Source organism: Henckelia pumila, chromosome 1 (genome assembly GCF_033568475.1).
Source record: "Henckelia pumila isolate YLH828 chromosome 1, ASM3356847v2, whole genome shotgun sequence".
Lineage (NCBI taxonomy): Eukaryota > Viridiplantae > Streptophyta > Magnoliopsida > Lamiales > Gesneriaceae > Henckelia > Henckelia pumila.
This window is the reverse complement of record NC_133120.1, coordinates 17,173,616-17,245,704: the sequence shown is the minus strand read 5'-3', so window position 1 is coordinate 17,245,704 and position 72,089 is coordinate 17,173,616. Positions and strand designations below refer to the sequence as shown.

The following is a 72,089-nucleotide window of genomic DNA, read 5'->3' as shown; positions in this document are numbered from 1 at the left end:
TCGTCCACCACACTTACCACAAAACACTCCTGATTCACCAGTTCTCTGACCTGTACCAAACTGTCTCTGTCCACTAGAACTGGAAGAACTACTACCTGCCCGCTTAAACAGTTTCCCTTTAGGCTTGAAATGAGAATCCTTTCTGCCACTGCTTCCTCCCTCAAATCTGGGATATGGTTGCTGAAACTGTGGCGGATTCTATGGAACTGATGCTGATACAAGCTGTGTAAATGACTGGGAAATGAACGGTGTTCCTCGTTGTCATAACATACCTGCTTCTGCTCCCTTAGCTTTGTTCAAAGCGTCAGCAAAAGTATTTGGTCGTCCACTATTCACCAAAGTAAACACATCGGGATTAAGGCCATTGATAAACTGATCTGCCATTGCTTCATCAGTTGCTGCTATATGTGGATCAAACTTCAAAAGACTTGAAAATTTGGCCACATATTCCTCAATATTCAAGTTTCCTTGCCTTAGATTGACAAATTCAGCACCCTTATCCTTCCTGTAGGAGACTGGAAAGAAACGTTGATAGAACTCAGTTTTAAAGACAGTCCAGGTGATAATCGTACCTCGTTGTTCCAATGCCCGTTTTGTAGTAATCCACCAACTTTTGGCAACTTCGTGAAGTTGATGTATTACCAGTCGGATACGACGATCATCGGTATAATCAATTGACTCAAACAGATATTCTATATCTTCAAGCCAATTCTCACAATCAACTGAGTTTTCCGTTCCCTTTAATGTTGGCGGGTTGAATGACTGAAATCGCTTCAGTAAATTCTCCATTGGAGTAGCAGTAGGATCCAAAGGATCAGCAGATGTACTACCCTGTGCATTCTGGGGTTCAACCGTTGGCGGTGGTACTGGTGCTGGTTCAGCTGGAGGAACCACTAATGGCTGTCTAATGGCCGGTGCTTTATGGGGAGGCATATCTGATTGTCAAACAGATTAGTGCATAAAAAATATCATATGCATCAATTTATTCCATCCTTCTCTGATAAGCATTCTCATGCATTCTCATGAGAATTCAGGTTCTTACTGAGGATACTCTGGAATACAATTGCATATATAGCATGCAGTAGCAATGAAAGCACATAATCATGCAATCATATAAATCTTGAAATATAAAGCATGCTAGCATATAGTGCACATAATCAGATACAACATGTAATCTCATGTGATATCAAACAATCAGACAGACTCAATCTACCCCGCTCATCAACTTCTATCTAAATCCAGAAACTTATGCACTGATACCACCTATTGTGGGGACCCGGGTTTCTAATCTTATCTTAGGGCAATTTATTATAATTAACAATTAATCAAGTACACAAAGGATATAAAGAACCAAGAGCTAAAAAAAAAAATTTTTTTAAAAAGTTACAGTGTCTCGCTCGATCGGCGAAAGTTGCCCGATCGAGTGAGCTCAAACTAGAAGCTCTCAGGTCCAGGGAATTCTTGGCCTCGCTCGATCGGTGAACTTCAGCCGATCGAGCGGCCAAGAAAATCAACTCCTCTATTTTGAAAAATACATGGCTCGCTCGATCGGTGAATTTCACCCATTCGAGCGGGCTTCAATTCTTGAAAAATCTGCTGCTAACAAAGTGTTGTCAAAGGTAGAAGCAATAACCATAATCTCTTTTACAATCTACCAAATAAGATACATGCTATCTCATAACATCTTATAAGCTTCCATACACAAGCTAAGACATATTCAACTACTTATACAACATTCTTGTATCTGTTCTAACATGGTTCATCAACTCAAAGTACATGTCGTGCTGCTAAAACCCGTGTCCTCACATGCTAAGACTCTATCTCGAGCTATCCCTGTCTCTTCTGACCAGCTCCTGCCCCACCTATTGCCATGCACACATACAAAACAAAGCAATAGCCGGATACCTCCGGTGAGAATAAAATCTCAGTATAAACAACATAAAGCGCGAGATAATAAACGTGAATGCAATGCATATGACCAAAAGAGGCTATCAAGCTGATATCAATCGAATATAAGTTCTTGGGATCCCGAGGAAATAAAATCTTTAACGAACACCAACTCACCCAATCGAGGTAAAGTTAAATACTTTATTTCCTCTGACTTTGGTGCAACTATAGTGAGTCTTCTGGCTCTGGAAGTAAGTCTGCATTCCGTGCCACTCAACTACAATCCGCCAAACGTCATATGCACTCTAGGCTTTTAACCCTCTATGCTTATTAGGCTGGAGTTCAAGATGAATGCAACATGTTCTGTATGCATTAAATGCTATAAAACATCTTGAACAACTAATCACATAAGCAAGTAAAGCAACACAATCATGTAATCACATAAGGTACATAAGCAAATAAGTATGTGATTGACAAGGGAATACTCGAAACAATAACTATTTCGAGTGTTCTATCTCATCTGGATTAGCTGTCATTTATAGCTTTCGATGTCGAGTCTGAAAATACTTCAAATCTGTAAATACAATCAACAACAACATGTCAAAATCTGCTCAGCTTCTCAACTTCATTTCAAATACAATGCTAGCAAACCTTGCTTCAACTCCTTCTCGGTTCGAATCGGGATTCTCGAGTCGTCAATATTCGAATGAAAGCTGAGAAATAACATATCAAATAACTAACAAGATCAGATGCAACTCAAACCATGCTCCTTTTAATCACTAATATCAAAGTCTTGACATTTTGCGAATCGACGGCGTAACGGCTACAAACCGGCAATCCAAACAATAGCCAAAACAATCCAACAATCAAGATCACTTATAATCTCATATCAATATCATCAAAAGCATCATAATCAGATAGGGTAGGGTTCGAATTTTTCTTCATAAACACATAAGAAATTCAAACGATAGTCTTTTTCCAAACCGTCTGCGAATTCACAATCGGTACAGCTGATATACGCATATATCTTAAAATCATAAATTTCCATCATCAACATACAAATAAAGTCTGAGAAATATGAATGAAACTTGTACCAAAACAAAGGTCTCGGAGCGGTGATCGCAGATATATATTTATTTGGAATTTCTAATGACAGGAGCGCAAGTTATCGGAGCTCGAACGGGACAACAATGGCGTCCAAAGGTTTCAGCCGTGTACTGCCTCTCTACCCTTTTCTTCTGATGTTTTCCACGTGAAAAAGAGATAATTCAAGTAGAGAATTAGATATATATTGCATATTTGCACTTTAGTCCCTAAACTTTTGGCTATTTGCAATTCAGTCCCCGGAAAAACGATTTAATTCAATTTCAATCCTTATTCATTTAAGAATATTAGAATTTAATTCTAAACTCTAAATATTTCCAAATTAAATATTCTCGAATTAAAATTAAATAATCCCGGGCCTTACACAATTCTAGGTCTTTCTTACTTAGTACAACTTCAAGTCTTGACACAACAACCTTCAAGTCAGTATTTTCCTTTGAAAGAATAGTGTTCATTTTGTTTCTTTCAGTCCAGTCAGCATATAGCTCTTCATATTGCATTCGCACATCTTCCGAAGATATTATTTCATCACCTGCATCAGAATTATTCGCATTATCAGCAGTAAAAGAATTTAAACATAATGACATTTGGGAGATGTTGCGGCCAGGTGTGGAAACACCTGTGGCAACACCTAAAGGATTGACTTGCATCAGCTTTTTTCTTTCCATGAAAGCTGTCAGGGATGTGTGGCTTTCTTCTTCATTCTGTTCTTTACCTTCTTCAGAATATTCACCACTCAGAGATGTGTTCATCCCTTTTCGAAACCTGTTTGCACATTCATTGGCAAAATGACCATAGCCTTGACATTCATGACATTACACCATGTCAATCTTCTTTGCAGTAGGCTTTTTATTTCCTTCCAGCATAAGTAGAGGCTTTTGAGGATAAGGAAACTTTCTTGATGTTTGATCAGGCCTTCCTATTTTCAGAGTTTTGTTAGCAGCCGAAAAAAGTGGAGCTTTGAGTTTCTAATCGATCTTCTTTGTCTCCCTCATCTTCTTCAGATAATCATCAAACTTCTTTTTGATGAGTGACATCGAGTCATCTCCCAAATCCGATTCAAATACTTCTTGAGGTTTGAAGAATGAGTTTGCTATTGTTGACTCCATAATATTCCTGAAAAAATAATCCAGAATCAGCTCTTAGTGTATCAAGGGTATGCTTTCATACCACTTGTAAGGAATATCATGGTTCATAAAAATTATCAGAATCAGATGTTGTCACTAGGTGTTGACAACATCCTACACAACATGCAGCGGAAATATTAAAACGTAAATAGTAACAGCAAACCAATAATAAAAATACTCAAGAGTAAATATGCACAATTACTAAAATAATAAAAAGTTGCACATACAAACAGATTCAGATGTTGTCACAAGGTGTTGACAACATCTTCAATAACACCTTGATTAACATGCTTCAGAATTTTTTAAAGCATGAATAAAATAAATAAACAACCAAATAAATCAGACTCAAATATTTAAGCAAGAGTATAAAATACTCTTGCAGCGTCTCAGGGCAAAACTTTCACTAGAAAATAATCAAAGAGTTTTACAAACCCTAAAACTAGTGAATTATTTCAAAACTCAATTTTCTCAAGAACGAGTGAGAAAATAAACAAATAAAAGCATCTCCTAAAATTCTATACGAAATAGAATAAATAAACAGAAACACGGAGATGAATCCTTGATTCCGAACACACGAGAGCAACACTCTTGAATCTTCAATGCTCTAAAATCTTCAACGGCAATCAAGTAGACCACGACCAATGGTTGTAGAAACGAGCTTCAAATATGTTTTCTGAATTCTCGTGATGTACGCTCAAAAGCTCTCTAGAAAATCTCACTTGGTCGTGTCTTTTATTTTGTACGCTCAAATCCTCATCTATGGCTTGATCTCTCTTTTTTGCGCTCTCTATCGTTTCTCACCAAGCCGTCTGAATCTCTACGCTCTTCTTCTATTTAAGCGTGAACAATCCTTATCTCCAAAAAGAGTCTTGATCTTGTTTCCTTAATTCAAACTTGAATCTGCAATGATAAGGAAACAAAGATAAGTTAGGAGATAGAGATATATTATGATAAGTGCGTAATATCTCCTACAAAATAATCAAGTAAATATAGAAATATTTAAGCTCTTTAAAATATAGGAATATATCATTCTAAAATCCAATATAAAACAATTCCTATTTAAAATATCTCATCAATAAGATATTTAAAAAGATCTAAACTTCAAGTCCAAGAAACCATATTTTAAATCTAGGAATATTATATTATCTCAATTCAAATCAAAACTATTCCTAGTTTAAAATATATCAATCATATAGATAAGAAACACAATATTAACTATCAATCCTAGAAAGGCAAAACACATTAATACAATCTTTCAAAACATGGAAAGATATCAAGGAATAATTATCCTTTCAAAAATGTTTGCCTAAACTAAAGACATCGCACAAACTTGAATACCTACAAGGTGAGTGCAGTGAATAAATACATACGGAAACGCACATTCATGGACCGATGATTAAATCAAAGATATATAAATCCACACAAGCTCTAACCAATACTGTGAAAACTATAGAGACATTCATTATGAAACATGATTTGAGGAAATAGAAACCGCAACAAAAGTAGACTGTTTATCTGGATCCCAAATTCAATGCATGCTTTGATACCAATAAATGTAGTGATCTGTCCTGGAATCACTAATTAATCAAGGCTTTAGGGCATGCACTTAAACATAAAAGCAATAATCAGAAAATCCAGCGAAAACTTAAATAATTCAACTTACAAACTATCGGCAGAAATACAACCGGTTCAGAATCAAATACTGCAATTACTACAACATAATACAACCCCATCGAAATTAATACTAAAATCCCATAACAACAAGAACCTAGTACAGTAAAATCTACCCTGCTGAAGCTCAATGACCGATATCACCAGATCCGTCCAATCTAAGTCCTATCCCGTGGAATGGGGTGTCCAGAAAAAAACCAAGGACGTGAGCATAACAAGCTCAGTACTAAAGTATGAGTATACAAGTGCTATGAGTGCAAATGCAAGTTAAAGGTACCGAGAACTTATATAGAACACTGCTCAGTCAAAGGTGCCATGGTATGTAGTACACTGAAACGTCACATCAGGAAGCACTGCCATAGCATAAACCGTGGACATAACCATAACCAAAAGTCCATAGAATCCATCCACAAAATATAATTGGGTTAAGCGACCCCTCTACTGGTTATAGCAATAATAAAGGCTCAACATGTAATGCATGCAGCAATAATATCCGTGACATAATATATGCACATATCAGTAATGTCACATAAAACATGCAAAAATAGAACATGCATACTCAACTAGGGTATCTCGAATAGTACGTTTGTACCTCAAAGTAAGAAACCTAGTGATACAAGTCCTCTAGTCCAAGCCTATAAGCAGACAATCATTGTATCACTATTTATCCTCTAAAAACCTTAACTAGACTAATAGATACTCACTTAAACTAATCTGAGTCTAGTAGTATACATGTGTCCGTCGTTACCCACTGATAGCGATAGCCCCAAAACTTGGGCACCACTCTGCTAGGACTCCAGCAGTGCTCCGTCGCTTCCGGATCTTTGAAACGATGCCTAGACATGCCCAAAAACTCAATAAAAGCACCTAGAAACGAGAGAGAGAGAGAGGGAGAGAGAGAGAGAAAGGAATGGAATTGGTGCATCTGAAAATTAGCTCTTGGCCCTCTATTTATAGACCACGTTCGCAACTACCAATCTCAAGATCGGAACTTTTGATCCCACTTGGGGCTTTCGATCGTGCTTTCGATCATGCTTCCGATCGTTTTACACCAACCACGTGACTCTGATTTGACAACTCGACTACTGACAGCAGTTCGAAACTTCCGAACTCCTATACGGCTAATCATCCAATCAAAACCTATACCCTGTCCAACTGTCACTTGATCGGAACTACCGATCTCAAGTTCGGAACTTCCGAACTGCTCGTAGCTTCCGATCAGAAATGCTAACTTCCGAACACGTTCGGAATTTCTAAACTGTCCAAATACTCGAAGCCTTAGTAATCATTTTTTATTGTTTTGAATCCAATTTTCAACTCCTCAAATTAGCATCTCTTAATCATGTTTAAGCAATAGATTAGCTCAATTAGGAGTCGGGCTACTATAGTCGAGACATCCATTTCAATTGTCAATTCCTCACTTCCCTCTTCTGTTCCAATCTGCTTACAAGGGATTCTAGGCGTCATCTCGAAAGTCGGGTGATAACGGAGCGCTACCAGGACTGTAGCAGAACTGTGCCTAGAGTTTGGGGACATGGCCAACAGTGGACTGACGATGGATGCAGGTATAAGTCTAGAATCTAATTAGATTTTGGTAGTAGCTATTAGTCTAGTTAAAGATTTTTGTACGCAATGAGTGATATATTATTTACTTGCTTATAGGCTTGGACTTGAGTATCCGAGTTGCTAGGTTTCTTGGGTAGAGGTACGGACATACTATCCGAGATATCCTGGTTGAGTATGCATATATTATGTCACGATTATTATGCTGCATACATTATAATGTTGAGTCTGTACATTGATATAACCCGTAGTGGGGTCTCTCAACCCCGAGTTCTTGAGTGGATTATTGGACCCGTTGGTGCAGGATCAGGTCACCGATATCCATGGATTTTCTTCTGGTGTGTGAGTAAACTCCTGATGCGACGGTCCTGTGTTCTGCATACCATGGTGCCACTTGATTGAGCAAGAGTTTTATCGTGATAGGTTTTCGATACCCATACATTTGAATCAGCCTTAATAACACGTGTATACTCATACTTTCATGATGGGCATTGTTATCACTCACATCCTCGGTTTTGTCTTGGACATCCCATTCCACGGGACATGACTTAGGTTGGACGAACCAGAAGGTAGCGGTCACTGAGGTTGCAGCAATTCAGTGGTTGGTGTTGTTTCTAGTATCTGGTTTTTGTTGAGATTATCTTTCCATATTGTTTCGATGAGGTTGTATAAACTATGTTTCACCGTTTGTTTTAAGGTCGGTTGTTTTCCGCCGTTGGTTGGTCGTAAGACTTTATTTTCGTTGTTTATTGATTATTGTGTTTTATGACTTATATTGCATGCTTAAAAATGATTGATAGGTGATTTCGGAGCGGGTCACTACAGTAGGCGGCCGGTCACCCACCACCTAGCGCCTAGACGCTTAGCGGACGCTTAGCGGTCGCCTAGGTGAGGACTAGACGATTTTTTCTTTAATTTTTAGCCTAAATATCCTAATTATTCTTGTTAATCTTGATATTTCTCTAATAATTCTCTTTTTCGAATTTAAACTCAAAATACATTGAATATTTCTCGTCTCTATCTGATACAAATTGATAGAGAATTATGTCAAATAATTTTTTTTAAAAAAATATATATATTAATTTAGGTGGCTGCCTAGGTGGATTCTGAGGAGCCTAGGCGACGATTAAGAGGCCTAAAAGGCCAATGAATGTAATAACATCTAGAAATTTTAATTGTCTAAAAATTTGGGCGGTGGACAACCACCTAACACCTAAGCGCCGTCTTTTAGAACATTATTTTTACGTTCACCATGATAACAAATTGAATTAGATACTTCAACGTACTTTTCTTGAAATTAGTCCTACTTGATTTCTTGCCGACTTCTAGACTTCTTAGTTTTCTTCCTCGAAGTTTCATTATAAAGAACATGAAAGCAAAAATATTAATTATCGCCCACAATTTAAATTTTTTTTAATATTTAATATTTATGACCCATTTAGGCTTTTTAGCCGAAAGATGCCAATCAAATAAATTTTATTTGAAAATGACATAAATCAAATATTTACCTCAATATTAAATTGAAGAATTTTAAACCATGTTATAATTTTTTAATAAAACTTAAATAATTATTTAGGTAAATTTTAGCTTACTTTAAATTTATTTTGTTTTAGAATATTCTTTAAAATTTTAGATTAAGTATATAGAATATGATATATTTTATGATTGCACTATGAGACCGAGATAGAAGGGCAAACAAATTTAATCAAGCCGAATATAAAAAAAATTGAAGGCTAGAATTTGAACTTGATTTGAACTCGAATAGTTAAATAAATTTTGGCTCATATACAACTCATGTTCTAGCTCATTTTGAATATTCTAGTATATTTGAGCTATTGTGACGACCCGAGTTTTAATCTCTCATTAATCAAATCATCGTAAATAATAGTCAAAGAATCAAAGACTAAATAAAAAAAAAAATTTAAAAGGGAGCACCTCGCTCGATCGGTAAAAAGCTACCGATTGAGCGAGCCCTGAAGCCCAACTCTCGGGTGAAAGCAATGTTGGCCTCGCTCGATCGGTCAAACTTCACCGATCGAGCGAGCCCAATGTGCTCACCTCACTGCCTTAGAATTAAAGGCCTCGCTCGATCGGTAGGAATCACCCGATCGAGCAGGCATCTGTCCAGCAGAAAAAAAACACAGATCATTTTGCTAACAACTCAAGTTCTTTCATTCATTTCTCATCTAACATCAACTCATACATAGCCTATACAAAATCATAAGCTAACATTCATTCTAACATGATATAAGTTGATAGAAATAGATCATCTCAAAGCCTTAAAATCAACATAATAGGCTCATATATCAAACATGGAACATTGTATACAATATCAAGTCAAGTCCTAAGAAGTAATATACATCATCTCATATCTTGTGTACATTATTAAGACAACAACCTCATAGCCAATAAGTCTTGGCATATGTAACTACTTTATATTCATGTCTTTGAACTCAACACAACATTGACAGCTCACAACCATCTAAACTCGGATCATCACGCTATTCTCTCATCCCTTGTTCTTCATGATCGCTTTTGCCCTGTTCCACTCCCGCCTATTACCATGACACATACAACACAACAATAGCCGGATAACTCCGGTGAGAAATATATTTCCCAGTAAAAGCAACTAAACATGCATGGAAAAACATATATCAAATTCATGATATAAAAGTAACTACAATGCATGTTTTAAAACAAGGTTCTCTAATTCATCGTTTGGGATCCCGAGAAGAAGATATCATAACTAACCACCGACTCTCCCGATCGAGGTGGGGCTACTTATCTTGCTTTTCTAGACTTTGAAGCCACTATATATGTAAATCAGACGCTAGGCTAAGTCAACCACCCAGGCCATACATATATACTTTCTCAAATCGTCTAATCGAACATTTCCGTTCATTTCGAAATCAAAGAACAAGTCTTACAAGATGAATGCATTATATATCAACAAAATAACATTCATTAACATCAAGACTCATTCAACCATTCATAAAAAAGCATATAAAAGCAATTAAGAAAATAAGTATGTGATTTAGGAAACTCGATACAAACCATCTCGAGTTATAATCCCATTCAAAATATTAGTCCACTTTTACCTTTCAAATGTGAGGTTTATGGTGTCTTCTAGGTGTCCAAATCTGTACAATTATCAACCATAAGCCTAATCTCAAAATCTGTACTTAAAACCATTCAAACGCCATTGTAGAATAGCTTCAAACCTTGATCTTTCTTCTATCGATTCGAAGTTGACGTTTTCGAGCTTGATGGTATTCAAAACCAATCTGAAATAAAGTGTTGAAAGCTTACCAACATCAGCTAGAACTCATCAAAATCACAGCTCAATACAAGATAGCAAAACAGTCTTAAATCATAAGTTCGTCGGCGTTACGGTTAAAGTCGGCAATCCCAAAACTCAAATATAACACCTCTACAATTATACCAGCTGTATTTCAATCAAACCAGCAAAACATAAGGTAGAGATATCGAAATAATTGCTGGAAATTCATAAAAATACAAGCCATAGCCGTTCGTCGATTCGATTTTGACAATAGCCGATACTATGCTTCATAAACATCAAACAACAACTGATGTACTGATCTCTACCATTTTTGGGTTTCCAAAACAGGATGAAAGACATAAAAACATACATCAATTTGAAGGTCTTCTTGCAAGGATTCCAGAACATCTTTCGGAATCGAAATCGGATAACCGGATCAAAAGATATGGCGATTTGAAACTAAAACACCAAGAAGGAAAGGAAGATGTCGTTAAAATGTTCTAAGTGTTCTTCAAATTTCTGAATTCCTTAACAACTCACACGTATACATGCTGAGTAATAACTCACAATTCTGATAACCCATTCCTATTTGCAATTTAGCCCCTCAAATCTTCAAAAATTGCAATTTGGTCCTCAACTTCTCATTTCATTCAATTTCAATCCTAAATAATTTAAGAATATTAGAATTTAAATCAAAACTCCAATTATTCCCAAATTAAATATTCTTGGATTAAAATTAAATAATTTCGGGCGTTACAACTATTGAAATCAAAACTTCTAAAAAAAAAAAGTCATTAAGACTCAATATGTATATATATATAATTATTTGTATTGATAAAATATTAAAACTATATTGAATAAAACAATTTGAGTTCGAATTCAACTCGAAAAAAATTGAATATAGTCAAGTATTGAATTCACAGATGGAATACTTATTAAAATCCTCGAAGTTCTCGGAAACCAATTTGTTTCGACTCATTTACAACTTTGTACCGTACATGGTTCGATTCATTATCTATAACTAGCGACGGAGCACACGCGTTGCGTGTGTAAAATAATAAAGTTAGTAAAGATATAATTTTTTTAAATAATATATGAATCTTTGATTTGTCAAATGTAAGAGTGGGTGCCCAGTGAGCCAACTGTGTGGCTATGGGCTTTGTTGACTCTTTGTATAAACAATCTTTTGTTTAATATTATTTACACTTTTATGGCAATGACTTTATATTACTTCATATTGTTATATTGTGATATACTATTGTTGTTTTGATAAAGACCTTGAATATACTATAGTGTATGTAAGATGTGGTAGAACATGGAGATGTCTATCATGAAATACATCTTATAGTCACTGTATATTCTAAAACCGTTCCTAGTCGATTGAGCCGTCCGATAATAAGGATAAGGATCGCTCGAGTTTGAGACTAGCATTTGCGATGCGGAGTACCACGTTTCATTTGTAGGGAACATGGAGATGTTCGAAACATGCAAATGGATATTCATAGGATGAATAGTCGAACTACCCTATCCGGACTTTCCAAGTGGTTATCACTTATCGAGTGGATAAAGTCCGCGGTTTTGGTTGTACACCATTAGTCCTTACGACTTGAAACATCATGGAGACTCTATATGCTAGTACTGTGCTTTGACTCGTTTACCGACTCTGAGGGGGTCATCAGGTGTCGAGATTGGGTACAGTTACGACACATATAGGAGTCAATGCATTGTTGTCAAGGATTCACCACATACTTGCGAGTGTGGATATCCTATGCGATCTGAGGAGATATTAGTGTGACAAATCTCTGGCCAGAGTACTTGATGTGATTTAAGAAATGGTTTCTTAGTAGCACATGCGATGTCACTAATTTGATCTTCAAGATGTATTGCATAGTTATCGAATCTTGAGCGACTCTCGATATACCAATGGTTGTTGATTCGATCGGGATATATGGATGAAGGGACCGTACTGTACGTTAACCAAAATCTACTGGTTCTTGTAGGCACTATCAGTGATACCTAGGGAATCATGGGGCGATGTTGCTAGGCGCTTTACCATGATTCGTTGGGCAAGTCGGAAAGTGTTGTTCCGAGTCACAAGGAGTTGTGAGCCCACGGCTAGCTGTATCCCTGAACCATTGAGGGTCACACAGTGTAATGGAGTTTTAATCCCCGTTGAGATAGTTAAATTTAAAGAGTTAAATTTAATGAACTAAGGAGTTGGACTTCTTAAATAAGAGTAAGGGAGTAGGATTTCCTAAAATGACATAGGGATGGACATTTTTGGAAACCACTGAATTCGGATTCAGGAAAATTTATTTTGACTTTAAAACGTGCAGAAATGGTTTCTGTGAACATTGGTGAAATCGTTTCATCAATCGGAGTCACGATGAATTTTATATTAATTTCTGAACGAGCGGGCTTTGCTTGTCGGGCCCCAGCTTATGACTAATGGGCCCTAAGGTGTTAGTGGCCTGCATTATAAATAAGTTATTTCAGTACAGAAATTACACACAACAGGTCATAATTTTTGAGACAGAGCAAAAATCGAACCCTAGCCTCTCTCTCAACAAATCGGCCGAACCCTCCCCCTCTGCCCGAGAAAATTCCGGTCTGTGATTTTGAATCGCAGTAAGGAATAACGAATCAAATTCGTGTATTCTCTTCGCAGAAAACTTCTGATAGATTTTCTAGTGCAATCTATCAGAGGGATTAAACCTCTGTTCGTGGACCTGATTGAAGGCGTTCATCGGTTCCAGGGAGAGACAACAAGAGCAGAATTGTTCTGTTGGTGTCCATTAATCTCGTTGCGAGATTTGAGGTAAAATTTATTTAATTGTTATTTAAATTTTACACACACACGTAATTCAATCGATGAACGGTTGATACCCATACCATGGAAACGTTCCATGAAAAATTTTTAAACTTCCGCTGCACCGGGTATCAATCGTAATTGGTCTGGGAACTCGCCAGTTTTCCAACAGTGGTATCAGAGCCAGGTTGCTCAGATCAATCGATTGAATTAATCAATTGTACAAAATTTTTGAGTCTCGGTTTTTTGAAACAAAATAAATATTTTTAATAAAAAATTTTTTTTTTTTTCCGGGGGCGAAACCCGGGCAGCGATTGGATCGCTGCCCGGAAGGGGCAGCGATGGTCGCTGCCCCCAGGGGCGGCGCACGGCGCCGCCCAAAGGGGGCGCACGGCGCCGCCCAGGGCGGCGACCGTCGCCGCCCAGGGCAGCGCACGGCGCTGCCCAGGGCAGCGCTGTGCGCTGCCCAGCGCAGCGCTGGGCGCTGCGCAGGGCAGCGCTCGGCGCCGCCCAGCGGGGGCGCCAGGCGCCGCCAGGGCAGCAAGCGTTGCTGCCCTAAGGGGGCAGCCGGGCTGCCCCGGCCCGCGCCCCGGGTGCGGGCCAACCCGGGAGTGTCCCGGGTGGCCCGTGGGAAAAATTAATATTTTATTAAAAATTAATTTTAATATGTTAAAATTTTATTTTTTGGTCCGGTCAAAAATTGTTTTTGATTGGTTCACGAGATTTCGGATCGAATTGTTCGAGTCCGTAAATTTTAAAATTGATTTTGGATAAATTTGAATTTTTGGAAAATTTTAATATTTTATCCGTAAATTGAATTTTGAAATCAATTATTTTGGTACAATTGATGATAAGATATGATCTTATGATATATTGAGTAAAATATGATTTTATTTGTAAAATTGGATTTTATAGATAAAATATGATTTTATTTGATATGGAGATAAAATATGATTTTATATGTGAAATGTGATTTTATATATAAAATATGATTTTATCTTGTTTAAATTTGAATTGCCACAGCATGTTATCCAATAAATTAATTTTGAATTAAATGTTATTGGATAAGGATGATCGATTGCCATGACCAATTTTGTAGGTGTATGTTAGGAATTTACATTTTGTCTTTATTGTTGTTGGTTTTATTAATGGGCCTGGTTTATGGCCCGATATGAATGTCATATGTAATAAAAGTGGGCTTGGTTTATAGCCCGTTCCCACCCCCTAAAAATGTATCCCCTACTTGTCATTGTTATTTATTGTAAATACATTAGATTTAGTGGGAGATCAAGATTTGAAGATGGTGGGCCCAGCAGACAATGAAGACTGAAGAAATGTAAATTGGAAGCATATGTAATAGGATTGCATTTGCATACTGCATATTACCTAGGATTGGACTAAGACCCGTGATTGGCAACCACGGGTCAATTAGAAATGGAATCGATCATCCTATATAATATGTGATATTATGATTGTATGCATGTTTAGACATAAATTGCGTGAATCCGGCAATGCATGCAATAAATTAAATATGATGAGACAAATATTTTTATAAATAAAATCCCTCATTTTAAATATGATTTAAAATTTATATCAAGATAAATAAAGGAAATTTAAATATTGTTTAAATGTTCCTACCTTCCATCAACGGTCAATGTATGTGATGCTACCCGCGGATACGGTCCGGCTCATATTATTGGGGGGGCCCGTCCGTCGGAAAGCTGTACATTGGATCGACAAATGTTGTAAGTTGGGTGGAACTCCCATGGGATCGGCTCATATTATTGGGGGATCCACATGGCGACCGTCCATCACAACTTAATATTGATGGGTCATCTTGACATGTCACTTTAAACGGCGTCATATTATTGGGCCCTTATTGGACATGAGGTAAACACATGGGGGTTGCTTTGGAAGCAATTGGGCTCTACCTTTTGAGAATTATGGTTGGCTGATATTATTCGGGACCATAAGTTTGTCAATTGGACTCCATGTTCTCACTAAGGAAAAAGTTTCCCGTTTTCACTAGAGGGTGGTGAAATCGTTAAAATAGTGGGAGTGAGATTCATAAAATTAAATTCGCCTATTTTATGTCTTAGTAAATTGTTAAACAATCATTGATATATGTCTGTTTTCCTTTTCAGTATTTCATACAATGAATTCGCGAAATCCTTTATTCTCGATCCTCGAACAAAACAAGCTGACTGGCGCCAACTATACGGAATGGTTCCGGAAGTTGAAGATTGTCTTAACTTCGGAGAAAATGCTCTACGTGTTAGAGAAAGCACCTCCGAAGGAAGCACCAGCTGACATAAGTCCGGAGGAATTGGCCAAACTTGATGCATGGTGTGACCATGACATCAAGACCAAATGCTATATGCAAGCCTCGATGTCTGATGAACTCCAGAGGCGATTTGAGGACACGGTGAATGCTGCTGACATTCACGCGCAACTCAAGGAACTTTTTGGGGCTCAGTCGAGGGCTGAAAGGTTCTCTACTGTTAAGGAGTTGATGACGTGCCGCATGCGTGAAGGGACTTCGGTCCGTGATCATGGGGTACGAGTGATTTGGCTCATACAGAAGTTAGCGACCCTTGATTTGGTGTTGGAGCATGAACTCAATGTGGACTTGCTGCTTCTATCTCTTCCTTCTTCATTTGATGGATTTGTAATAAATTTTAATATGAACAAGATAGAGGCCACCCTTGAAGAGATGGTCAATATGCTCGTTACATATGAATCCACACTTAAGAAGGATAAGCCAGCTTTCTTGGTGGGCTCCTCATCTTCTGCTAAGAAGGGGCCAAGTATGAAGGGCAAGAAACGTTCTGCCCCACCCAAGAAAGTGGAACCCGAGAAGAAGCAAAAGACAAAGGCTTCAAACAATGGAAAATCCAAGGATGTTTGCCATTACTGCAAGAAGCCGGGTCATTGGAAGCGCAACTGCAAGGAGTATCTTGAGCAGTTGGGAACTGCAAAGGGTATGTTCTATATCGAAATAAACATGTCACTTAATACAACTTCTTGGGTATTGGATACCGGATGTGGATCTCACATTTGCAATGATTTGCAGGTGATGACAAGAAGTCGCAGGCTTAGAATGGGTGAGACCCAGCTGAGGCTCGGGAATGGTTCCAGAGTTGAAGCTACGGCCATTGGAGATGTTTGTTTGATTTTGCAGAATGGTTTTAAATTATTGTTGAGAGATGTTTTATTTGTGCCAGATTTAATTAAAAACATTATTTCTATTTCTATGCTTGATAGAGATGGTTATTCTTGTAATTTTGTGAATGGGATTTGCAATATTTACAAGAATGAATGTTTAATTGGAAATGGACAACTTGAAAACGATCTATACAATTTAAAACTAAAAGACGTTCCAGTAAATTGTATTGACAAACCGGCGACAACAAACAAAAGGAAAATCGATAGTCAAAACCCGGCAAACCTTTGGCACGCTAGACTAGGTCATATTTCCTCAAGGAGGATGAACAAGCTAGTGGGAGAGGGCATGTTTGATATGTCTGATATTAACTCTCTACCTACTTGTGAATCCTGCCTAAAAGGGAAAATGACTAAATCTCCTTTTAAGGGGAAGCCTGAGCGTAGTCAAAATCTGTTGGATTTGATCCATACAGATGTTTGTGGTCCATTTAGAGTAGGGACTCAACATGGCCACACCTACTTCATTACCTTTACTGATGATTATTCTAGGTATGGGTATTTATATTTAATGAAATATAAGTCTGAAGCATTTGAAAAGTTCAAAGAATTCAAGGCTGAAGTAGAAAACAAGCTAGGTAAAAGTATTAAAGCACTTCGATCGGATCGAGGTGGAGAATACTTGAGTACCGAGTTTTTGGACTATCTAAAAGAGAATGGGATTCTCTCTCAGTGGACTCCTCCTATGACACCACAGCTTAATGGTGTATCGGAGCGTCGTAATCGAACTTTGTTGGACATGGTTCGATCCATGATGAGCTTCACTGAGCTTCCACCTTCGTTTTGGGGCTATGCGCTTGAAACGGCGGTATTGTTGTTGAACAACGTCCACACTAAAGCAGTGGACAAAACACCATACGAGTTATGGAATGGCAAAGCTCCTAAGTATTCGTACTTGAGGATTTGGGGATGTCCTGCTTACGTGAAGCGGACAGTGGGAGATAAGTTGGATAGTCGATCCAGCTTGTGTTATTTTGTGGGGTATCCGAAGAATTCAATCGGATATTATTTCTATTATCCTGCTGAAACAAAGGTGTTTGTTTCACGGAATGCCACCTTCTTGGAGAAGGAGTTCTTATTGGATAAGAAAGGCGAGATGATGGAACTCGAAGAAGTTCGAGAAGAACCCGAAATACAAAATAACGATCCCACACCTCAGGAACCATTGCTGAACACGCCTGCACCTAGAAGATCCGAGAGGACTTCTAGACCTCCAGTTCGATATGGTCTTCTTCTTGAAGAGGGTCAAGATGAACCCGACATTGGATGTGATCCAAGAAGCTTCAAGGAAGCAATTTCTGATGCGGATTCGAATTTATGGCTTGAAGCTATGCAGTCTGAATTGGATTCGATGCATACTAACCAAGTCTGGTCTTTAGTGGATCCTCCCGATGGAATTGTTCCAATAGGGTGTAAATGGATCTACAAAAGAAAGCTTGGGCCTGATGGTAAGATATTGACTTACAAGGCGCGATTGGTGGCGAAAGGTTATACTCAAAGGCAAGGAGTTGACTATGACGAAACCTTTTCACCAGTTGCAATGTTCAAGTCCATAAGAATCCTAATTGCCATAGCTGCATGGTATGACTATGAGATATGGCAAATGGATGTGAAGACTGCTTTTCTTAATGGAGACATTAAGGAGGAAATCTATATGAAGCAGCCTGAGGGGTACACATCCATGGGAAGCGAGCATAAGGTATGCAAGCTTCAGAGATCAATTTATGGTCTAAAACAAGCATCAAGAAGTTGGAACCAGAAATTTGATGAAACAATAAAAGATTTTGGTTTCATCAAGAACCCGGAGGAACCTTGCGTGTACAAGAAAGTAGTTAAGGATGCGGTGACATTCTTAGTACTTTATGTTGATGACATCCTACTCATTGGGAATGATGTAGGGATGTTGCAGTCAACAAAGATATGGTTATCAGGTAGATTTTCGATGAAGGATTTGGGTGAGGCATCCTACATTCTTGGGATACAGATCTATAGGGATAGATCTAAGAGAATGATAGGACTCACTCAATCAACCTACATCGATACCATATTGAAACGGTTTTCAATGGATGGGTCCAAGAGAGGACATCTACCCATGTGTCATGGAGTTTCTCTATCCAAGTCTATGTGTCCCAAGACTGAAGCAGAGATAGAGAATATGACACATGTACCATATGCGTCAGCTATAGGTAGTATCATGTATGGGATGATATCTACCAGACCGGATGTAGCATTTGCTCTGAGTGTCACGAGCAGATATCAGTCTAATCCTGGTCAGATGCATTGGAAAGCCGTGAAGGACATTCTTAAGTACTTGCGAAGGACTAAGAATATGTTCATGGTTTATGGAGGACGAGAACTCAAACTGGAAGGCTATACCGACTCTAGCTTCCAAAGTGATGTGGATGACTCGAAGTCAACCTCTGGATTTGTGTTCATGCTCAATGGCGGTGCTGTCTCTTGGAAGAGTTCCAAGCAGGACACCACAGCGGATTCCACCACTGAGGCTGAATACATTGCAGCATCAGCTGCTGCTAAAGAGGCCGTTTGGATGAGGAATTTCGTCCAAGAGTTGGGCGTCATTCCTGAATTTGTTGGTCCAGTCCCGGTGTACTGCGACAACACGGGTGCCGTTGCTCAAGCAAAGGAACCAAGGTCTCATCAAAGATCCAAACACGTACTGAGGAAATACCACATAATCCGGGAGATTGTGGAAAGAGGAGACATCAGTGTCGAACGAGTGGCCTCTGCAGACAATATCGCTGATCCACTTACTAAGCCTTTGCCAGGACCATTGTTTGACAAACATCGCGAAGCAATGGGTCTACGTAATATGACTAGTTGGCTATAGGGCAAGTGGGAGATTGTAAGAGTGGGTGCCCAGTGAGCCAACTGTGTGGCTATGGGCTTTGTTGACTCTTTGTATAAACAATCTTTTGTTTAATATTATTTACACTTTTATGGCAATGACTTTATATTACTTCATATTGTTATATTGTGATATACTATTGTTGTTTTGATAAAGACCTTGAATATACTATAGTGTATGTAAGATGTGGTAGAACATGGAGATGTCTATCATGAAATACATCTTATAGTCACTGTATATTCTAAAACCGTTCCTAGTCGATTGAGCCGTCCGATAATAAGGATAAGGATCGCTCGAGTTTGAGACTAGCATTTGCGATGCGGAGTACCACGTTTCATTGGTAGGGAACATGGAGATGTTCGAAGCATGCAAATGGATATTCATAGGATGAATAGTCGAACTACCCTATCCGGACTTTCCAAGTGGTTATCACTTATCGAGTGGATAAAGTCCGCGGTTTTGGTTGTACACCATTAGTCCTTACGACTTGAAACATCATGGAGACTCTATATGCTAGTACTGTGCTTTGACTCGTTTACCGACTCTGAGGGGGTCATCAGGTGTCGAGATTGGGTACAGTTACGACACATATAGGAGTCAATGCATTGTTGTCAAGGATTCACCACATACTTGCGAGTGTGGATATCCTATGCGATCTGAGGAGATATTAGTGTGACAAATCTCTGGCCAGAGTACTTGATGTGATTTAAGAAATGGTTTCTTAGTAGCACATGCGATGTCACTAATTTGATCTTCAAGATGTATTGCATAGTTATCGAATCTTGAGCGACTCTCGATATACCAATGGTTGTTGATTCGATCGGGATATATGGATGAAGGGACCGTACTGTACGTTAACCAAAATCTACTGGTTCTTGTAGGCACTATCAGTGATACCTAGGGAATCATGGGGCGATGTTGCTAGGCGCTTTACCATGATTCGTTGGGCAAGTCGGAAAGTGTTGTTCCGAGTCACAAGGAGTTGTGAGCCCACGGCTAGCTGTATCCCTGAACCATTGAGGGTCACACAGTGTAATGGAGTTTTAATCCCCGTTGAGATAGTTAAATTTAAAGAGTTAAATTTAATGAACTAAGGAGTTGGACTTCTTAAATAAGAGTAAGGGAGTAGGATTTCCTAAAATGACATAGGGATGGACATTTTTGGAAACCACTGAATTCGGATTCAGGAAAATTTATTTTGACTTTAAAACGTGCAGAAATGGTTTCTGTGAACATTGGTGAAATCGTTTCATCAATCGGAGTCACGATGAATTTTATATTAATTTCTGAACGAGCGGGCTTTGCTTGTCGGGCCCCAGCTTATGACTAATGGGCCCTAAGGTGTTAGTGGCCTGCATTATAAATAAGTTATTTCAGTACAGAAATTACACACAACAGGTCATAATTTTTGAGACAGAGCAAAAATCGAACCCTAGCCTCTCTCTCAACAAATCGGCCGAACCCTCCCCCTCTGCCCGAGAAAATTCCGGTCTGTGATTTTGAATCGCAGTAAGGAATAACGAATCAAATTCGTGTATTCTCTTCGCAGAAAACTTCTGATAGATTTTCTAGTGCAATCTATCAGAGGGATTAAACCTCTGTTCGTGGACCTGATTGAAGGCGTTCATCGGTTCCAGGGAGAGACAACAAGAGCAGAATTGTTCTGTTGGTGTCCATTAATCTCGTTGCGAGATTTGAGGTAAAATTTATTTAATTGTTATTTAAATTTTACACACACACGTAATTCAATCGATGAACGGTTGATACCCATACCATGGAAACGTTCCATGAAAAATTTTTAAACTTCCGCTGCACCGGGTATCAATCGTAATTGGTCTGGGAACTCGCCAGTTTTCCAACAGCAAAGATAATATTTGAACTTTTGAACTTTTGAAAGTGAATAAGATGTGGTAGTTATGAGTAAATTTAGATTTTTTTAAGTGGACATGGATATTTTTGTAAAACTATTTGGCGCCATCAAGTCGGACAACTAAGGACCTCAACTTTTATAATATAGAAAGATATACACATATATATATAGAGAGAGAGAGTTTCGATCCCACGCACCCTAGGGTGCGTGAGGTTCCACGTGCATCCGTGCCTAAAACAATTTCGATTGTTTTGAAATTTTCACGGTAGGATTGTCTTGAAAATACGAATCCAATGATATATCATATGATATAAATTTCAACCTCAGTGTTCGAAAATAGGAAGATGATCGAAAATTGCATTCCGATTACCGAAACTGAAATTTGTATCATATGATATATCGTTGGATTTGTATTTTTGAGACGATCCTATCGTGAAAATTTCAAGATAATCGAAGTTGTTTTTTGCACGGGTGCACGTGGAACCCCACGCACCCTATGGTGCGTGGGATCAAAACTCTATATATATATATATATATATATATATATATATATATCAAACATGGAGTTTTGATATGATCAGGTAAACATCGGCTAATGTGAAGTTCACCTATTGGATGCATATGACGTCATGTTAGTAATTCTCACATAGTTGCACATAATGAGTGTCATGGTTTGTCGTTTTATTAAACTTGACACATTCTGATATCATGGTTCGGTATTTTATTCAATGTGAAACTTCCCTTATTTGATTTAACATTCATTATTCAAGGAAAAATATATTATCATATAAATTTATCAGCACAATGTTATTAAAAAAAATCTAAATCAGATTTCTTATTGGCAGTGTAAGCAGTCACTACCAATCAGGAACAACTTGATTATGTTGGTGGTTGCGCAGAGGAAATATCATCAATGCTTAAGACGCCTTTCGTTTCAAGGGTTGGGCATATTCGTAGACAAGCTAATAGTGTAGCCCATAAATTAGCTATTTTCGCTCTTTCTTCCCAGTTATCTTTTGTTTGGATAAATGATGAATTTTTGTCTTGGTTGGTTATGCTTGTATTGAACAATATCTCTTGATACAATTACAAACTTTCCATCTAAAAAAAACTATTAAAAATTTTGATTCAAAAAAAAATAATAATAATAATAATTAAAATTTTCAATTTGACCAAGTCAACATAAACAGCCCGAAGTGTTGAAATAAAGTGTTGAAAGCTTACCAACATCAGCTAGAACTCATCAAAATCACAGCTCAATACAAGATAGCAAAACAGTCTTAAATCATAAGTTCGTCGGCGTTACGGTTAAAGTCGGCAATCCCAAAACTCAAATATAACACCTCTATAATTATACCAGCTGTATTTCAATCAAACCAGCAAAACATAAGGTAGAGATATCGAAATCATTGCTGGAAATTCATAAAAATACAAGCCATAGCCGTTCGTCGATTCGATTTTGACAATAGCCGATACTATGCTTCATAAACATCAAACAACAACTGATGTACTGATCTCTACCATTTCTGGGTTTCCAAAACAGGATGAAAGACATAAAAACATACATCAATTTGAAGGTCTTCTTGCAAGGATTCCAGAACATCTTTCGGAATCGAAATCGGATAACCGGATCAAAAGATATGGCGATTTGAAACTAAAACACCAAGAAGGAAAGGAAGATGTCGTTAAAATGTTCTAAGTGTTCTTCAAATTTCTGAATTCCTTAACAACTCACACGTATACATGCTGAGTAATAACTCACAATTCTGATAACCCATTCCTATTTGCAACTTAGCCCCTCAAATCTTCAAAAATTGCAATTTGGTCCTCAACTTCTCATTTCATTCAATTTCAATCCTAAATAATTTAAGAATATTAGAATTTAAATCAAAACTCCAATTATTCCCAAATTAAATATTCTCGGATTAAAATTAAATAATTTCGGGCGTTACAGCTATTGAAATCAAAACTTCTAAAAAAAAAAAGTCATTAAGACTCAATATGTATATATATATAATTATTTGTATTGATAAAATATTAAAAATATATTGAATAAAACAATTTGAGTTCGAATTCAACTCGAAAAAAATTGAATATAGTCAAGTATTGAATTCACAGATGGAATACTTATTAAAATCCTCGAAGTTCTCGGAAACCAATTTGTTTCGACTCATTTACAACTTTGTACCGTACATGGTTCGATTCATTATCTATAACTAGCGACGGAGCACACGCGTTGCGTGTGTAAAATAATAAAGTTAGTAAAGATATAATTTTTTTAAATAATATATGAATCTTTGATTTGTCAAAGATAATATTTGAACTTTTGAAAGTGAATAAGATGTGGTAGTTATGAGTAAATTTAGATTTTTTTAAGTGGACATGGATATTTTTGTAAAACTATTTGGCGCCATCAAGTCGGACAACTAAGGACCTCAACTTTTATAATATAGAAAGATATACACATATATATATATAGAGAGAGAGTTTCGATCCCACGCACCCTAGGGTGCGTGAGGTTCCACGTGCATCCGTGCCTAAAACAATTTCGATTGTTTTGAAATTTTCACGGTAGGATTGTCTTGAAAATACGAATCCAATGATATATCATATGATATAAATTTCAACCTCAGTGTTCGAAAATAGGAAGATGATCGAAAATTGCATTCCGATTACCGAAACTGAAATTTGTATCATATGATATATCGTTGGATTTGTATTTTTGAGACGATCCTATCGTGAAAATTTCAAGATAATCGAAGTTGTTTTTTGCACGGGTGCACGTGGAACCCCACGCACCCTATGGTGCGTGGGATCAAAACTCTATATATATATATATATATATATATATATATATCAAACATGGAGTTTTGATATGATCAGGTAAACATCGGCTAATGTGAAGTTCACCTATTGGATGCATATGACGTCATGTTAGTAATTCTCACATAGTTGCACATAATGAGTGTCATGGTTTGTCGTTTTATTAAACTTGACACATTCTGATATCATGGTTCGGTATTTTATTCAATGTGAAACTTCCCTTATTTGATTTAACATTCATTATTCAAGGAAAAATATATTATCATATAAATTTATCAGCACAATGTTATTAAAAAAAATCTAAATCAGATTTCTTATTGGCAGTGTAAGCAGTCACTACCAATCAGGAACAACTTGATTATGTTGGTGGTTGCGCAGAGGAAATATCATCAATGCTTAAGACGCCTTTCGTTTCAAGGGTTGGGCATATTCGTAGACAAGCTAATAGTGTAGCCCATAAATTAGCTATTTTCGCTCTTTCTTCCCAGTTATCTTTTGTTTGGATAAATGATGAATTTTTGTCTTGGTTGGTTATGCTTGTATTGAACAATATCTCTTGATACAATTACAAACTTTCCATCTAAAAAAAACTATTAAAAATTTTGATTCAAAAAAAAATAATAATAATAATAATTAAAATTTTCAATTTGACCAAGTCAACATAAACAGCCCGAAGTGTTGAAATAAAGTGTTGAAAGCTTACCAACATCAGCTAGAACTCATCAAAATCACAGCTCAATACAAGATAGCAAAACAGTCTTAAATCATAAGTTCGTCGGCGTTACGGTTAAAGTCGGCAATCCCAAAACTCAAATATAACACCTCTATAATTATACCAGCTGTATTTCAATCAAACCAGCAAAACATAAGGTAGAGATATCGAAATCATTGCTGGAAATTCATAAAAATACAAGCCATAGCCGTTCGTCGATTCGATTTTGACAATAGCCGATACTATGCTTCATAAACATCAAACAACAACTGATGTACTGATCTCTACCATTTCTGGGTTTCCAAAACAGGATGAAAGACATAAAAACATACATCAATTTGAAGGTCTTCTTGCAAGGATTCCAGAACATCTTTCGGAATCGAAATCGGATAACCGGATCAAAAGATATGGCGATTTGAAACTAAAACACCAAGAAGGAAAGGAAGATGTCGTTAAAATGTTCTAAGTGTTCTTCAAATTTCTGAATTCCTTAACAACTCACACGTATACATGCTGAGTAATAACTCACAATTCTGATAACCCATTCCTATTTGCAATTTAGCCCCTCAAATCTTCAAAAATTGCAATTTGGTCCTCAACTTCTCATTTCATTCAATTTCAATCCTAAATAATTTAAGAATATTAGAATTTAAATCAAAACTCCAATTATTCCCAAATTAAATATTCTCGGATTAAAATTAAATAATTTCGGGCGTTACAGCTATTGAAATCAAAACTTCTAAAAAAAAAAAGTCATTAAGACTCAATATGTATATATATATAATTATTTGTATTGATAAAATATTAAAACTATATTGAATAAAACAATTTGAGTTCGAATTCAACTCGAAAAAAATTGAATATAGTCAAGTATTGAATTCACAGATGGAATACTTATTAAAATCCTCGAAGTTCTCGGAAACCAATTTGTTTCGACTCATTTACAACTTTGTACCGTACATGGTTCGATTCATTATCTATAACTAGCGACGGAGCACACGCGTTGCGTGTGTAAAATAATAAAGTTAGTAAAGATATAATTTTTTTAAATAATATATGAATCTTTGATTTGTCAAAGATAATATTTGAACTTTTGAACTTTTGAAAGTGAATAAGATGTGGTAGTTATGAGTAAATTTAGATTTTTTTAAGTGGACATGGATATTTTTGTAAAACTATTTGGCGCCATCAAGTCGGACAACTAAGGACCTCAACTTTTATAATATAGAAAGATATACACATATATATATATATAGAGAGAGAGTTTCGATCCCACGCACCCTAGGGTGCGTGAGGTTCCACGTGCATCCGTGCCTAAAACAATTTCGATTGTTTTGAAATTTTCACGGTAGGATTGTCTTGAAAATACGAATCCAATGATATATCATATGATATAAATTTCAACCTCAGTGTTCGAAAATAGGAAGATGATCGAAAATTGCATTCCGATTACCGAAACTGAAATTTGTATCATATGATATATCGTTGGATTTGTATTTTTGAGACGATCCTATCGTGAAAATTTCAAGATAATCGAAGTTGTTTTTTGCACGGGTGCACGTGGAACCCCACGCACCCTATGGTGCGTGGGATCAAAACTCTATATATATATATATATATATATATATATATATCAAACATGGAGTTTTGATATGATCAGGTAAACATCGGCTAATGTGAAGTTCACCTATTGGATGCATATGACGTCATGTTAGTAATTCTCACATAGTTGCACATAATGAGTGTCATGGTTTGTCGTTTTATTAAACTTGACACATTCTGATATCATGGTTCGGTATTTTATTCAATGTGAAACTTCCCTTATTTGATTTAACATTCATTATTCAAGGAAAAATATATTATCATATAAATTTATCAGCACAATGTTATTAAAAAAAATCTAAATCAGATTTCTTATTGGCAGTGTAAGCAGTCACTACCAATCAGGAACAACTTGATTATGTTGGTGGTTGCGCAGAGGAAATATCATCAATGCTTAAGACGCCTTTCGTTTCAAGGGTTGGGCATATTCGTAGACAAGCTAATAGTGTAGCCCATAAATTAGCTATTTTCGCTCTTTCTTCCCAGTTATCTTTTGTTTGGATAAATGATGAATTTTTGTCTTGGTTGGTTATGCTTGTATTGAACAATATCTCTTGATACAATTACAAACTTTCCATCTAAAAAAAACTATTAAAAATTTTGATTCAAAAAAAAAAAATAATAATAATAATTAAAATTTTCAATTTGACCAAGTCAACATAAACAGCCCGAAGGAGCAGATTCCGTTGGTCCTGCACGCGGTAGCGAGGACTTTGAGCAAGCTAAAATTATATCAAAGTCAACTCTTGAGTAATGATTTTTCATATTTATTTCGAAAATATTTATGTTAGCTGAAAAATTGCTTCTGGTTTCCTTTTGTTTTTGGGGTGGGGGGAAATTGCAATGGATGTATACATAGCAATTTATGCTATCCAAAGTCTTCTTGGTGAGCTGCTAGAGGATGACACCAGAAACTCGACGAAATTACAAGCTCGAATCGAGCTTATTCGGACGAATCTACCCAAGTTAATGTCCATTTAGGAGATTGCTGAATCCGAAGGAACCCGAAAATGGGTGGATGACACAAGACAAGCTGTGTACGAAATAAAATTTTTACTCGAAGCAAGAAAAATAGGATGAGTTTTTTAAAAAAACAGCAGTTTCAAGGATGCCGAATCGAGGATCAAGGTTGTTGAGGATAAGATCACTGCCCTTGGATCAGATTCACGAGTTCAAGATATAGAGCCGAGGCCGCATGCACGAATCAAGAAGCGCAGGGGAACATATTTGCATCGAGGAGACGATGATTTCGTCGGCCTTGAGGCGGATTTGGAGGCGTTAGCGGAGCGTCTGGTGGGAGATGTCGATTCACAAGTCGTGTGCCTTATAGGAGAGACTGGAATTGGTAAGACCACCCTTGCGAAAAGGATTTACTCTCATGAACACATCAAGAATCATTTCCAAGCTTTTGCTTCGATATATGTATCTCAGCATTTGTAGCTGGAGGATGTTCTGCAGTGGATCCTATTCAATCTCGAGCCGGAGAAGGGCAAGAAACCGGATAGAGCATTGAAGGTGCACGACCTGGTTAACGAGCTTTTCAGCATTCAACAAAGGAAACGATGCCTTATTGTGCTTGATGGTGTGTGGGATAACAAATTCTGGGATTTACTCAGACCTGCCTTTCCCACCAAACAAAATCGAAGCAAAGTTCTGATCACAACACGTAGAGTAGAAATCGCTGATCATGTCGATCAGACTCATGTGGGATGTTATCTCTACGAGCAAAGGCGATTAGACGAAAAAGAGAGTTGGGAGCTACTTAAGAAGAAAATTGGTAACAGACTAAACATTGAAGGTATCCTTTCGGGACTGAAATTTTCAGCTGATTCAGAGAGTTGTTATCATATTTATAAGGTCTCCTGATGCATTTGTTTTACAGGAGGGTATGATGAGTATGATGACGAGGATGAGAATGACGACGGAGCATCAAGTACACAAAGCTTTGGCACGTGTGGATCGGATATGGAAGAAGATGATTCCACTGATTTTCTTGATATTTCTGGTCCAGAAGACAGTATCCAAGGTACAATAACTAAGTTGATTTTGTATATATTCGACATACTACCTCTGTCCGACAAAAGTATTTGATTGGATGGCGGAAATAATTGGACATAAATGGCATGAATGACTCCTAATCATGATTGAAAATATATACTTTACAGACCCAAAAATACAGCAAGAAGTGGAGAGAGTAGGAAAGGAGATTGTTGAACGGTGTGCCGGGCTGCCACAAGCTATCGTGCTCCTTGGGGGAATACTAACGACTAAGTCTACAATAACCGAATGGAAAATGGTGCATCAAAACTTGGATTCATATTCCAGAAGTGGAAGGAGCTCTCAAGAAAAAGCAGGAATACGTGATGTTTTATCACTGAGTTATCATGACCTACCATATCAGCTCAAGCCATGCTTCTTGCATATGGGAAACTTTTCGGAGGATTATAAAATCCCCACTCGAAAACTCTACCTTTTGTGGGATGCTGAAGGCTTTTTACCATCAGAATCAACAGGTGACAAGAATCAAGAATCGATCACGGACGTAGGGGAATGCTACTTAGGCGAACTAGCTCAAAGGTGCATGGTTAAAGTGCTGGTGGACGAGTTAACTGGACGATTCAAGACTTTTCAGCTTCACGACTTCACGAGGGAGTTATGCCTTTTGAAGGGAAAGGAAGAAAATTTCTTGAACAGGTTTCCTTTCAGCCATGAAACTAACTTGATTAGTTCCCCTTCGTCATCGCCTACAGCAGTGTCTATCGGTAACATGCACAGACTTTCCATTGCAGTAGAATATGATGTCAACAATTGTTTTCCTATTGCAAACCTTGACAACATCGGGTCAGCGTTGTTCTTTTCCCGGCTTAGTGACCAAAGAAATCTGCAGCCTACACTAGATTTGCTATGCAATGAATCCAAACTTCTGAAAGTGTTGAGCCTGGAACGGTTCGACTTTGGTAAAAAACTACCCAAAGCTATTGGGAGTTTGGTCCACCTAAGGTACTTGAGTTTTAGAGGTTCAAAGTTTCTTGAATTGCCACATTCCATAGGAAATCTGAAACACTTGCAAACACTTGATTTACGACTACCGTTTTCCATATGTTTAATCATTCCTAATGTCATACGGAACCTGAATCAGTTGAGACACCTGTATCTCCCTCCAACACACACTAGTACAGAGAAGTTGCAGCTAAGTCAATTATGCAACCTAAAGGTCCTCAAAAACTTTGATACACGTGTCTTGGATTATCGAGATCTCTTCAAACTAACAGCGCTTCAGAAACTGGCTGCAGTAATAAAACTGGAAACAGAGAAACTTCAGGCAGTTTATACATACCTCAGCATGAATTCCACCCATCTAAGAGACTCCTCTTTACGTGTCCGCCACTTTTTCCGTCTGAAAGAGAGTTGGCTCTCCTGAATCAACTTGTGGGGTGCGCTAATCTTCGTAAACTAGATTTGATTGGTAATATCGATAAGATACCTGAACACGGCTTATTTAGCCGCAGCCTCGTTAAATTAACCCTGAGAAACAGCATGCTCAAAGAAGATCCAATGGCTACACTGGAGAAACTGCTTAACTTGCTTTCCCTTACGCTACGTAAGAATGCAATCGAGACGAATGAGCTTCATTGCACTTTCCAGGGATTCCCCCAACTAAGAAATCTTGAACTTCAAGGGCAGAGAAGTGTAGATAATTGGACAGTAGTGGAAGGAGCAATGCCTAAACTTCAAAGCCTGAAAATTGATGAATGTGTCAACTTGAAAATGGTTCCTGAAGGAATTAGATATAATGCAACACTGAGGGAATTGGTGATTGCTAATATGCCTGATTCTTTCAAGAATAGGCTTCAGGAGGTTCAGGAAGAAGTAGGCGAGCATTCTGCTAGAACCGAACGTAATTTTTCAGTCAAAATGTTTGAGACAAGCCCAGATTACACGATACAATTGGAACGCCCATCACCAGGTACGAACTGATACACACTAACCATTGTCATCATCATACCATAGATGGAGTCTGGAATTAAGTCAGGACTTCACCACCCCACCCTAACTCATCCATCTCCCAAGGCCATGCATTGCTTCAGTTTTTCTGCATTTTGCACACCTACACGAGTCGTGCATTGACAGGCTTCTTCATTTTTTTTTAACGCAAACAAGAAGCACTTCTGCTGTTCTAAGAAGTTTTTCTCCAAAAATATTACCTAATGAATGGGAGAGTCCATGAAAATATTTGCAACAGTCAAAATGCAGTCACTTCAGGCGCCACTTGTCAAACAAACTACACTCAAGGAGTCATATCAAGGCTCGAGATAGCTCTCCCAACAACAGGAACTGCATATTGCAAATCCATTGTAATGTGAAGCTTATAATTATTATGCTTTGCTGGTACCCATCGGATTGACCATCGATTTTTCATCGTGCAAACTGTGAAATACAACTATAAATGCTACAAGACAGTTCTATTCTCATTCTGTACACAAAAACACTGGTTGGACTTTATTCTCTTACAATGTAAAACATTTCTCTATTTTTTCTTATTAATTCATGTTGAATTGTGATACTTTCGATGTTAGATTTTAACGTTTGAATACTTATGACCACTAAAGTATTTAGAAACACACCGAGTGAATGAATTTTTTCTTCAAATCGTTTCTTGCAACTAGTTCTTGTAATTTTGCGATAAATATCGGTATTCAATGTTACGCATTGATATCCCTATTAGGAGTCATGAGTTCCTTCTCTTTTGACTAACGTTTCTAATCCTATACTTCTGACACTTGCATAATACCTGGAACTACTTACCAGATTATTTTTCGCCGACTCATCTTTTATAGTTCGCAAATTATTTAGGCGTGACTATTTGTGACGTCTCGTATTTTTCAAACATGTAATGGAAATAGTTGCGGAAAAAGGTTGGAAAATTTTTTCTAAACTTAAAACCATACAACGAGTGCATCATACCAATTCCAAAAGAATTTAAAATCTAAATCTTTAACAATAAAACTCGTGACTCAGTGTTCACGAATTCTAAGAAACACTGATGCAACTCTATAACAAAGACCATTTAAAATAGGTCACGTCAAAACTTACTACTAACATTTAAATAGGATGGGGAAATGTGAGTTACTGTAAACAAACAACGTAGTTAAAATAATCGAGGAACTCACATAACAAATATCAAACTAAAATGAACATTTAAAAGACGAAACATTTGAAATCCTCAAAACTCATCTTTAAAAGACTGACAATTTAAATAAATTAAATCATTACTTTTAAACATCTTACATAAAATATTATAACAACATGACATAAATAAATATAAGTAAATCTTTCTGCTTTAAATGCATTAGAGCTTCTGAACTGTCGTGTCATGCAATGTCTTCGTCTCTTGGACTCTTCAGCTGTGGTACCAAAATTTTTTAAATCAAAACTTCTAAACCATCTGCACCATTCAAGTATAGTGAGTCTAAAGAACTCAGCAAGATTAAAATAAGCATATTAATATCATTATAGCTTCAAAATACTTTAAACTTAAAATAACTTAAATATACATAACATGATACCTTGAACTTGAAGAACTTTAACGTAAACATCTTGGAACTTTAAGCTTAAAATCTTGAACATGAACTTTTCAACTCATAAAAGATGCAAGAAACTTAAACATGGACATCAACTTACTTAACTTTAAATCTTGAAAATAGACTTCATGCATTTCTTGTTAACTTTGTCATTTCATACTTAAATAAACATTTGCACTTAACATCTAATGAAAATCATGTAACTTGGACATACATTAAACCATGAACATAAACCATGAGCATAACATAAAAACTTATCATTTGGGGTGATGAATAATGTGAAATTGTAGCAACCGTCATAATGGGCACATTCGTAGTTCCTGTTGATTAACAAGCATTTTCTTTCTTTTCGGAGGCCCCTCTGGAGCTCATGCCGAAGTACCTAACCTGTACATTGAGCCATATGGCATTACGCCTCATAACATTAGTTCATTCATTTTCGGAGGCCTCTCCGGAGCTCATCCCGGAGTACCTAACCTGTACATTGAGCCATATTTGGAAAGGTCCCTCCGGAGCCCAAATCGGAGTACCAGTCCCGTATTGCCACCACAAAGACACATAAAACATCAAAATATTTTCGTGCATCAACATATCATATCTTCATGCTTCATCATAACATTATTCATTCATGCTTCATCATCTTTCATTTCATCATCATATCATCGTATCATCATAACATATCATTCATTATGAAGCATCATTGAAACGTCGTAATTTCCATCTTAGCTTTCATTTTGTGAACATAAAACTTTACTCGATAACTTATTGCATGTCAGAGATGATAAAATTCATACTTTCATACTGAACATAGGTTTCATGAATGAAACTTAAATATGTACATGCATCACATAACATAATCGGTCCGCATAAGTCGTTCTTTTTGTTCTTGACGTAAAACTTGAAACTTTTTGCATAAGAACTCTTAAACATACTTAAAACACCTTCACACATCATAAACATTCATTTAGAACTTAAAACCATGCATGATTACATTTTGGGACAGAAACATCCTCGCTCGAGCTGCAAGATCTCGCGCTCGAGCGAGGCCTGTTCTGGAGAAGCATGTTGCAGGCGCTCAAACTATATTTTACGTTCGAAATTTGGAAAAGTGGTAAACATGAAAGTTGTAGCCATTGATCTTGGATTTCCAATGCCGAATATCTCACCTCAATTGGATTTTTCAGTAAAAATGTATGCTCATTCTCCCGGTATGTGTCACTGCCGGAAATTCAAACCACTTGACACACTTCGGGGAGATTTTGGCCAATCTTCCAAAATGATTTTGACAAAACTCAAAACATGAAAGTTGTAGATAAATAAGCTACCTTTCCAATAAAATTGGCTTCATATCATTTGAATCAATACAATAATTTGGATCTTCAAAATTGTAATGAGTGTTGCTAATCTGTGACAATCCTGCACATGCAACATTTCAAAGTTTTAACTCAAACTAACTTAATACTTCAAAGTATGATATTTTCTACTACTCTAGCCATATACTTTAATTAAAACATATTTTAGAACCTCGGGAACTCATCAAAACTTTAAAATAAACATGTATCTCTTGAATCAAACTCAATAACTTGACAAGAATTACTTATGCTTCACGATTTCTTACCATCACATAACATGCTCTTCAAACCCTTAAAATAAAAAATTCATGTTCTTGAAATTCTGGAAAATCATGCATACATATCTCAACATACATATTTTCATATCAAAATAATTATATTTTGAATGGTGGTTTCAAAACCTTTAAAATTGTACTTGCCTTTGATCTTTGAAGAACGGAATTAACACGAACTTGTAAAGATCTAGCCTTACTCAAACAGAATCGAGACATGCTCAAAGTGAGGCTGAAATGAGCTGATATGAAAAGCTTTGTTCAGCTATTCCTAGGCTCAAAATAACACATATACATGGTGAGGAGACACCAAAATCCAAAGACAAAATCAAAGAAGAAATGCAGCAGAAAATAATTGTACAAATAGCTTACAAGAAGGCTTTGATTTAGGCTGAAACGTCCTTTTAAAATAGCGATTTATAGCTCAAATCGAAGGTATGGGTGTAAGGAAGACGACCCTTCAAACGGATTGATGTTTTGCCATTGTATGAAGAAGTTATGATCAAAATACAGTAGCCGCACAGGGGGAGGCGAGCTTGAATGATTTGGAGGTTGAGATGATCTGTAACCTCGTCAAAGAGCTAACTTGACACGAGATGAATTTTAGAAGCTAAACTTCACCTAGAACTTGGGGAGCCAATGGAACAAAGAAAGGGAGAGAAGGAGATGACAAAACAACAACAACAACAACAACAACAACAACAACAAGAATAATATATAAGTGCAAGAAAGATGAAACGGAAAAGGGAAAGAACGTGCATAGAGGAATAATTGGGGGACAAGAATTGATTAGGGAGAACATGGTTATAAAGGGTGGGGTAGGGAGTAGATAGTGATAAGGGGCGGTGGATAGGAAGACTACATCAACATAGTCTGTCCAACACGCCTCAAACTCGACTAAAAAAAATTTCTCCTTCTGATGATTGAAATGAAACCATAACAATATTATACTCAAAATACTCGTATAATTATTTTCTAAGATATAGTTCGTAGGCTAGACTCGTATTCTTAGTCGAGAATCAATTATAATAAAATTATTTAATACAACAAATAAACATATATTTTAATACATGAAACATCAACTTTTAAATCATTTACACAACACATAAAATTATTTAATTGAGAATAAACTTTAAATCTTAAATAATAAAATACAATAACTTAAAATTAATTTAAAATTCCTTTAATAAATCATGAATAGATTTATGGATTTTTCGGGTATTACACTATTGGCCAGATTGGCGGGTAGCATCTCGTTGGATGATTTTTTTGTGAATCCACTAGTTCACTGAGTCTAAGATTGTACTAGTCTTACTGTAAATGCGAAGCTTATTCATCTGTCAAGAAATTTCATAGTTTCAAATTCAGATGTTTCTCAATAGGAAGTTTCATCTATTGAGTTCATTTTTGAATTGCAAACATAGTCATGTCTTGTCTTGGTCTTGCATGCTGGAAGTAACATACAAAACACTAAATTATGAGATTCTACAATGACGAACAATAATGATGGTAACAACGCAGTTTTTCAATATAACCAGTAGTCAATCCTACATTGTGCTCTTCATTCCCATGACCATGGGGTGGCTCATGGGTAGGGGGCGGGTGGTGTTCTTAATATTTATTACTAACTTGCATTCTAACAATATTCTATAAATTTCTTGTACTAATCACAAGCGTGGTGACTCGCAAACATCTTTATCAGCCTTCACTAGCTATCAGCAAACATAGAAGACATGTTACAGACCAATTTTCTTTACATATCCAAAGTTTTGTATCATATACAATTCCACATCCTCTTTCAATATTTTGTATATATTTTTCTATCTAATTGAGTGTGTGTGTTCTTTTCTTTTCTCCAAGATTATTCTTTTTACACCACCCTAGATGCCCTTCTCTTTTCCAATTGAAAAGTTTTCTTCAAGAATTGGTTAGCCACTTCCTCATTTCTATGGCAAAGGATTCTCAGTATGGTATCAGGATCAGACCGATTCCATTTCCCTTTCGGTGGAATAGGTAGCTTCTGACCTTCAACTATGAAACCTATCCCACTAGCTTCACAAGCCACAATATTGAAATGTTCGATTAGTTGCTCAGTCGATTCACTCATCAGTGCCACCACACCTTCCACCATCTCGGCTTCTCTTTCAAGAACGTCTTCGACTATCAAGCCTTCCCCACATGTACACAAAAGCTTCTGTAAATCTCTAAAATCTTCTTCAATCATGGGGTGATCCGATCTAGAAAAGGCCCGTGAACTCCCACCCGCGAGCAAAACCATTAGGTAAGCCTCAAAAGAAGCCTTCATAACTTCTTTTAGAGCTAGTACCTGAGCCCCGTTAGTAACTATTTCACACAGAATAGAGATATTTTGCTTCAGTGTTCTCAATGCCGGTCTAATTCGTGCATTCACTACATCACCAACATATAAACTTCCATAGAAAACCGAGTTCAAGTCATGGAATATCAGACGATAGGCTGCAACTTCTGATACTTGTTGTAGCGCGACTTGAATAGCAGATTGGAAACGTTCAAAATAGGAACTTCCAAGTTGTTTGTTTCTTTTACGACTTTTAGGTGAAGAAATCACATTTTGGGAAAGGGAGAGTGTTTTATCTATGGAGTGAAGTTGGGAGATAAGATACTGCAAGGTGTTAAGCCTAATGTAAATACGATGTGTCCCTCGACTTGTGAAAGGATTGAAGTTGTTTCCGACATGTGGCACATTTTGGTTTGAATCGTCTACGCCGGTATTGCAAGATGCTATCTTCCAAAGTTTTGAAAATTTTGAGTCAGGGCTGCATCTTGTTAGGGGAGGAAGTTTAGGGAGATAGTTTTGTTTTGATCCTGCAAAAGAGATATGAAACACAATACTGAAAAATAAAAAATAAAGAAGGCAATTTCACGGGTGGTTTCATAAAATTTATTCATGTGAAATTTATAAATCTTTTGACTTTAGACTAGTCCTTATCTGCTCTTTGTAAATAATTAAATAAGAATTCAAGAATTCTTACCACATGATGCAACAAACTCCAAATAATCTTGGAAGAAATGCCCCAATCCATCCGTAAGATCATAAACCAATGTCTCAGGTATAATAGCCGGAATTTCGAAAAAGCTCTCAACAGCTTCCTTGGCGAATCTCACTAGCTCCACCGCGGAATGTGCGTATGGCTCACTCTTGTACTTTGGATGCCATGTCTGAAAAAAAAAATGATAAAGTGAAAAAAAACTCATAAATTAACTGACCAATCTTTACTGATCCAACCGGCTTGGGAGCAAAAAAGTGGTGTTTCATCCCTCCTCTAAGGTAGTGTTTGGAAGAGCTTCTAAGAAGCAATTCTCAGCTTCTACTTACAAAAAATTTGAAATTTTCTGAAATTTTGTTAAGGAAAAGCTGATAAATGCTTCTTAAAAGAACTCCCAAACACTGTCTAAGTCTAATATCAAACCATGGTTCAATGTATTTTATAATAAGCTTACTTCACTTTCTTTTGATTGCTTGATAAATTCCTTGCCTCTCTTCAACCTTTCTTGAATCCATTGTTTCAACAGTCTTCTTATGATGGAATCAACGTCGTAAGAAACAAATTCTTTCATCATTTCTTTGTATCCTTCTTCACCTATAGTAGAGCTATCGACTATCATTTGTATCAGCACCTTTTCGAGCTTTCCAGCCCTCTGCAAGACCAGCACCGCTTCGTTTGTGAATGAGGATGTTCCAGTTAGGTACCGTTTCAGCAATGTGCCATAGCAAGAATGTAGAGTAACAGCTGCAACTCCAGCAGCATGTTGGTTCCATTTCTTGAGAACAGAGGTGAATATATCCTTCTCCTTTACTGCCAATTCTTCGGTTTCTCTGGTTAGATGCATTAGCACCTCATTCGCTTCTCTCGTTTCGTTATTCTTCCCATTGATGTTTTGATATTCTAGCATCTTTTGATAATAGAAATATGTTAGATAATTTAAAGGTTTTTGTTTTTGGTGGCCACATCTTTCAAGACAAAGACAATATCATGCAGAAAAGGATTAGACAAACCTTAGCAAATGCGTTCCTTAACGATGATTGAATGTATCGATCAACAATGTTACCGGGTAAATCATCAACCTCTTCTCCATTTTCTACACAAACATAGAAAGGTACATCATCTTCCAATATCTTTGTGGCCGATACGGCTAAAGGAAGAACATTTTCCATTATGCGAATCGTCCCTCGATCAAAATTCCAGTGATAATCCAACAATCTCTTCTCAGCCCATCTCTTTACCACATTCAAAACAAAAGCCAACATCTTAACATAAACGACTTCCTTCTCAACCTTCTTAGCATCGTCTGCTACATCGTTTAAGACCACGATTGAAGCCCCCAGAAGATCTGGCTCCACCTCTCCGGTCACAACATATTGCTTGAATAATACCCAAAAGAGAGACAAGTTGTGGATTGATCGGTTAATCCCCAATGCAGGCCATGTTTTCTTAATCAGTTCGAGCAACTCGTCGACCTCATCAAGCACTAGTGTCTCATCCTTAACATCAAACACTGAATGCAATAAAGCAATATAGATATACATGTTTAACGGGTATCCATCTGCCCAATGGCATGAATCAGTCGCCTTACCATCAAGGCTTCGGCTCGCTAAAGACATGACGCAATGGCTAAGAGTTTTCATGGTTTCAGAGTTTTTCCCCGTCTCTATCGCCTTGGCCTCTGAAGATCGAAAGATATGTCTAAGTTTAGCAACAAATGTGTCTAATGTTTTTTCTAATGGAACACAAGGGTGGAGGAGGAGTCCCTCCTCTAGAATCTTCAACTTGCGCCTTTGCCATTGATGGAACTCCACTGGGTCGTTGAATTCGGATGGTTTCAGATGGCGGAGTAGTTCGAGAGGAAGGATGATTGCCTCTGCTCGCCTACTTGTCTGTTCAAGAAATATATAATACAAACCAACAATTCAATATTTTTTTTTATTTTTCAAGAAAACAGAGAATTTATATATATAATTCAACATGCAGATTTTCCATCATGAAATTAAGATATTGTTTCAAAAGTATCCAAAGTGTTTGCCACATACTTTGCCTACGAGGGTTCTTGTGAGAGTTTTACGTAGCCTGTTGTCACTCTCTTCTGTCATCCTCAGCTGCCTCCTCATAACCTCCACCGCAGTCATCGGCCGCCTCAACCTCGCGGCCTGCGCCTCCGTGAAAACCATCCCACTCGACCCGCACATGCTCGCCCGCCTCGACGACGGAGACTTCTTCACCATCTTCAGCCCCAGCGCCCTCTTCAACCGGCTGGTCACCGCCATCCCCACCCCAGACCACTTAACCGGAGACCCGGGTCCCTCCGCCACAATATTATAAGCCGACGGGTTGTGTTTTGTGGCGGCGCTCCGGCCCCCAAATCCTGGGGAAGACCTGCATGCAGTGAAGAAGATTTCTCCGGCGGCTTCAAGAAAATCTTCGTCGGAGACACCATCCAGTTTCCCAAATGGGTAAATGAGATCAGATGCGGAGTTCGAGTCCATGTCAGGATCACATGGCATTTGTGAGGAAGCTGGAGTTGAAGCTAGACGGGGCGGAGGCGGAGGCGGAAGCCGGTGAACATCTAATGATTTTCTTCTCGCTTTTGTGGAGAGAAGATAATAGATGCGAAAATATGATGCGGAGAAAGGATGACATGCAACGTTAATTAAGAGAGGGAGAGTCAAAGAATGGATGGACTAGAGAATATTCAGGGAAATGGGGTGGAGAAGGGTTTATATTCTAGCTAATTTTTATATTTGTTTCTTCAAATATATATTATAAATTATAATTTTTTGTATCGTTACTTCCACACTTTTCATTTTTTGTTATAATATCGATCAATTCACACTTTGAATTCTTTAACATATAATTTTTTTTTCAATTTAATTTATTCTTTTTTCATCTGTGATTATTTGACATCGGATATGTCAACAATGTCTATCATCATGTCAACATTTTACAATAACACGATATTATTTTTCGATGTCACGTCTACACACTCATGAAAAATGATTAAATTTATAAAATAAAAAGAAAAGTGCAAACTAATGGACTAAGACTCTACATTGATGGATAACATGAACAAAACTGAGAAACATACAATTTAATTAAAAGACAAAAAAAAATTTATGTATTTTTTTTTTTAATTTTAATTTCATATCTAATCTAACTATTAATACCTACACAAGTGCGGGAAAATTCGAAGCTATGTAAAGGGTAATAGAGGGGAGGTATTACCCCCTCTGCAGCGTGGGTTTTAATTGGCCCATTTTCATGCGTGGCCAATTGTTGGCCACACACGAGTACTGGGGCTATAATACTCTCACTGTGGTATCGACGTTCCCGTGCATGCAATATAAACCCAATAACACATGGGTCTTGAGAGATCACCCTTGTCACCAGGTTAATATGTACCTTTGCTATAAAAAAAATTTGTACAAGATGACGTGACAATCACTGATTGGATGTACAAGATATCACATCAATTGTTGCCCATGTAGGTGCCATAATGGTTGCTCATGATATCAAAACTCATAATTATATACAACTTCAATAAATATGTGAGTTTGTTTTGTGAATAGTCGTAATTGTAATTGTATTAATTGTTGTTTCATTTGTATTGTGTGAAAAGTCAAGGGGGTATTAAGTCATTTCCACAAAAATTAAAAAAACTAATTTAATTATTCATTGTTGCATTGATTATAGTCTTACTATTACTATATTACTAAAAAATAAACATGTTTAAACCATTGTTATCAAATTAGATTGGATTGATAATAGTCATTACTATTATTTAAAATATTATTATTAAAATATGTCTTGTTCTTTTAAAATTATTTAATATTAATAATTAATTATTTAGGAAGAAATGTGATTTGTATAAATGATTTCGAAAATGGATATGAAATCTTATAAATACCGGATTTATTTGAAATTTAAATCTTACATATCATGTTAATTTTAACTAAATTAATGTTCATTAACAAAATATTAATATAAAATAAATTTGAAATATTATTTTATTTTATTTTTTACATTTTATTCAACCCCTAAAATGTATAATCTAATTTAAAATGAAATAATTCTAAATGTCTTATCAATTATCTTTTAAATGCAACAACATTTATTAAAAAATAGTCACATTAGCTCAATTTTGTAATATATTTTTCCCCAAAACTTTTTTTGTAAAATTTTAGTATAAAATAGTTATGAATTATGTTAACATATGTGTATTTATGATCTCATGGAATATATCTAAAATTCAAATTTTTGAAATAACTTTTGAATCATGAACATATGTACAATGAAAGACGTTGAAGACAGTCTCTATATAAAGAGAAAGGAAGAGCTTGAATAAGATGCATCAACGAAAATAATCAAAGAATTCTCTCCAAGATATCTTCCCGAGCACTCGAAATACTCTTATATTCAAATTGCTCATTCCAACCCTTGTAAAACAGAAGCATATCTGATCTTCAAAAGATTATACAAGAGTTACTCAAGTCCAGACTGCTGACTAAAGAGCATTAGACAAGATCTACGGATTTGAGATTCTAAATCCACGAACTCATCAACAAACACTAGCTACAATTGAAAGAAGTTTGATAAGAACTTAGAATCTTATCATTGTTAAATCTAGGAGTTCCTTATCGGGTATTTATAAGTCTTTCTTATCATTGCATGCTTGACTGTTTAACTTTTATCACCTAATCTGCGTGAACTGTTTCCACACTAAAATTAGTAGTTCACATCAAGTTAGGAAGTTGATAAAATTAGTTGAGTGAAGTAACATTTACTCAATTGTTCAAACAAATATTTTAAAGTGTGTATTCACCCCTTCTCTACACACACACCCGATCCCCAACAAGTGTTATCAGAGCAGGTGTTTTCTTTGCTACTGGTATTTACTTATTCATCATGACTTCATTCATTAAAATCCCCATGTTTTCTAAGGAAGAATATGATGATTGGAAAATTCGCATGCAGGAACACTTGTCAGCACATGATGATGACATGTGGTACTTAATTACCGATGGTCCGATGAAGATCCTTAAAGAAAACACTGTTGTGGCCATCTCAGGTGGTGAACCACAAATGGTGGAGAAGCCTGGATCTAACTGGACTACAGAGGACATAAAGAAGGCAAATCTTGACGACGTAGCCAAGTACATTCTCTACAAAACTCTGCACGAGAACATGTTCAGTAAGATCAAGACTTGCTCAACAACCAAAGAGATCTGGGAGAAGCTTACTCAACTATGTGAGGGCAACGATCAGCCCAAGGAGAAAAACTCACTGTAGCTATTCAGAAGTTTGATAATGACAAGATGAAGCCAGAAGAAACTATGACTGAGTTTGCTGAAAGATTCAACAATATTATTTGTGAACTCATATCACTTGGCAAAACATATTCTAACCGTGAGATTGCTTTGAAGGTAATGCGAGAACTTTCCCGAGAATGGGACGTAAAGACTATGGCAATGAGAGAATTAAAGATCTCAGCAAGCTTGAGCTTCATAATCTATTCGTTGATCTCAAAGACTACGATCTGGAAATCAGAACCTAAGAGGAGCCATCAACTTCTCATCCTACCAAGGCATTGACTGTTGTGAAAATTACTCGCAAGTGTAGCGACCCTACCCGGATCTACTACCTAATCAGAGTGATTAGCGCAAGCAACAATAATTAAAGCGTTAAATAGCGGATAATTCCAAAGTACAACAAATCCAATCGGCAGAATACAACCGACGATAGAAACAGTGTATAATTCTTTATACAACCAAATCGAAATTAGGGTATCAGAATCCCTAACCAACTACCTCTGCACGGTAGCAACCTCAACCCTACTGGAAACCACCGGGACCGTCCAGCCTCAGACCTGACCCGCCACAAGGTGTCCCAAAACATGAAACATAAAGGGCGTGAGCGACTACGATCAATACGGAAGCAATGATATAAATACAGATATGAGCATGCACATGACTTTAAAAATCAGGGTTAAATCACTTTACTCATGACGCCTGAAATACACAGTACCGGGCAAGAGAGCGACTCCGCGTGGTACTCGTATATTCCCAAGACACGAATCCTCATGAAGAATCGCCTCGACTGATGAAAACTGTCATGACTCACATCATACCCGATGCAGTCTCCGTAAAAACATATGCATGTGCTAAAAACAGTAAAACATAGCCAATACAGCACATACATCATGCATCACACACATATGTATAAATATCATGCCGGCTATCTTGGTCAGTACTTACGTACCTCTAACACTGCAGGTCAACTCCTAGCACGCCCGTCTAAGTCCAAAGCCTACAAGTCTGCTCTACTGCATCTACACATGCAAAAGTCCATGCATAACTATAAACGCTTTAAAAACCTTAACTAAGCTATTTCATACTCCTAAATATTTTTAGGAAGCCAAATTATACCTTCGTCCGTCGTCAGCCCGCTGGCGTAGAATCGCCTCAAAACTTAGGCACACCTCCGCTACGACGCCGGGATCGCTAGGCAACTTCCGGATTCCCAATAGGATCCCTAGAACTCCGTAGATCTAAGTAAGAAGGTTCAAAAACCAGAGGAGAGGAGGGAAATTGGTGCACAGAATGAGGGCTCGGACCCCTTATTTATAGACGGCGATCGGAACCTCCGAACCCGATTCGGACCATCCGAACTCGATCGGAACCTTCGATCGCACCTTCGGAGCGTCCGATCGCTCAATATTACGTCAGCCATGACGTCACCTTGCTGACGTAAACGATGACGTGTGCCCTGGTCCAGATCGGAGCTTCCGATCTCGATCGGAGCCTCCGATCTTGGCACGAAGCTTCCGATCCACTTCGGACCGTCCGAACTCCTCTTCGGACCGTCCGATTTATCTTGGACTATTTAGGCATAATTTAGTAATTAATTACCTTAATTACCTTGATTAATTGCGGGTTACTACATTCTCCTCCACTTAAGAAATTTCGTCCTCGAAATTACATTTTAAGGAATACATAGAACGCAAAATTAATTCTCTTATTACAACTGAACAATATACATTCGATACAATAGAGTAAAAAATCTTAAAACAACTCGGGGTGCTCGGCTAACATCCTACTTTCCAACTCCCAAGTAGCTTCCTCTGTACCTCTACGTTGCCACTGTACCATCACCAACGGTATGTGCTTGTTACGAAGCACCTTGTCCTTCCTGTCGAGAATCCTGAGAGGTTTCTCCACATATGACAAATCGTGGTCTAGTTGCACCTCAGTCGGACGCAAGATGTGGGACTGATCCGCCACGTACTGTCTCAACAAAGACACGTGAAACACATCATGAATCTTCGAAAGATTCGGTGGCAAGGCTAGACGATAAGCCACGTCTCCAACTTTCTCGAGAATCTCGAAAGGACCAATAAATCTTGGTGACAACTTACCCTTGATACCAAACCTCATCACCTTCCGGAAAGGTGATACACGCAAGAATATGTACTCTCCTTCTTCAAAATAAAGTGGCCTGCGGTGAGTCTTCGCGTAGCTAGCCTGTCGATCCTGGGATGCCTTAATCCTGCGTCGGATTAATTCTACTGCATCAGTCATCTGCTGAATCATCTGAGGACCCTCCACCTGCCGCTCACCAACCTCGTCCCAAAACAAAGGTGTACGACAACGACGTTCATAAAGAGCCTCAAATGGTGCCATACCAATGCTGCTATGGTAGCTATTGTTATAAGCGAACTCCACTAATGGCAAATGATCGTGCCATGCTGGGCCAAAATCCATTACGATAGCTCGAAGCATGTCCTCGAGAGTACGGATAGTCCTCTCCGATTGTCCATCAGTCTCTGGATGATACACTGTGCTCAAACTCAAAGTGGTACCAAGAGCACGCTGAAAACTCCCCCAAAATCTTGAGGTGAAACGAGGATCTCTGTCGCTCACAATACTCAGTGGAATACCATGCAAACGGACAATTTCTTGCACATACAGCCGTGCCATCCTGTCGAAGGTGAAATCCCGGTTATATGGTAAGAAATGCGCGGATTTCGACAATCGGTAACAAAAACCCAAATCGCGTCGCAATTCCTGGAAGACATAGGCAAGTGGGTGACAAAGTCCATCGTCACATGCTCCCACTTCCACTCAGGAATATCAAGATTGTGAAGTAGACCTCCGAATCGACGATACTCTGCCTTGACCTGCTGACACACAAGGCATCGGGACACGAACTGGTAAACGTTGTGCTTCATTCCTTTCCACCAAAATCGAGTACGTAGATCCTTGTACATTTTCATGCTGCCAGGATGTACTGAGAACCTACTATGATGAGCTTGCGATAAGATCTCGTCTCTAAGTGTGGAATCATCAGGCACAACCACACGGCCAGAAAGACACAACAAACCATCCGCCTGAAAATGGAAACCAGCTGAATTCTCACCCTCAGTGAATCGGGCTAATCTCTGCATCTTGGGATCAACACCCTGTGCCTCACGAATACGTCTATACAAGGCTGGCTCGGCAAGCACAGACGCAACACGAACTCCCTGTTGTTCCTTCTTATGACGGAAAGTGAAACCCAAGGAACAACACTCTTCGACCATTCATGACACTGCACTGGTATGAAGGGAACTCAAATAAATCTTGCGACTAAGCGCATCAGCAACCAGATTAGAAGATCCTGGATGGTAATTGATTTCGCAATCATAGTCCTTCAGCAAGTCCATCCAACGGCGCTGTCGCATGTTCAACTCTGCCTGAGTGAACAGGTACTTCAAACTCTTATGATCAGTAAAAATCTGGAATCGTTCACCGTACAAATAATGACGCCATATCTTCAGAGAAAAGACAATGGCTGCAAGCTCTAGATCATGTACGGGATAATTCCCCTCGTGAGTCTTTATTGGCCTGGAGGCATAGGCAATCACATGCCCATTTTGAGTCAACACACACCCCAAACCCTGAAGAGAGGCATCGCTGTGGACTACGAAACCACCAGATCCAGTCGGCAAGGATAGCACTGGAGCAGTCGTCAATTGACGTCTCAATTCACGAAAACTGTCTTCGCACGCGGAAGACCACTCAAAAGAAACATCCTTTCGCGTCAACTGTGTCAAAGGCCTGGCTATCTGAGAGAAATTCTCCACGAATCGACGATAGTATCCGGCCAAACCCAATAAACTACGAATCTCAGATGCTGTCGTCGGGCGCGACCAATTAAGAATAGCCTCTGTCTTGATAGGATCCACTGATACTCCATCTCTAGAAATGACATGACCAAGAAACACAACTCGGTCAATCCAGAAGTCACACTTGCTGAGCTTAGCATACAACTGATGCTCTCGCAAGGTCTGTAAAATAGTACGAAGATGAAAGGCATGCTCATCCATGCTACGAGAATACACAAGGATGTCATCGATGAACACTACAACGAACTTATCCAAGAGCTCTCGAAAAACCCTGTTCATCAAATCCATGAAAACAGCTGGAGCATTCGTCAGACCAAATGGCATCACTAAGAACTCATAGTGCCCATATCGAGTACGAAATGCTGTTTTTGAAACATCCTCGTCTCTAACTCGCAACTGATGATACCCAGAACGCAAGTCGATCTTGGAATAGATAGAAGTACCCTGCAATTGATCAAACAGATCGTCAATCCGCGGGAGAGGATACTTGTTCTTTACTGTCACTTTGTTCAACTGACGATAGTCAATGCACAAACGCATCGAACCATCCTTCTTCTTGACGAATAGAACCGGGGCTCCCCAAGGTGAAACACTGGGTCGAATGTAGCCCTTATCAACAAGATCCTGCAACTGCTGTTGCAACTCTCGCATCTCAGATGGAGCTAATCGGTACGGTGCTCGGGAAATCGGCGTTGTCCCTGTCAACAAGTCAATGCCAAACTCGATCTCTCACACAGGTGGTAACCCTGGAATCTCGTCGGGAAACACATCCGGAAACTCACTGACTACTGGCATCTCCTCCATGTCTGGACCCTCTAAGGATGCATCAATCGCATAGATCAGGTAGCCTTCCCCGCCAGACTCTAAAGCACGTCGGGCTTTCAGAGCAGAAACCACTGGCATCGGGGGTCGCGCTCCCTCACCATAGAAATACCAAGAATCCTCAGCCTCGGGGCGAAACTGGACAAATATCTGGTAGCAATCCACTACCGCTCGATATGAAGTCAGAAGATCAATCCCGATGATACCATCAAAGTCATCCATCGCTAAAATCATTAGGTTAGCGCTCAACAGATGTCCCTCAAATCCCAAAATACAACCCAAAACAAGACGCTTAGCTAAGACTTCCTGACCCATCGGAGTTGAAACCGCTAACAAGACGTCTAAGGAAACAAAAGGTAATCTATGCCTCTTAACAAACCGAGCTGATATGAATGAATGCGAAGCACCGGTATCGATAAAAAGATAAGCAGGAAAACCGCACAAACTAAAAGTACCTGCAATCATGTTCTCACTATCTGCTTGAGCCTGCTCCTGGTTCAGCGCAAACACCTGCTCCTGAGCACGCGGGCGCGATGACTGTCCTCTCGAAGAAGACTGAGAATGATGTCGGTGCGATGGCTGCGACTGCTGACGCTGCTGCGGCGAAGGGTGCTGCTGATACTGCGGTGGCTGATAGATAGTGGTCTGAGAACCACCAACACTCCCCGAACCACTCACTGTACCGGCCAAAGTGGGACAATCTCTCTTCATGTGACCCTCCTGGCCGCACTGAAAAAAAACACCAGTGATATGAGGACACGGTCCTGGGGGATGCTTCCGTTTGCACTGACGACAATGTCGTGAATCACCAAAACGATGAACACCGCCAGATCCGAAAGAAGAAGAAGAAGTACCACCCTGTCTCTTAAAAGACTGGGCCCTTGGACCCAAAGAGCTAGATGGTCTGGATGCAGAAGATCCGAAAGTCCTGTTCCTCTGCAGACTGTCCTCTGCCTGGTGACAATTGTTCACCAAATTCTCGAAGTTCCTCTCTCTGCCCACGACAACCAACTGATGAATGTCAGGGTTAAGGCCCTGAAGAAATAGATCGTGCATCGTCTCTGAGCTACTCGCAATATGGGGACTGAAAGAAAGAAGCTCAAAGAATTTCTGTTGGTACTCATCAATGGTCATAGTACCCTATCGCAAACTCAGCAACTCGCTCGCCTTCGTCTGACGCAAAGCTGGAAGAAAGTAATGCTTCTCGAAGGAAGACTTAAACTCAGCCCAAGTAGCTGTACCCTTGACGGCAATCAACGGAGTAGAAGTAGCTCTCCACCACCTCTTCGCATTTCCCTCTAGAACAAAAGCTAAAGTCTCCATCTTCTGGGCTTCAGTACACTGATACTCCCGAAAACAACTCTCCATACGCTCCAACCAGTCCTCAGCAACTGCAGGAGCCTCGCCACCTACCAATGGCTTAGGAGCCATCTGAAGAAAACGGTTCATACTAAAACGCCTATGATCTTCATGATGATGTATATGGTGATGTCTCCTTGGTGGATCACCCCAACGACCACTGCTAGCCTGACTCTCATAATCATCATCTGCCATCTGTCAATAACAACAGACAACTCTTAAAATCCGCTTTACTAATTCCCAGTTGCAATGCGCTCTGATACCAATAAATGTAGCAACCCTACCCGGATCCACTACCTAATCAGAGTGATTAGCGCAAGCAACAATAAATAAAGCGTTAAATAGCGGATAATTCCAAAGTACAACAAATCCAATCAGCAGAATACAACCGACGATAGAAACAGTGTATAATTCTTTATACAACCAAATCGAAATTAGGGTATCAGAATCCCTAACCAACTACCTCTGCACGGTAGCAACCTCAACCCTGCTGGGAACCACCGGGACCGTCCAGCCTCAGACCTGACTTGCCACAAGGTGTCCCAAAACACGAAACATAAAGGGCGTGAGCGACTACGCTCAATACGGAAGCAATGATATAAATACAGATATGAGCATGCACATGACTTTAAAAATCAGGGTTAAATCACTTTACTCATGGCGCCTGGAATACACTGTACCGGGCAAGAGAGTGACTCCGCGTGGTACTCGTATATTCCCAAGACACGAATCCTCAGGAAGAATCGCCTCGACTGATGGAAACTGTCATGACTCACATCATACCCGATGCAGTCTCCGTAAAAACATATGCATGTGCTAAAAACAGTAAAACATAGCCAATACAGCACATACATCATGCATCACACACATATGTATAAATATCATGCCGGCTATCTCGGTCAGTACTTACGTACCTCTAACACTGCAGGTCAACTCCTAGCACGCCCGTCTAAGTCCAAAGCCTACAAGTCTGCTCTACTGCGTCTACACATGCAAAAGTCCATGTATCACTATAAACGCTTTAAAAGCCTTAACTAAGCTATTTCATACTCCTAAATATTTTTAGGAAGCCAAATTATACCTTCGTCCGTCGTCAGCCCGCTGGCGTAGAATCGCCTCAAAACTTAGGCACACCTCCGCTACGACGCCGGGATCGCTAGGCAACTTCCGGATTCCCAATAGGATGCCTAGAACTCCGTAGATCTAAGTAATAAGGTTCGAAAACCAGAGGAGAGGAGGGAAATTGGTGCACAGAATGAGGGCTCGGGCCCCTTATTTATAGACGGCGATCGGAACCTCCGAACCCCGTTCAGACCATCCGAACTTGATTGGAACCTCCGATCGCACCTTCGGAGCGTCCGATCGCTCAATATTACGTCAGCCATGACATCACCTTGCTGACGTAAACGATGACGTGTGCCCTGATCCAGATCGGAGCTTCCGATCTTGCCGACGGAGCTTCTGATCTCGATCGGAGCCTCCGATCTTGGCACGGAGCTTCCGATCCACTTCGGACCGTCCAAACTCCTCTTCGGACCGTCCGATTTATCTTGGACTATTTAGGCATAATTTAGTAATTAATTACCTTAATTACCTTGATTAATTGCGGGTTACTACACAAGCGTACGAGTGTCAAGTTTTAATATAGTGAAAGAGAGAGTGTCGATCCCACAAGGAGTAATTTGAAAATATTCAATACTTGTAATTAAAATAGTCTTAATTTTATCTAGAAAATCAAACTTTAGAGAATTGTTGACAAATTAAATAAATAATGAAGTTTGCAAAGCGCGCACACACAAAATTCTTAAGAGATTGTCAATCAGAGAGAAATAGTCTAGAGGTTTTGATTTCACCTAGTCTCGACAATGTTTATTCCTAATTAATCTATTTTCATGAGTTCATTTCAATTAATAACCAAGAACACATAGATTATACTATTTCCCTCTCCCGAGTATCAAATAGAGTGTATCAACCACCGATCAATTCTAATATCCCTATTGAGAATTTACGTGTAGTGATATGTATAAAATAATGTTCTTTCTAGGCTCTATTAAAGTTATAAACTCTTTCGAGATAAATAAACAATTAATAGTGTGAATTCTATTGATCCTATTCTAAATCCCCTCTCCCGAGTGCCGGTTTCTAAATAAATATGACAAATCAATTTATGGCCAGTAAATTGAAAAGACTATCAAAACTGGAATCACAATTAATTTAGAAGAACTCAATTTAATAAAATAAAAAATTCATAAACATGTCTTGACCAGGCTACATCAACCTCTAGACATATAAAGTTTAGTTCATACTCAAAAATAGTTGAAACCAATTCATATTCATGAAACTAGACATCAAATAAATAATATAAATTCAAGAGAAAGAAAACAAATCCAAATATTTGATCTTCCGTGTCCGGACGATCTAACTTCACCTTTGTTCTTTGATGTTCTTCCAACTTGTGCAGAATTTTCTCTTCCAAAGTCTCCAAAATCTTCTCTCGATCGATCCTTGATTCTCCTCTGATGTGCGGCAGCTTTTTTTTCAATTGTGTGCAAAAAACTCCCTTTGATATGTGCTTCAAATCCAATAAATAAAAGCCCACAAAAGTTCAAAGGTTTCCTTCCCGAAAAACCCAAAAAACTGATTTTCGCGATGGCGCGCCCGCGCCTGAAGAGAGGGGCGCCCGTGCATGACTCTCTGTCTCCGGATGCTCAAAATTTGCCCTGACGCATGCCCGCGCGTGAATGAGGCGCGCCCGCGCATGCCTCTCGGGTTAAAAATTCTGCATCGCGCGACAGTTTTCAAAAAATCATATCTCTCAATCTAACCGTCGGATTGAGCTGAAATTTTGACAGTAGCTTCAAAAATCCTAAAATATATTCTGAACGGTAGAGATTTGATTTTGATGCCTAAATAATTTCCAGTAATTTTCTGAAGTTGATACTCCATAATGCATCATTCTGCTTCTTCTTGCTACTTTTGCGTCAATCCTTGCAACTCACAAAAACAACAACTAATACACATAATATTCACTCGATACATCACAAAAGTCAAGAAAAATCATATATAAATTAAGTGCATAAATTGCACTTATCAAATTCCCCCAAACTTAGACTTTTGCTAGTCCTGAGCAAAACAATAATGAGCAATATAGTTAGCCTCCGAATTTTTACATTCCAAGATTAAATACACATGTAGGCTAATATTCTCAAGAGTTCTCGTGCGTGTGTGATTCACCAATCTTGTCTATCCTCCTCGCTTTCGATACACTAGTGCAACAAGTTTGTTTCATAGAATCATCAACTCCGCTCTCTAGTTTCAAAACAGTCTCCACCATGTTCAACTTCTACTCACTAAGATCAAAAGGATTTTTCAAGTTATATCAAAGATTTTTCATAACATCGCTGGATTTTGCATCCAAATTTATTTTAGCCCCATAAATTACCCGCAAACTTAGCTATAACTAAAGATAGGATTCGGATTTCAATCCCCTCGTCTATAGCTCGGATGAAGCATCAACCCCATTTTTTCTGCAAACATAGCCTTGGATTGGTGATTAGAATTTCAATCCCTTTCCAGGCCCGGATGGAGTTTGTTTTAACAAAAAAATTTTATGTTGCTTTGGCAACTTTTCATCATTCAATAAAAATTTTGCCTAAATCATTTCTAAGCTTGTAAAAGTCTATCTCGGTTTCAAGTATAAATCACCAAAGTTAAGAATCAAATCATCCAATTCACTCACAATATCACAAAGTTTCTCTATTCACTAGGTTCTAGACAATCAAGACATAGTGCATATGAGTGAAAACTCAAGATTAAATATAGCTAGCATTGACATTTTTAACACCAAAAATTATTTTCATCATAGGCCAACATAATTACAACATCATGCCTTCAACTCCAACTAACTCATAAAAAATTTCAGATTTTCACAATTTTTAAACATCCCCCCAAACTTAAATTGTGCATTGTTCTCAATGTACAATATTCATTAAAAACAAGGGACACATACCTTAGGCACCAAGCTTCAGTACTTGACACCATCTTAATCACTCAAAACTTTTCATCAAAGGTGGCTCCTAAACTCTTTCAGCTCCATACTTTTTCCCCTACACAGCTCAAAATCATTATTGATTTCTAGTCTCAACATGCACAAAATATTAAAAACAACAAAATAAAATAAAAAAAAAACAAATCAACATAAAGCAAATAACAAAAAAAATCTTGGGTTGCCTCCCAAAAAGCGCTTAGTTTATAGTCCATAGCCCGACTCTATGCTGCTTTCAGCCCGGTTCCGCTTTATTTTAGGATTTTCCTTGTTCCTTCACCCTCCAAATATATTCTACAATCCGCTTGATCTTTGGTTTCTTTCTATTCTTTTTCTTCTTCTTTAGCACCGGTGGATCCTTCTCTCTTGGCACTTTTATAGCACTAACATCTGCACGACAACTTTCCATCTTCTTTGATTCTTTAATCATAAACACCTTTTCCGTGGATGGATTGTTAGCCTCATTGAACACATGAAAGATCACTTTCTCACCATCAACTCCCATCGACAGCTCTCCTTTCTTAACATCAATATTTGCTTCAGCAGTAGCCAAGAACGGTCTCCCCAATATCAATGACATATTTCCATCTTCCTCCATATCCAACACCACAAAATCCGCAGGAAAAATAAACTTATCTATTTTTACCAAAACATCTTTAATGATTCCAAGCGGATATGTAATAGATCTATCAGCCAACTGTAATGCGATCATTGTGGGCTTCACCTCACCAAGTCCTAAGCTCTTGAAAACAGACAAAGACATTAAATTAATGCTAGATCCTAAATCGCAAAGTGCATAATTAAAATAAGAAGAACTAATTGTGCAAGGAATAGTAAAAATCCTGATAGGAGTCATTTTTGTGCGTTATTTTGCATGTTTTGTGTTTGTTTTGCATTCGTTTCGGTTACATTGTGTCGGTTCCTTACCATTCTTGTTCTGTTTTTTTGTTTTATTGTGTTTGTAGTCACTCCTCTGGTTTATTTATTTGTACTGCAGAAAATCACTAGGAAATGCTGATTTATAGTGAGAAGGCGTTGCACGCATGCGGCCGTGAGGAAAGCAAGAGAAGGACTTTGTATTTCTGGAAAAAGACAAGGCGCTCGGGCGACACTTTTCTACCGCCCGCGCGCACTCCCCTTTGAAGAAAAACCCTCGAGGCAGAGCTCAGGCGCTCGGGCGGCACTTTTCTACCGCTCGCGCGCACTCTTGTTTGAAGAAAAACCCTCGAGGCAGAGCTCAGGCGCCCGGGCGGCTGTTTTCTACCGCTCGGGCGCCTGCACGTAATTTTGGGAAATAGTTTATTTCGGGTAATTGGTTTGACGAGGACTCTTGGGCCATATAAATAGGATGTTATTAAACAGTTTTGAGGGTTGGACACACGCATAGAGACAGGAGGAGGCGACTCTGAATATTTAAGATTTCTCATCTCCGTTGGGAGCTTTTCTCTTCATCTTTTTTGAATTTTTATGTTAAGCATTGTTTTTAGATTGAATTTTATAATGACGTTCAGTAGCTAAACTTATATTTTGTTGGAATCAAGGGGATCCGAACCCCAAAACACTGTAGTGTGATTGAATCACCAGACGTATTGAGATTTGATTTATGTTTATAATTGATTTTATCATGTGTTTTTCTCTATGTTGATGATTAGCTACCCTTAACATAGATTCATAAATTGTGAATTGCTGTCGAGAGATAGGTTCATAATTAGGACGAATGATAGAATCCATGGACTTAAAATATGCATAGAGATATGGTATTTAGTACATGTTGATAGCCATAGACCACCAGGTTGAAAGCTGTAGAATTCATAGAACGCAAAGCAATCGGTCGTTATAAATAATTAGAGAGATTTAATTGTTTCACTGATTTGATTAGTTTGGCATAACCTCGAGAGAGAGTGTCAATGTTACAGGGATTTTTGTCAAACTTATGCGCATTAATTAAGTTCCAATCGTCCAGTTCAATTAGGGGGAAGGTGAACCGAAATTCCAACAAAATACTTTCAAATTGTTATTTCTTTTAGTGGTGCAAATTGGTTTCGTGATTGTGAAATTTAGAATTATTTACATTGAGTTCTTAGTGTTAAATGTTAGATAGAATCCAAAATCAAATTTTTGATACTTTGTGTAGTTAAAAATTAAAGAAACAAATTATTATTGTTTGGTCCCTGAGGACGATACTCGTACTCAGTACATCTTATTATAAATTGAATCGTGCACTTGCGATTATTTCGACTGGAATTGAGAGATTTTTAGAGCAAATTTAAGTGTTAGTATTCCATTGATCAAGTTTTTGGCGCCGTTGCCGGGGAATATTGAGATTTTAATTTGTTTTATTTGGTTTTTCTCTATTTCAATTTTAATCACTCTTTTCCATCTGTGAACTGCAGGATTCTCTTGCAGTGCATGCGACACTCATCTGAAGAACTAGTGCCTTTTGATCCAGAAATCGAGAGAACTTTTCACAGAAGAAGAAGAAGGCAACAACAAGAAGAAATGGAAGAAGAACAAGAACAAGAACAACCAGTTTACAGATCCATGATGGATCTCGCCTTACCAAACATCAAAAGTTCTAGACCAAGCATCATCAGGCCAACTGTAGCGGAAAATCACTTTGAGATAAAACCTACTATTCTTCAAATGATTCAGAACACACTTCAATTTGGCGGGACTGTCATTGATGAACCCTATGTGCACCTCACAAATTTTCTGGAAATTTGTGATACATTCAAGATACAGGGAGTTTCTGATGACGCTATTCGTTTGCGTTTATTCCCTTTTTCACTACGAGATAAGGCGAAAGCATGGCTGACAAATTTACCTGCAGGTTCCATCATGACATGGGATGATCTGGCGAAATCTTTTCTCACCATATACTTTCCACCATCTAAGTCAATGAAACTAAGAACTGACATCACAAATTTTTCCCAAGGAGAACAGGAAACATTTTATGAAGCATGGGAGCGCTACAAAGATCTACTAAGGAGATGTCCACACCACCAATTATCAGACGGTCTTGTGGTACAAACTTTTTATTATGGTCTTTCTCACTCTAATCATACCATGTTAGATGCAGCTGCAGGTGTAAATTTACTGCGAAAATCGTCAGAGGATGGTTATGAATTAATTGAGGAAATGGCATCTAGTAGCTATCACCTTTTATCTGAAAGGAGTGGCCGCTCAACTTGAAGTCATGAACAAGAGAATTGAGGAACTGAGTATAGGAAACTCTGTGATGCAAGTTCAAGAAGTATGGTGTGAAAAATGTGGTGCAGAACATTTCACGAAAGACTGTCAAACATTTTCTCAACTAGAGGGTGTTATGGCACGTTAAATGGGGAATCAAAATTGCCCAAGGAATGACCCATTCTCGAACTCCTATAATCCAGGGTGGATACAACATCCAAATTTCTCGTGGAGTGGATAGAACAATAAGCCATATGGGAATCAGAACTACGGCAGACAACCTCAAGAAGGGAAATCGAGTTTAGAGCAGATGATGCAGCAATTCATATTATCTACTGAAACCCGGATGCAGAATCAAGATGCTTCAATAAAGAATCTGGAGAATCAGATAGGGCAATTGCCCAAAACAATTTTCAGCAGAGATCAGGGTACCTTGCCGAGTGACATGGAGAAGAATCCGAAGGAGCAGGTAAAAGCAATTGAATTTAGGAGTGGGAAGATAGTAGAGCCTGCACCACAGGTCGAGAAAGAGCCAGAATTGGCTACATCAACAAGAATTGCAGGTAAGTCATCTATCCCAACACTTTCACCCACTTCACAAGCAAAAATTGTTGTGCCACCACCTTTTCCTGCAGCCCTGAAGAAGGCAAAACTAGATTCTCAGTTTGGAAAATTCCTAGAAGTATTCAAGAAATTGAATATTAATATTCCCTTTGCCGATGCATTGATGCAAATGCCAAGTTATGCAAAGTTCTTGAAAGAGATCCTCTCCAACAAGAGGAAACTGGAGGAGCATGCAATGATTAGTCTGACTGAGAATTGCTTAGCACTGGTGCAAAATAAAATCCCATTAAAGCAAAAAGATCCAGGGAGTTTCTCTATCCCTTGTGTGATTAATGATATTCAATTTCATAAAGCTTTATGTGATTTGGGTGCTAGTATAAATCTAATGCCTTACTCTGTGTTCAGGAAATTGAGCTTGCGAGAACCAAAGTCCACCAGAATGTCGTTACAACTGGCAGACAGGTCCATCAAATATCCACGGGGGATAATCGAGGACGTGCTTGTAAAAGTGGACAAATTCATCTTCCCCGTGGACTTCGTGGTGTTAGATATGGAAGAGGATTTGGACATGCCACTCATATTGGGTAGACCCTTCCTGGCGACAGGAAAGGCATTAATAGATGTCCAGAAGGGGGAGTTGCTGTTAAGAGTGGGAGAAGAGAAAATTTCATTTGACGTTTTTAATGCTTTAAAATTTTCTCAGAATAATGAAGAATGTTTTCAACTGGATGTAGTGGACTCACTGTTATTTGATTATGTGCAGGATACTTTTCAAGAACCATTAGAAGCTGCACTTATCTCTGAGCAAGTGGACGTTCTCAGTGATGGAATTTAAGAGATGACCGCATATTTGAATGACAACCAGTCATGGAGAAGAGGTGGAAAGCTTAGACTTGAAGACCTTGGTGACCGGAAGGATTTAGTTCTCCAAAAACCAAGCCTTGAGGAACCACCTACTGTGGAATTGAAACAATTACCTGTCCATCTCAAATACATGTTTTTAGGTGAGAATGATAAGTTACCTGTTATAATATCTTCCTTTTTGAAAGGTGAGATGGAGGCCAGACTAATGGAGGTGCTCAAGAAACACAAGAGTGTGTTTGCCTGGAAAGTGGCGGATATCAAAGGAATCAATCCATCCTTATGCATGCACAAAATTTTAATGGAAGAGAACACCAACCCATTGGTCCAACCACAAAGGAGATTGAATCCAAAAATGCAGGAAGTTGTAAAAGCTGAAACAATCAAACTTCTGGATGCAGGTATCATTTATCATATATCTGATAGTCCATGGGTGAGTTCGGTGCAGTGTGTACCAAAGAATGGGGGAATTACTATCATACATAATGAGAAAAATGAACTGATACCCACTAGGACAGTTACAGGTTGGCGTGTGTGCATAGACTATAGAAAACTAAATGACGCAACCCGTAAGGATCATTTTCCCCTCCCCTTCATTGATCAAATGCTAGAGAGACTGGCTGGGTATGAGTTTTACTGTTTTTTAGATGGGTATTCGGGATACAATCAAATAGCGATTGCACCTGAAGACCAGGATAAAACGACTTTCACTTGCCCATATGGTACGTTTGCCTATAGACGTATGCCTTTCGGGTTATGTAACGCTCCTGCTACTTTTCAGAGGTGCATGACTGCCATTTTTTATGATATGGTCGAAAATTTTTTAGAAATTTTAATGGATGATTTCTCTATTTTCGGTAAATCTTTTGATGCATGTCTGCATAACATGAATTCTGTTTTAATGAGATGCGAGGAGACAAATTTGGTACTGAACTGGGAGAAGTGCCATTTCATGGTGACAGAAGGTATAGTATTGGGTCACCGAATTTCTGAGCAGGGGATCGAGGTGGACAAAGCCAACGTGCACGTTATTCAAAATTTGCCTCCACCTACGACAGTCAAGGGAGTCAGAAGTTTCCTGGGCCATGCCGGCTTCTATCGGCGGTTTATTAAGGATTTTTCAAAAATTTCCAAACCTCTTTCTTCTTTGCTAATGAAAGATGCCCCTTTTGACTTTGATTCAAATTGTTTGCAGGCCTTTGAAGTGTTGAGAGAAAGACTGGTGACTGCACCAATACTTACATCACCGAACTGGGATCTTCCATTTGAAGTCATGTGCGATGCAAGTGACTCTGCTGTTGGCGCAGTGCTTGGCCAACGAATAGACAAGGTATTCAAAACTATTTACTACGCTAGCAAGACTCTTAATGAAGCTCAACTAAATTATGCCACCACTGAAAAAGAGTTGTTAGCTGTAGTATTTGCACTGGATAAATTTCATTCATACCTTGTACTCTCAAAAATCACAGTATACACAGATCACTCTGCTATTAAGCACTTGTTGGCAAAGAAAGATGCGAAACCTAGACTGATTAGGTGGATCTTAATTTTGCAAGAATTTGATTTAGAGATCAAGGATAAGAAAGGTGTTGAAAATGTAGTAGCTGATCATCTATCTAGATTAGAATGCATTGCTGATGGTGCAACAAATGAGATAGATGTCATAGATGATTGGTTCCCTGATGAAAAACTTTTTGCCATAAAAACTTCACCATGGTATGCTAAATTTGCGAATTATCTAGTCACAAGCACACTCCCAAATAATCTGTCTTTCCATCAGAAGGAAAAAAATTTATCAGATGTCAAGCATTATTTTTGGAAGGAACCATTTTTGTTTAAAATATGTGCTGACTCAATGATCCGAAGATGTGTGGCGGAAGGATAAATGCAAAGCATCCTCAGTCATTGTCATGATCGTGAGGTAGGTGGCCATGCTGGGCCAGTCAAAACAGCAGCAAAGGTACTTGAATGTGGGTTCTATTGGCCCAATCTCTTTAAGGATGCGCGCTTGTTTGTATTATCTTGTGATAGATGTCAACGGACAGGTAATATCTCAAACCGAAATGAAATGCCTTTAAATAATATCATTGAGTGTGAGATATTTGATGTATGGGGAATCGACTTCATGGGACCATTTCCAATTTCTATGACAAAAAAATACATTCTGGTCGCAGTCGATTATGTTTCAAAATGGGTAGAGGCTGAAGCTTATGCGACAAATGATGCACAGGTTGTATTGAAATTTTTGAAGAAAAATATTTTTAATCGGTTTGGTACACCCCGTGCAATCATTAGTGATGGTGGCACCCACTTTTGCAATAAAATTTTTGACAAACTCTTAAAAAAATATGGTGTCAAGCATAAAGTCTCTACCCCATATCACCCCCAGACCAGTGGCCAAGTGGAAGTGTCCAATCGAGAAATCAAACAGATTTTGGAGAAAAGTGTGAGTACTAATCGGAAAGATTGGGCACTTTGACTTAATGATGCCTTATGGGCCTATAGGACCGCGTTTAAAACACCTTTAGGCACTTCCCCTTATAGACTGTTATTTGGAAAGGCATGCCATTTACCTTTTGAGTTAAAACATAGACCATATTGGGCTACTAAGACCCTAAACTTTGAATTTGTTGCTGCAGGTGAAAAGAGATTGTTGGAGCTTAATCAACTGGAGGAATTCCGCGACAGTGCATATGATATGGCGGTTTCGTACAAGGAATGAACCAAGAGAATACATGACAAGCGCATTCGTCAGCGAGAATTCAAGGAAGGAGATGCTGTCTTGCTATTCAACTCCCGGTTGAGGCTGTTTCCCGGGAAACTAAAGTCTAGGTGGTCAGGCCCCTATAAAATCACCACAGTGTATCCATCGGGGGCCATTGCGATCAAAGATGCCAGAAACAAGTCTTTTACGGTCAATGCTCAAAGTCTTAAGCACTACGTGGGGGGTGACATTGATTACATGCCGGTCATCACCACATTGACTGACCAAGACTAGTTTGGGGAGGAAGAAAAGTCAAGCTCTCGACTTTAAATTGAGAACTACATTCTACTTTCTCTTTTATTTAATTTTGTTTTTGTTCGTTTTAGTTTTAGTTTTAAAAAAAAATATTTTTGGATGCGCTAGGACGGTTGTTTTTCGCCGCCCGGGCGCATCCCTTCTGTTTTCATGTTTTTTTTCAAAAAAGGGGGTGCGCCCGAGTGGCTATTTTCTGCCGCCCAGGCGCATCCCTTCTGTTCAGTGTTTTAAAAAATAAAAGGGGGTGCGCCCGAGCGGCTGTTTTCTACCGCTCGGGCTCATCGCGCAGACTCAGAAAAAAATAAAACCCGATCCCCCTTTCATTCTTTTACAATTCTCTTTCTAATTCCTCTTCCTAACCCTAATCTCTCTCGCTGTCTCTCTCTCTCACTCCATACTTCTCTTTGTTCTCTCCAATTCACAGGTCCATCAATTGATTCTTCAAGTTTCGTACACCATGGCGCCAAAGAAACAAAAGATTGCCACTTCTAGGGCTACCCCATCCAACATCATAGATGGGAAATTCATCTCGGAAGAAGCTAAGGCGAGGTAGGAGGCGGCCAAATCTAATAGGAATCCAATTTCAGAGAGGGGATTCAATCTCTCCGAAGAACGCACCGCCTCCCTTGGCATCGTGGCTCGAGGATGGACCAAATTTTGCCAACAACCTCTAGCGGCGATTGTCCCCTTGGTACGAGAGTTCTACGCCAATGCCGTCGAGCGTACAGATAGCACGGTTTTCGTGCGGGGTAAGATGGCTTCTTTCACTCCTGCCGCTATTAATGATTTTTTGGAAACTCCGGATGTGAATGATAGCCAATTTCAAGCATTTAAGGCTAACCCGGATTATAATGAAATTACTAATGTTCTGTGCTATGATGGAAACGTTTGGAAAAACTCAGTGAAATTTGTGTCTTTTAAAGAAAAATATTTGCGGTTGGAACCGGACTTGTGGTATGCTTTTCTGACTCATAGATTAATGCCGGTATCCCACACCAATGAGGTGTTGATGAGCAGGGCGGTGCTGCTGTATGCCGTGCACAAGCAATGGCCGCTCAATGTCGGACGGATTATCAATCGAGAGTTGTACACGTCCATTCGCACTTCCAACATTACGATATTCTTTCCGACCATTGTTTCTGCACTTTGTGTGCGAGCTAGTGTCCCAACCGGGATGACGAAGAATGGTTGCACCCAACGCAGGAGGTGGATGACACTATTTTGAGGGCGAAAAAGTTGTTCCGACTCAGGGAGTTTACATCTGATGGCCGGGCACATTCTGGACCCGGTCAATCATCGAGGAATGTGCTTAAGCCACCCCCTGCTCGACGCACCACAAATGAGACACTGAGAGAAATTTCTGCCTGGGTGCAACACATGGATAAATGCCAGGAGGTTAATGCAGCCCACAACGAATCTACCAATGCCATGATGCGAGGGCTGCTCACAAATGCTGGGATGGACCCTGCAGCTTATCCAGTTCCACCGTCGTATCCTCTGCCCTTCTCATTCCAATATGCTCCGCCGCTTCGGGATCTGCCCGAAGACCTCGATGAGGAGGATTCTGATTCAGACCAGGGGAGTGATTAGTGTTTTTTTGTTTTTTTGTTTTTTTGTTTCTTTATGTGTTTTTAGATTTGGTGGTGTCAAGTAGCATTGGGGACAATGCTCGTCTTTAGTTTGGGGAGGTTGTTTCTTTTGTGTTTTCATTCTATTTTCATGCTTTTTGTTCGTTCGAGTCGTTTGTACTATTGTTGCAAGTGTTGTGAATGAAACCAAAAATCCAATGATAAAAAAAAAAAATAATCTTCTTTGCTTGACAAATAGTTTTGAACTAGTACAACCAAGTCGATGAATAGATCTCTAAACACTCTGTGAGGTATACTTGAATCTGAAGTTGAAACATACAAACTTGGATATGATTGAGGCAATTTGTTTGATCTTTGGGCTTAAAATTTTTTGTGAACTATCCTTAGATGCCCAGTTGAGCCTTCATGTTTATATGAGCATGAGAGGTGCATAATCTGAAGCTTGTTTTGGTGTAAGCATCGCTTACTACTGATGATTCTCTGTTCTGCACTGATTGAGATCTGTATGAGTTAACTGTGAATTGAAATTTGTCTAGAACAAGTTCAAACATCCCTTGAGGTGCAATACGGGTATACTGTGATTTAGGAGTGATATAGGCAATTCTTTTTGAATTATGTTTGTGCTTTTCAAACCACCCTTGACTTAATGTGTCCCTAGTGCCTAATTTGAGCTTAATAGAAAACGAATGGCATGCGTGAAAACGTGTGGTAAAGCCCCATTCGACTTTGTTCAATATCCTATAACTTCTACCCATAGCTTAAACACTCATTCCTACCTTGTGGGGAGTAAATTGAATGTAGTTTATTTTTGTTTATGCTCCGAATGAAAAATTGAGATTGGAATGGTGTGTTGGTTGTGTTCAGTACAAAAGAAAGAAAAAAAAAAGTGGTGGAAAATAAAGAAAGAAAAGAATGTTGGCAGAAGGCTAGTGAAAGAAAAGAAAAATTTGGAAATCAATGAATGAGAAGAGGTGCGAATTTGTGAGTCAAAAGGAGTAGACTGTAGAGAATGATCATCATTTACTCCCTCTTTGAATTATTGTCCTTCATTTGGAGCCATTAACCTAGCCTGGCATTATAAGCCGAATAAGACCTATTGACCGAGTTACAGTTGCCCAATATACTAGTGGAGAGGGGTTGTAGGAATTTTGCTGATGGACTGTTGATAGACACGGTTAATGAATGTGGATTCTTGACCTAAATATGCACACACTATTTTTCGTTGAGTTATACCAGTCGTGAGTGTGTGTATCATTGAATGTTTCTAAATCTTGATCCCAGTATAACTGAAAAAGTCCTTATGATCATAGAATATGTGAATTGAATTCGGAGTAGAGTATTCCAAAAACGGAGTTGTGAGATTCTTAAGTTTGCAAGGTTTGCTAGTTATTGTTAAAAAAATTTTTGTTTTAAAAGGTCAGCATGTTGATATGATTGGATTGGTTTCTGTTGGAAAAAGTTTTGAGGCTTGAGAAGGTTGATTTTACCTACTTGTGTCGTCTTTTTGTTGTTTCTGCATGTTAGAATTGTCACCTATTTTGCTCGAGGGCGAGGAAAAGGTTAGTTTGGGGAGGTTGATAGGAGTCGTTTTTGTGCGTTATTTTGCATGTTTTGTGTTTGTTTTGCATTCGTTTCGGTTACGTTGTGTCGGTTCATTACCATTCTTGTTCTGTTTTTTTTGTTTTATTGTGTTTGTAGTCACTCCTCTGGTTTATTTATTTGTACTGCAGAAAATCACTAGGAAATGCTGATTTATAGTGATAAGGCATTGCATGCATGCGGCCGTGAGGAAAGCAAGAGAAGGACTTTGTATTTCTGGAAAAAGACAAGGCGCTCGGGCGGCACTTTTCTACCGCCCGCGCGCACTCCCGTTAGAAGAAAAACCCTCGAGGCAGAGCTCAGGCGCTCGGGCGGCACTTTTCTACCGCCCAAGCGCACTCCCGTTTGAAGAAAAACCCTCGAGGCAGAGCTCAGGCGCCCGGGCGGCTATTTTCTACCGCTCGGGCGCCTGCACGTAATTTTGGGAAATATTTTATTTCGGGTAATTGGTTTGACGAGGACTCTTGGGCCATATAAATAGGATGTTATTAAACAGTTTTGAGGGTTGGACACATGCACAGAGACAGGAGGAGGCGGCTCTGAATATTGAAGATTTCTCATCTCCGTTGGGAGTTTTTCTCTTCAACTTTTCTGAATTTTTATGTTAAGCATTGTTTTTAGATTGAATTTTGTAATGACGTTCAGTAGCTAAACTTATATTTTGTTGGAATCAAGGGGATCCGAACCCCGAAACACTGTAGTGTGATTGAATCACCGGACGTATTGAGATTTGATTTATGTTTATAATTGATTTTATCATGTGTTTTTCTCTATGTTGATGATTAGCTACCCTTAACATAGATTCGTAAATTGTGAATTGCTGTCGAGAGATAGGTTCATAATTAGGACGAATGTTAGAATCCATGGACTTAAAATATGCATAGAGATATGGTATTTAGTACATGTTAATATCCATAGACCACCAGGTTGAAAGTTGTAGAATTCATAGAACGCAAAGCAATCGGCCGTGATAAATAATTAGAGAGATTTAATTGTTTCACTGATTTGATTATTTTGGCATAACCTCGAGACAGAGTGTGAATGTTACATGGATTTTTGCCAAATTTATGCGCATTAATTAAGTTCCAATCGTCCAGTTCAATTAGGGGAAAGGTAAACCGAAATTCCAACAAAATACTTTCAAATTGTTATTTCTTTTAGTGGTGCAAATTGGTTTCGTGATTGTGAAATTTAGAATTATTTACATTGAGTTCTTAGTGTTAAATGTTAGATAGAATCCAAAATAAAATTTTTGATACTTTGTGTAGTTATAAATTAAAGAAACAAATTATTATTGTTTGGTCCCTGAGGACGATACTCATACTCAGTACATCTTATTATAACTTGAATCGTGCACTTGCGATTATTTCGACTGGAATTGAGAGATTTTAAGAGCAAATTTTAGTGTTAGTATTCCGTCGATCAACTCCCTTGATCCTTAAGCTTTTGTGGCATCTTCTTTTGTAGCACCGCACTGCACTTTTCAGTTAGATTCACCACCTCATTCTATTGCAGCTTCCTTTTCTTGGACATCACCTCTTTGATGAATTTTGCGTAGTTCGGCATTTGCTCCAAAGCATCGGCAAAGGGGATGTTTGTAAGGCCTGAAAATATTAAATTATTAATTATGGTATTTGAGAATTAAATTCCATATTATGGGTTAATATCGATTTGAGAAGTGAAAGAAATTATAGATTTAATTTCCGAGCCCAAAATATTTAATTTGAGAATTTACGGATTTTGAGAATTAAATTCCGAGAATTCTTAAATTAAAAGAATAAATATTCGATTTGAATATTTATGGGATTTAAGATTAAATTCCATGTTTCGGGAATTAACAAAGATTAATTTTGAAGATACAACCCGATCAGGGACTGATTTGAAAATATCGAAGTTGCAAGGGCTAAAGTGCAAATGGTCGGGATTATTTAATTAATCCGAATTTAATTTATTTTAATCCAAGTATATTTAATTTGGAAATATTTAGAGTTTCGATTTGAATTCTAATATTCTTAAATTATTTTGGATTGAAATTGAATTAAAAAGAAAGACGAGGATTGAATTGCAATTAATGAAGACTTGAGAGACTAAATTGTAAATATTCAATACATATCCATTTTTCTGAAGCTTACTCAGCCTTGATACGTGTATGTCAATATCAGATTCAGAAATGAGAACAGAGGAGCTCGAACCCTCTTCCATTTCCTTTGCTTTTCAATTTTCAAACGTCGATAACTTTTGTTTCGCTTGTCCGATTTCGATTCCGAAAGATGTTCTGGAATCTTGCGATGAAGACTTTGTATTGATGTAAGTATTTTGTTATCTCGGCATGTTTTGAAGAACGAAATTTGGCAGAGATCAGATTATGACTTGATGTTTGTGTTCTTGAATTCGTATGCCGTTATATATCGAAGCTGGAATGAAAATGAACTAAGGAATGAACTTGTTATGATGTACAGCTTACATTTGATATATTTAGCTGCTGATATGATGAATTGAATGATGAATTCAGCTGATATAAGTGATACGAATGACTGAATTGATTAGAAAGGAATTCGATACCGAGTCGGTTACCGATTTTCAATCGCTACAACGCCGGTTGATGTTTTAGGATCAGTTTTGATAACCAAAGATTGAATTGAGATGTTTGTGAAATGTTAGCAATGATATAGCATTTTTATTTCTCAGTTTCAGTCACGTTTGAAAGACGAACGATGCAAGACTCCGAGTTATACCGAATAAGAAGAAGTTGAATTTTGAAATGATGTTGATTGAATCTATATGGATGATTTTGATTCAATTCTGAAATGATTGAATAGAATGAGGTTTGATATACATGTTTTGATGATATGTTTCAGAGTTTAATAGGAGAATATTGACTCAAGAACCTCAACTTGAAACCGAAGAAGAAGCGATCAAGATTGAAGTGAATTTGATTGAAGATGGATTGAGGTTTGAATGATCAGATTCTTGAAGGAGTAGTTGTACTTCCTATCCAGATGTGGAACATCGTCAACTCGAGAATGAAAGGTATAATGACGACATCGCGAGTCAGGAACTGTGAAACTCAAGAACGACTATTCTTGAGTTATCCCAAACAAATCACATACTTGTTTAAGTACTTGTTTTTGAGGTAGAACTTATGTTATTGTCGATCCATCACAGGTAGTGGATCTTTATTGCTTTTGATATGATTGTATATTGAGTTGATTCTATGCCAAGGTTGCGGTTAACCTTATTTGCGAGTCGTTTACAAACTCGTTAGATGGATATCCATGTCAAGATCGGTTACAAATCTTGATGGCAATGAAGTGATAAGAATCAATTCTTGAGATAAGCGCGCTATATAAATTGAGTCTTGATTTAATGTTTGAGTCGATATATGCGTTATTTTTACTCTATTCTTGAGTTGATATGTTTAGAGTTGATATGAATTTATTTAACGCATTTATATGTTGATTATACTGAGAATGATTTCTCACCGGAGTTTATCCGACTGTTGCTTTGTTTTGTATGTGTGCATTGCAACAGGTGGGGCAGGAGCTTGGTTGAGAGAACATTGATAGCTCGGCAGAGAGATGTAGCAAGTGTGGACTTGGATTAAGTTGAAGAATGATAGTTAAATAGCATTGAACTTGACATTGAAATCTTGTTTAGAAGCTCACTTTTGAGAGTTAGTGTAGCTTGTTGATTTATGTCTTTTATGCTATTTATCGGATGTATTATATTGTATGATTTGTTGATAAGAACTTGGTATATTAATTTATGCATGTTCTCAGATTTTATAACATGCATAGAATTGATTTGGATGAGAATATATACCTTGTACTAACGTTTTGACAGCAAAGATCAGCAGCAGATTTTGAGTAGAGGGTAGCTCGCTCGATCGGGTGAAAGTTATCGATTGAGCGAGGCTTGTGATTCTTGGGCAGAAAATGTGACTTTTATTGCCCGCTCGATCGGTAGATTTTGCCCGATCGAGCGAGGCCAATGTTTGTGCAGACCCGAGAATTTGATATTTTTGCTCGCTCGATCGGCTGACTTTGCCCGATCGAGCGAGGCTCTGAAATTTTAAAAAAAATTAATTTTTTTTTTGCTCTTGATTTATTATTCTTTAATTGTTTGATTAATTGTTTAATTAATCATTAGTTGCCCTAAAACGAGATTAGCAACCTGAGGTCCCCACAACCTGAGATAGAAGCTGAGCGGGGTAGAGTGAGTCATATGCATTTATAGTATTGCATGATTATACAGTATTTGATTCGATGATTTACTAATTGCATGTGCTCTTGATCTACCTTTGAAATTAAATTGATTAATTTACTGATTTGTAAATTTTCGAATTCTCATCGATGTTATTTTAAGAATTTCCCCGGGTGATGTAAGCACCCAGAATCAAAGAGAATATTGTTCTTTGGGTGATGTAAGCACCCCAGATTGACAGAGTTGTATGGCCAGACTGAACAGAATGGTATGGTCAGATTGAACAGAACTGTATTATTGCTCAGCTGAATGAAATTTCTCTGATTGAACAAAACAGAATATCAGCGAATGAATATATATATTGCAGGTAGAAGTTTTTCTGAAGAACTGATGTTCAGATATCTGGAAGATACCGATGAATGATGTATTAGATTGACTGTCAACCAACTTCAAGACCTAGCAACTAGCTGATAGATTTTGACGAATAAATTCTGACCAAATAGAGGTATATTTATTTGTTGGTAAGTGCTTATAACAGAGTTTTATTAATGTTTCTTTGCCACAACAGATAGAAATGATGAGAAGGAAAAAAAAATATACCTTTTAGAAGCTGAATATTTTGAGTATTGAAGAATGTCTTGTTAGATTTCAAGTCTATTATAATTCTTTGAATTGTAAATGATCAGAAGCTCAAGATTGAGTTGTTTAGTTATGGCTTGAATTCGAAAAATAGGTCTGAATAAATGCTGACGACTGAAGTATGTTATGAAAGACCTAGTCTTGTTTAATATAAATGAAGCTGAATGATGAAGCAAAAGGACAAAAATTGTAAAGATGCTACGGTGTGTGAGAAAAACACATATGTAGCTACAATTTCTATTCTAGAAGTATACAGAGAATCAGAATGAAATTGCACCTGAGAATGAAATTTCAGGTAACAGATTTATTTTGTTTTGACCTGTTTATTATTGGTGCAATAGATTCATGATAGCTGAAAGATTATTATATGATCACCTCTGTATCAGAAAAGAGACTGTGTGAATTGAACGGAAGAATGGAACTATTGCTTCGATGAACTAAAACTGAAGATGATTTTTGTTCGTATTGAAATATCTGTTTATGTTGCATGATAGATGATGATGCAATATTCGAATACAGATTAATAGAAGAATTGATGATAAGAAGCGATAAAATTAGATCAGCAAGAACATAACGTGCATATGAATAAGTTGATATGATATAGAATCTCGAATTAAGATTCTATGATTTCGGTTTGATATATGATGTTTGATTACAGAAATATTCTGAAATCAGTATATTTGATGCACTAGATATGTTCAAGATCTAAACCAGCAGTGATAGGTATGCCAATGAATAGAGATTACAGAGATGTTCCGGTAATATTTTTGACTTTAGATTCAGTTGCGAACTGGAATTCAATAGCGAATTGATGAATTGATAAATTACCGACGCAATGAGATTATGAGCTAAATAATGATTTTGAGGCTTAGAAAATAGAGGATGCTATGAAAATCTGTTACAGATGAGTCTTTTCTTTGATTATGCTGAATCGAATTACATCAACTGGAGATATAATTTTTGAATGATTGAATATTGATTGGCTCTCATGGCACATTGCTTTTTTTTAGAGCCTGTGTTGATTCACTCATTCTGAGTTATGCAATGCAGGTGAGTTGTTTTCACTTTGCAGAGTTTGTTATCCAGACGATTTGATTTTTTTTTGGATGACCTTGATTGAGGGATTTTCTCAATCTTGATTTATTCTTTTGATTTTGAGAATTATTGATCCTTTGATGATATTTCAGCGTATTTTAAGATTGTTGGCTCGTAACTGATAGAAGAATTTGAATTTAATCCCTGAATTTTTGGATTAGATGATATGAATTGTCTGTACTTAGAGATAGAAATGAGGAATGGAATAGACATCTGATGAATTGATTTTAGATTTCTGTGTATTCTGGTTTAAATATTCAGATGAATATATCCTCAATCAGAATGATTTTCGATTGGAAGTAAGCCAGAACTGTTCAGAGAATGAACTAAACACAGAAAGTAACTGAAGCGATGAGAATTCAGTACAGAATACCAGATTAAGATATGAATTGAAGCCTCAGATCAGAATGAATGAATTCTATTATGATTGATTATCTGATTGTGCTTGATATGTCCGAAAAAAAATATCAGATTTTGAAGAAAATGCACAACAATGAATTTGGGATTCATCCAATAATTGTTTTATCAGAAGATAGAGCAACTAGATGGAACTGAAATAGTATGTTTTCGAAGTTAAATGTACAAGGAGTTTCTGATGAAGTTGCAAATCGTTGACCAGATTAGTTCAGTGATAGTTTAGAAACTCCACAAATTGAAATGAGATCATGATTTGAAAGAGTAATTTGTGAAACTACCAAGATGAAGCCGTTTATATGATGTAAACAGGTGGTAGTTAAAAACATATTGATTTGAAATACTGTATACGATAATTTGTGTAACACCCGGAAATTTTTATACGTAAATTCGCATGCATAATAAGGGAAATAATTATTTAAAATTTATATTTGGGTTAAATGACATTTATGTGTTATTATGTGAATTATATGCATGATTTAAATTTATTTTAGCATTTAATCCGCAATTATTGTATTTTTAGATTTTTGATTAAATAAGTTATTTGATCGCGTAGACGGGACCGAGGACGGACGAGATATCAACTTTTGAGCCAAAAATATTTTATGAGATTTTATGAGCCTTAAAAATAATATTTTATGATATTTTGGTCAAGAAAATTTTAGTATTTAATTATATATTTATTTAAAGGTTGATTTGTAGCCAAAGTTAGTCCCTTTATTGAATTTTATTAATTTTTAAAATTAGCATATTTATTAATTTCGGGATTTAAGTATTTTATCAACATGGTAATTTTATATTGAGTTTTATTAAGTAATATTTATATATATTATGCAATTATCTCCTAATTAACATATTATCAATCTAAAAATCTATTTTTTTTCACTAAACCTAAAACTCCAAACTCATGTTAATCCCCTAGCCGCCTCCCCCACATCATTAATCAGATTTATCATCATCTTATTCAGCCCCTTAGCCGTGACCTTCAGGATTTTTGTGGAGTTCTTCGCCGTCTCGTCGTCCCGGAGCTGTATACGCGATATTATTCGATAATAATTAGCAAGGCATGAATTCTCTCCTTTCAACACCATATAAGCTATGTATTTCGTTTTTATGTTTGTAATCATCATTTTTTTAAGGTTATATATGGATTATGTACAGAATTTTCGTTCATGGCATGAACAGTCCACAAATTTGGTTGCTTTCATGATTAATGCTCACGTTTTTTTTATGCATGGGATGGTCCAAGCTGATGTCCAACATCTGGGTGCATGTGTGAGGGTCCTTATGGTCGAGTGGTGTGGTCAGTTTGGGGCTGGAAGGGTCTGAAACGAAGCACTTCTTCTCTGGTGCACCAGATCGCGCATATTTGGGTTCTGAGGGAGAAGGCTTCGGTATACCTCCTCAGGCCATGGTTTGGGGTGAGGTCTAAAAGGTTTGAACCCCCTAGATGTTGGCTAGGATTGAGAAGTGGTTTCATGGAAAAATATGGCGGGAGTAGAGAGAACGATTGGATTTACGGCAGCCGCTCAGGGTTGGACGTGAGCTTGGAGAACAACATGTTGCAAGGCTTTGTTCTCCTTCCTCGAACCACCGTTTGGGCAAATTTTTAGCTTGATGGAAACGTCTTGATGTTTGCTAAGTTCTAGAAGTGGTTTCATGGTCAACTATTGTCTGATCAGAGAGAACGAAAGGAATTAGTACAGCTGCACAGAGTTGGTTGTGAGCAAAAATATGTTTGGGTTAAGTTTTGAACTTTTGGGTTTTATTTCGGGCTGGGCTTGGGCTGGGTGGTCCGCGTCCGGTCTGGGTAGTATCAGGGTCGGGTCAGATGGTCCGGGTCTAGGTTAGGTGGGCCGGGCTCGACTATTTTAATTTTTAAGTATTTAATAGTTTAAGTGTATTTTATGCTTTAATAATTAGTTAGAAAATTATTTGGGCCTCCAAATAATTTTATTTGGGCCTTAAATAATTTATTTAAGTTAGCCTAATAATTTTTATGGGCTTGGGAGCCCATGAATATTTTTGGGCTAGTCGGTGGATTTTGGGCCAATCTAGAATTTTATTGTTTTTAATTAAGTTAATGGGCTTAAATATTTTATTTGGGCCCAGTTAAGTTTAATTAAGTTATTTGGGCTAAAAATATGATTATTGGGTTTTATTTAAGTTTAATGGGCCTAGATGAGTGACCAGCAGTCTGGATCAACCCATGAAAAATAAATAAGTCCGGAATATATATTTAATTATTTTTATGCATGAAGTCTATTTTAAGTATATTATGAAAAATTAATTAAATATATATTACGAACATATTTTTTGTGCATGCATTCATGAAATTTCTTATGTATATAATTATGTAAATGATGAGCAATAAAATATTTTGGTTGAAATTGAAGTATGTGTGACATAGGGGTGGTTTTCCACCATATGATTCGGTAGTTTTACTACTATAGGGGTGGTTATCCACCATATGATTCGGTAGTTTACTACCATAGGAGGTGATTTATCACCGCCATCGTACGTTGGTTCAGGAGACTGATCAGTCGACACATGGGCGTCACACTTATGGATAGGACCATCTTCAGGTTTCAAAAGCATTGCTCAATTATGTTATATATGATGAAGAAATAATATGTTTATGATTATGGTTATGATTCAGTTTATGATTCAGCAGTTTTATTATATGATAAAAATATTTCCATGCATGCTCATGTACATGTATATGTATTAGTAATTATGTGATGTATTATTTTT

At 37.9% G+C, this 72,089-nt stretch overlaps 2 protein-coding genes, 1 non-coding gene and 1 pseudogene across 4 annotated transcripts; 2 read left to right on the top strand and 2 right to left on the bottom strand.

Moving 5' to 3' along the window:
* Window positions 1-27,384: 27,384 nt before the first annotated feature.
* On the top strand, window positions 27,385-30,514 carry LOC140860026 (probable disease resistance RPP8-like protein 2; annotated as a pseudogene).
* Window positions 30,515-35,258: 4,744 nt separating this feature from the next.
* On the bottom strand, window positions 35,259-39,376 carry LOC140875056 (protein unc-13 homolog). 2 transcript variants are annotated; one of them, XM_073278601.1, is made up of 5 exons: window positions 38,811-39,376; window positions 37,779-38,657; window positions 37,223-37,675; window positions 36,754-36,940; window positions 35,259-36,586 (listed from the first exon to the last, which is right to left on the bottom strand). In XM_073278601.1, the coding sequence occupies exons 1-5, from the start codon at window positions 39,279-39,281 to the stop codon at window positions 35,613-35,615; spliced, it is 2,964 nt and encodes a 987-aa protein (XP_073134702.1). In that variant the 5' UTR covers window positions 39,282-39,376; the 3' UTR covers window positions 35,259-35,612. The 2 variants fall into 2 exon arrangements, with proteins under 2 accessions (XP_073134702.1, XP_073134703.1); XM_073278602.1 differs by having other exon boundaries at window positions 37,400-37,675.
* Window positions 39,377-55,064: 15,688 nt separating this feature from the next.
* On the bottom strand, window positions 55,065-55,171 carry LOC140876754 (small nucleolar RNA R71). The gene has a single exon (XR_012148989.1). It is a non-coding gene; the product is annotated as a small nucleolar RNA R71 (small nucleolar RNA).
* Window positions 55,172-55,359: 188 nt separating this feature from the next.
* On the top strand, window positions 55,360-56,751 carry LOC140860021 (uncharacterized). The gene is made up of 2 exons (XM_073262756.1): window positions 55,360-55,491; window positions 55,594-56,751. Exons 1-2 carry the CDS (start codon window positions 55,360-55,362, stop codon window positions 56,749-56,751), a joined length of 1,290 nt encoding a protein of 429 aa, XP_073118857.1.
* Window positions 56,752-72,089: the final 15,338 nt, after the last annotated feature.

Coding starts and splice junctions, on each gene's coding strand:
- LOC140860021 (XM_073262756.1), top strand. CDS start 55,360: ATGAACAAGAGAATTGAGGAACTGAGTATAGGAAACTCTGTGATGCAA. Junction 55,492..55,593: donor CTCAACTAGAGGGTGTTATG/GCACGTTAAATG, acceptor TGGAGTGGATAG/AACAATAAGCCATATGGGAA.
- LOC140875056 (XM_073278601.1), bottom strand. CDS start 39,281: ATGCCATGTGATCCTGACATGGACTCGAACTCCGCATCTGATCTCATT. Junction 36,941..37,222: donor AGCAATCAAAAGAAAGTGAA/GTAAGCTTATTA, acceptor TTTTTTTTTCAG/ACATGGCATCCAAAGTACAA. Junction 36,587..36,753: donor GGAGTTTGTTGCATCATGTG/GTAAGAATTCTT, acceptor TCTCTTTTGCAG/GATCAAAACAAAACTATCTC.